At 33.2% G+C, this 58,858-nt stretch overlaps 2 protein-coding genes and 1 pseudogene across 2 annotated transcripts; 1 reads left to right on the plus strand and 2 right to left on the minus strand.

Annotated features, from left to right (window-relative positions):
- Nucleotides 1-26,799: 26,799 nt before the first annotated feature.
- LOC127791684 (homeobox-leucine zipper protein ROC2-like) lies at nt 26,800-30,218 on the minus strand. The gene is made up of 10 exons (XM_052321665.1): nt 30,166-30,218; nt 29,574-29,691; nt 29,196-29,363; nt 28,750-29,109; nt 28,559-28,660; nt 28,100-28,300; nt 27,834-28,014; nt 27,485-27,741; nt 27,274-27,369; nt 26,800-27,171 (listed from the first exon to the last, which is right to left on the minus strand). Exons 1-10 carry the CDS (start codon nt 30,216-30,218, stop codon nt 26,800-26,802), a joined length of 1,908 nt encoding a protein of 635 aa, XP_052177625.1.
- A 1,821-nt stretch (nt 30,219-32,039) lies between these two features.
- On the minus strand, nt 32,040-36,004 carry LOC127791685 (homeobox-leucine zipper protein HDG2-like; annotated as a pseudogene).
- Nucleotides 36,005-44,403: 8,399 nt separating this feature from the next.
- LOC127791460 (glucose-6-phosphate/phosphate translocator 2, chloroplastic-like) lies at nt 44,404-46,729 on the plus strand. Its single transcript, XM_052321354.1, has 5 exons — nt 44,404-45,119; nt 45,220-45,445; nt 45,599-45,821; nt 45,930-46,143; nt 46,454-46,729. The coding sequence occupies exons 1-5, from the start codon at nt 44,583-44,585 to the stop codon at nt 46,463-46,465; spliced, it is 1,212 nt and encodes a 403-aa protein (XP_052177314.1). The 5' UTR covers nt 44,404-44,582; the 3' UTR covers nt 46,466-46,729.
- The last annotated feature ends 12,129 nt before the right edge of the window (nt 46,730-58,858 follow it).

Here is a 58,858-nt window from a genome sequence, read left to right on the forward strand (position 1 = left end):
TATCCAATGTGTGTATATAGTTTCTGAAGACGTATAATTGTTATAGTACATTGATAGCTATATCTTTAATTATTAAGTTGTTAGGTGGTGGGAAAGGACCATGGTTGTAGACAATTTTGCCTCTTGCATGTCCTTTTGTGGAGAGATAAGAGGGGAAAGTGGGTATTTGTGGAAAGAAAATAGCCTTGCAAGTGGGAAAGCACCACTACCCACAACTAGAGATGGGAAATGGGCCGAGCTGCCCATGGGCTGGCCCGACCCATTACTGTAGCAAATGGGCTCGACTGGCATGCCTAGCAAAACGAGGGCCGTGCCAGGCCAGTAATATGTGGCTCTTGGCCCGGCTGGGCTCTGCCCACCAAAATGGCTCGTGGGCTAGCTCACCAATTGGGCCGCTGAAATGGCCTGACCCAGCCCACAAAAAAATAAAAAAATATTTAAAAAATTATGTTTCTTGTAAACATAATTTTATTGTAATGTTTGTAAACATAATTATGTTTATAAACATAATGTTTATTATGTTTGTAAACATAAATTTAGTGTAATTTTTGTAAGCATAATGTTTACTGTAAACATCATAATTTTACAAACATCAAAATTATAAGTAAATATTAATAAACATATTTTTAAAAATATTAGTTACATTTGGAAAAAATAAAAATATATATATTTAAAAAATTATATATAAAAAAATTAAAAATAAATGGCTCACGGGCTGGCCCGACCACTTTAGCCCATTTATTAAGGGTCACAAAGTCGTGTCGGGCCCAAGTTTCCATTTTTTTGTCCCAACCAGTCTCTCTCGTGGGCCAAATTCGACCCGGCCCACCAAATAGGTGGGCTAAGCGGGATGTGGGCCGGCCCGGCCCGCCCATTTCCCATCTCTACCCACAACCCACAATCCTTAGCTCACAATCCACCTTATGCACTTCAGTGAAAGCTTCATGCTCACTCCAACTTAGTGCTGACCCATATAATGATTTTAATGTTAATATAGTGACTTTGTTAATGGAAAACGTAAAATTAGTGATATTAGAAACATATATTTTTTACTCTTTTTTTTAACAAAAAAGAGATATTATATTTGTTAATAATATTAATACAAATATAATTAGTTTTGTTTTTAATTTAATACAAATGTATTATATTTGTTAATAATATTAATACAAACATCTAATATTTATTAATAATATTAATACAAATATATTTTACAGTTTGAAGTAGCTAAAACTATGCTCACAATTTACAATATATATTTTCATATTGTGTTTTAAAACATATGCTCATTTCTACAATTTGAACTATTTTAGTATTTTTAATATATAAATAGTAAATACCATCATTTTATGTAACATTATTTAATTGACATTTCTTAATTAAATTGAACTAATTGATTAGATCGAATTCATACATTAACGATCCTTTTTTTTTCTTAAAATTTTAAAATAAATTACATAAATATTAATGTATTTTGGTCTATTATTTTGCATTCCACAAATTGTAAATGTATTATATTTGTTAATAATATTAATACAAGGGATGTCACTTTTTTTTTAAAAAGAAAGCAGTAAAAAAACAATATGCTAATTTGAAAAACAAATTTTTGGACATGATTATCTAATTTTTATTTTTTGTAAATGAATTTTTCTTTTTATTTCTGAATTTTAATTTGAGTTGTGTGGATATAAAGAAATGATGATTTGAGGTGCTAAATTTTTTATATTTAATTTATAATTTTAATGTTAGATTTTGCTTTTCACATTTATTCCATGTAATATAGTTTTAGTTTTAATTAAGAATTTTTATATAAATTTATTTTAATAAAAAATTAAATTTACATACTGATGGTCTTAGAGAATATGCTTGTTATTTGAGTGTAAATTTAGTCTTTGAAAATTTTATATTGTGAAATTTAATTTTATATAATACTAGCGTATATTCGTGTCTAAAGGCACAACTACATAATACGTATAAATTATAACAGTATTTTATTCTTAATATTATTTACACCATGCCTTTAGGCTCGTATACGCTGGATTGTGTATTCTGTATATTTGTTTTGTATGTGTAGACTTAGTATATTAGATTAATTAAATTTTGTGTGTAAGTTCATAAACTATGGGGGAAATGATATTCAAATAGACTCAGTGTTTGAAGGGGAAAATTTTGTGTGTAATTTTACTGCACAATTTTTAATCAGAGTTAATATTTTACACAATATTAACCAAGCTTTGACTGCAAAGAGAATGAGACACTGCATCGGCATTAGTAAGATGCATTCTATGCTTGAGTTAATGAACTATGATTGAGTAGACGAATGATGCATTATTTAAATGGTGCATTTGGGAGGGAGAGAGATAGAATGAAAATAGATTGGAGAGTGTTTTTTTTTATAGGAAAAATAATGATATAATAAAATAAAATAAAATAAAAATTACATATATTTTTACTTCTAATCCCACTAAAGGTCGGGACCTACTTTAATTTTGAAAAAAATATAAAAAAATTTATCAAAAATTATTATCAAATAAAAATATGTACACAATCAAAAAAATACACAATTGTCAAACCATGAAGAAGTGTTTGAACAGGTTGTCAAACACTTGTTGAGTATAAGACAAAGTGAAGATGGGGGAATTGATAAGATCACCAGATGCTACACAATCTCCTCCATCTCATCTTCTGTTCAAAACAGAGTTAATATTTTACGGTGGTAATTTTTTTATATTTACTTTTAATATAAAAAAATATCTTTATTAATTTTTTAATAAAAAATAATTTTTATAGGATAGTGTGTTGAATTTCTTAAAAAATGCCTTTATTAATTTAAAAAAAAAATTACATGTTAATACTCTTAAAGGTAATATTAGATGGAATAAAGGTGAATCAAAAACCCACTTAACCCAACATCAATGGTGAATCAAATTGAAAAAATATTCAATCTAATGGTAATTTTACATTATCAAATTGGAAAAATTTAACCCAATTTTTGTAAAGTTTTAATCTACTCTTTTGGTGTATGACAATATAATATTTTTTTTATACAGTTATAATTTGATATTAGTAGCACTAACTGGTGTGCATTTTAATTTTAATTTCTTTTAAATTGCAGAGTAAGTGAGGTTTTGCGCATTATTTGATAACCATGTTCAGTGTTTGATTATTTAACGTTCAAATTTAATGTTTGATTTTTTTTAGTTGTACCGTACCTTCAGGCACAGGTTATCCCTAGTGTAGTTATATGGTATCGTGGAAATGACACTTATGCAAACTCCAATAGCTTGTGAAAATCGAGAATTCATTTGAACATTGTGGAACATTTTTCCTTTTCTAGTAGATTTCAAACGTTTCATGTATTGTAGTAATCATTTGCAGATAACCATTTGAAGTCGTGGATAACATTTATCTTGTATAGTAAGTATATTAGTTCACGTAGAAAAATATAATTTTCAATAGATACTAGAGTACTCATCTGATTAATTAGTTGAATAATCCACCTAGTGGAGCCTTGGTCAACTAGCTTTCAATCACCTAGCTTTAAGTGTCCACATTGCTAGTAATAATATCTCTCAAAGTATAATGGAAAGAATAACTTTTAATCAGAATTTTTCGTATCTTTAATAGTTTTTTCTAGGGTTTTCACACAAATTATAAAGCGAAAATACTGTGACTAATATGAAAATTTCTTTTTCAGTTTGAAAAAGTTGATATTTGAATGATTCTTTTTTTTTTTTTTTTGTAACAAATTGTAGCCTTCCGTGCTTCAAATATGTAAAATAAAATAAAGTCAAAAAAGAAAAAAATTAATGGAAAGAATAACTTTTAAGATGCTACAGATTGTGTCTAAATTGAAAAATTTGGAGCTCAGACAAAATTAAAAAAACATGAAACATCTGACAGAAAAATTTTCAATTCAAACTCAAAATTAAAAAAATATGAAACATCTGAATCATGTCTGATAAAATTATTTGATCAATTTAGAACTAACGATATGACAGCAACACAGGGATGAAAAAAACCTTGATAGATCACATTAGTAGCATATGTAAATTTACGTTTGCTTGACAATAAATATTAAATTTTTTATATGTTGTATTTTTTTTTTCTATTTTATTTTTTGGGTGGAAGGATCCATGCCACAATCAAACGATTATTGGTTCGATCTTTTAAGTTGTTGATCTGTAAAGTATACATTATGGAAAACTTTGTCGTTGGCTACAATAACATGAAATATAAAACAACCAATCATAAATACAAATTAAATTTTATGCCAAAACCATGTATTGTAGATGCAATTGACAGGCTTTCCCAATTGGGAATTTCAATTTTTTATCATTTTTTGATATTTTGACTGCACTAAATGTTGACAAAATTGAGTTGTTTTGTAAGTTAAATAAATATACTTGAATTATTTATATTAATTTTTGAACTTATGTAATATCTGCACTTCTATTACAAATATAATTGGGGAAGTTGTTGGCAAAGACAAAGCTAAAATCCTAAAATCTTGTGGGAGGTCAAGCAAGCTCAATGATATTGTGATTAAAGACTTGGGGTACGCATTTCTATAATTATTTTTTCCTTTAAAATTAGTAAAAAATTATAGTCACACCAATGCAATAATTTTGTATTTGTTTACTATAGAAAGAATAAGCTCCAGTGTACGTTGTGGAATGACTATGCAAAAGAATTGAATAATTATCTAGAGCATGAAAAACTAGAACTTGTTGTGATTATTCTACACACTACAAGAAATTCGGGATTTAGCGACAGAACAACCACGAAATTGTGATGGATTGCGGGGAAAATTTTTTATAAGGATTAGCGATGGAAAAAAATTTTGTAGCTAAAAAAATAAAAAAAAATTAATTTTTTAGCAACGGAAAAAATAATCTGCCGCTATCCTAGCGATAGAAAATTATTTCTGTAGCTAAATTTTAATGATAAAAAAATAAAAATTAAATTTTTATGTAGTGATGGAATTTATTTTTCGTTGATAATTTTAGCTACAGAAAATACATTCTGTAGCTAAAGTTAGCGACAGAAAATAAATTCCTTTGTAAAAATTAATTTTAGAGACGAATTTAATATTTTGTCACTAATTTTGGCGAAGAAAAATTATTTTCGTCACTAAAAAATAAAATTTAAATTTAAATTTTTTTATTATTAAAATTTAGTGAAGGAAATAACTTCCCGTCGCTAATTTTAGCGATGGATTATTATTTCCGTCACTAAATTTAAAAATAAAAAAAATTAAATTTAATATTAGTTTAAATAATAAAAAAATAAAAAATTAGTGTTAGCGACGGATTCTAAGTTAGCAACGAAATATTCAATCTGTCACTAATGTTAATTTTGCTTTTATCTTTTTATTGTTAGTCAATTAATTTATAAATATTTAAACTTGAGATGAATATTTAAATATATAAATATTTAAATTTTGTAAAAAATTAAATATATTAATATATATTTAAAAAATTAAATATACATTTAAACATGATATGAATATAAAAAAAATTAATTTATAAAATTTAAATAAATATATTAAGTTTAAAAACCATAATATTTTTAAATTCTAAATATATCAATTAATATATTTCATGTGTATAAAATAAAAAATATATTAAATGTATAATAATTAATTATTTGTAATATTTATTAAATGTGTTCAAAATGTAAACAAACACTACATTTGAAAAATAAATAAAATGTTTTAAAATTATAATATTATTAAAATTTTTATTATTTTAAATTTTAAAAATCATAAAAATGAAACAATATCAATTGATTACATTATATAGAAAAGAGTCTAGGAACAATCTTGTCAATCTCTTTCTCTCTATAAGTAAGAGAATTTTTCGGTATAAGCTAAAAAGTTTAAAACCATAATATATGAATGACATTGTGTCTTATACTTTATAACAATATCATATGTCACTATCTAATATATAGACATTGTAACATAATTAAATGTATAATTTAAAAGTAAAAAGTCGTTCATAATAAACAACTAGAGAAGTGACATGTGTTATTCTTGTTAAAAAATAAAAAATATATAAATAAATATTTATTTAGTACATTTAATAGTTATTATACTATAAAAAACCTATAAGGGGTTAACTTTTATTTTTGAAGTTTAAATGTTATGTATAAAACGCTAATGTTGACCAAGAAAAAAATAAATATATTTTCAAATAAATTTAAAAATTCTAATCAAATCTCTCTTTCTTTTTCGCCACTATTTGTTAGTCACTAACTATTATTTGTCACAACCAACTATCGATCACTTGTCGCCATTACCATCATTTCTTTCCTCGCACCATTAGTTGGTGGTGCAACAAATTATATCATGTTATTATCTCTTTATCATTCGTCCTCTCTGTTGGTCCCTTAGGGTATGATCACTCAAGATGGGGTGAATTGAGTGATTAAAATTTTTCTCAATTTTAATAAATATTATTGATTAAAGATTGTATTGGAAAATATATTTGATAAGTATAATAAATTATGTTTAAGATTAATAATGAATGTAAGCCACAAAATATAAGAAAAATAAATAATATGAAGCACAACAAAATTTATAGTGGTTCGGTGTTTCCACACACATATAATCTACTATCTCAAGGTCTAACCACTCTTGGGGTTCCACTAAATCAAGATCACCAAAGTTTCCACACTAACTCACATTGGAAACTAGATACACACATATATTACATATGGGTTCTAGGAAAACCACCAACACCAAGGTTTTTACCTTGGAAACTAGATTTACTTAGATTTTAACGGTTTTAGGAAACTTATACAATCCACAATAGTAATTTAAATGTTACAAATAATTTATCCACACTTGGACACAAATAAGCAATTGAGAACAAAGTATATAAGGTAATAATATTTAAATAAATAAATAAGCGGTGATCTCAGTTTGAATGGAGAAGATCGGATTCGGCTTTGTGATATCTTTTTCTCCTCTTGCCTTGTGGTTCTTTGGTAGATGAACAATGAATATTTGAGAACCTTGGAATGCTTGGAAATTAGTTTGAGAGGGTTTGAGAGTTTTGGATGTGCAATGGATACTCAAAAAATCAGTTTATAGGGTATTTATAAGTATTTTAACCACTAAAGAAATGGTTAATATGAAATTTGAAATTCAAAAAATGTTTAGCCTTTCTCAAACAATAAGAAAACTTGTCTCACATTTAATTCAAAATAAATTTACTTTTTGCATGATAAATCAAGATTTGAAAAATTCAAATATAAGTTTTTGATACATAAATTATTAAAATAAGAAAACATATCTAAAAATAATCTTCTTTAATTCAAAATAAATTTACTTTTTGCATGAGTAAGAGAAAACATGTTTAAAACCAATTCTCTTTAATTCAAAATAAATTTACTTTTTGTATGACAAAAAGAAAATATGTTTAAAAGTAATTCTTATTTAATTCAAAATAAATATACTTTTTACATAAGTAATAAAATAATTTATCAATAAATGAAAATTCAAATATAAACTTTTGAGACATAAATGATCAAAAAAAGAAAACATGTTTAAAGCCAATCCACCTTTAATTCAAAATAAATTTATTCTTTGTACCCACTTTTAATTCAAAATAAATTTATTTTTTATATGAGAAAGAAATATATTTATATCATAAAAATATTTTTGTTAATAATCAAAATTTAATTAATATGAGCAAGTTGGCAACACTCTCTTTTTTACTCTATGAGTTATAGATGAAATTCAGCGATTTGGAACCTACTGTGTTGATCAAATGGGTTCTGCTAATAATTATGATACTTTCTCAATCAACAATGAAATCCATTAGCATTGTTCTACCCTGCAATTGGGAATCCTAGGTGTGGTGGACGCTTTGGATTTTTATTTTTTAATTTTTGTTATGAAACTCGAGATTTACCATAATAATCTGTAGATGCTCTGTGGGTTTTGTTTAATATAATTTTTATTGATAGAAAAAAAATTATAGTAAAAAAATAATTATTTCAGATAACAAACTATTAATAAATAATTCAACATATCAAACTAATTTATTATAATTATTAGATTTATAATATAATTATACTTTTAAATAAATATTAATTTGAAATGAAATAATTTAAATTATTTTATTATTACATTTTAGATGATTACAATAAGATTTTACTGAAATTATGTAATAATGAATTTAAATTATATTTTCAATTATCATAATCTTAAATTATATTATTTTTATCAATTAAATAATTATTAATATTATTTTTATAAATTATATTATTTTTATTTAATTATTAAATATTAAAAAAAATTAAGTAAATTCAAGAGGCGGGAATCTCCCTGCCTCTTTCCTAGCCAAATCTCCCTCCCCCCCCAAAAAAAATCCCAAAATCCCCCCAAACTCCCAAAATCCCTAAGTCCCCAAACCTCTCTAGCTCTCCTCTCGCTCGCTCTTGCCTCGCCCTCGATCTCTCATTTTGCTCGTTGCCTCGCCTCTCGCTCGTTGCTCGCCCTCGCCTCTCACTTGCTCGCTCTCGTTTATATATGGCTTGCCCTCGCTCCTGCCTCTCACTTTCTTGGTTAAATTATTTTTGTCTTGTGTGTACTTTTGTTTTGTGGTATTTGAATGCTATTGAAACCTAACCATCCATTCAATGATGAGCAAGCCTACTTGACTAATGAACTGATCAACCAGTCTTTTTATTTTTTCGGTAGTTGTTTTACTTTTTATTTCTAAAGTCTGTTTCTTGAAGCTGCTCATATATGTTAAATTTAGTAAGTTTGTAGTGTCTTTAGTATTTTTTCCAAGTTCATTCCTTTCTTTTTAATTCTTTTTATGTTCCTTTCCTATATCCTGTTCTTTTTTGCGTTGTTTTGTTTGTTTTCCCTTTGCTACTGATATGCTTTGCTTGCAACCTCTTAGCCTTTCCAGTGATGTAAAGCTCATTATTACAATACATTATGTATAAATTGTTTGATAGGATTGTAATTTTTATTCGTTTTTTTTTTGTTATATTTAAAGTTTAAAAATTTAAGTATTAACTTTTAATATTAATTAGTTATCTTTTTTAATAATTTAATCGATTTTAACAGACTTTTTAAGTGGAGTTCTTTTTCTAGCGTAACAAAAATATTTTTTTTATTTTTAATTATTTTTTTAATTTATTACTTTTTTAAATATTTTTAATTTTTAATATGCTTTAGCGATGGAATATTTTTGTCTCTAAAATGATTTTTTAGTTTTTATTTTTTAATTTTTTTAATATATTTTAGTGATAGAGATTTTTATTAAAAAAGTAAAAAATAAAAACTATATTTTAGCGACAGAATATTTCCTTCGGTAAAATAAAGTCTTATTTTTTATAAAAACTAAAAAAAAAATTGTGACAAAATATTTCGTCGCTAAAATAAATTCTTATGTTTTTATAATTTTTTTTAAAAAATAGCCATGAAAATCTTCGTCGCTAAATTTAAAAAAAATTACATTTAGCGATGAAATATTTCTGTCGCTAAATTGATTTAGCAACGGATTTTTGGCTTTAGCGACGGAAATTTTTCGTCGTTAAAACCCGAAATTCTTGTAGTGACAAATGTGTCTAAGCGAAAAAATTCAAAGGTATTTATAGGGATAATTTTTAAATATACAGGCTACTAACTTCAAACCAATGTTTAATCATAGGTGAAATTGAGATTTGAAATACATATTATATTACTAAATTGCTGGTTGATGCTTCAATCAAGGAAGTTAGTGAATTTCGAAATAAGTATGCTACAATGTTCATTCTTAACATTCAACACTTTAATATTTTGTTCTTATTTGTACTGATTCTTTCCCTATAGTTCGAACTATTCAAAATCTTGAAAAGAATTGGGAACAAAGGAGATTGCAGTTCTCAAAGGATAAGTTAGATTTCGTCTTCGTCCATTTATTCTATCTCAAATGACCTAGCAAGTGGAGATAAAGTGAAAACAATTGAAGAACTGTTGGAATCTATTGAGGTAAACTATTTATATCTTATGTGAATTGATATTTAACATTAAAATGATTTTTTAAATATTTGATAATCTTTTTTTTTTTTTTATTTCTTTTCCTAGGTTGGCCGTTGTTGGGTTTTTGCTGCAATCATTGCTAGTGAGAGTGATTAAAATTGGTGGTATTTGTCATGTACAAAGTGTCCAAAGAAAGTCAGTCCTGTTGGCAAACGATTCTACTTTGAGAAATGCGACAAATTTGACATCACATGAGCTCCTAGGTAGAAAAAATATAACAATTTGCTAACTCATAATATTTGTTAATTAGTAACATTTTCTATTTGTTGTATTTGGTAATTGTTTGGTGGATTTACTAGGTTCAAGGTTCAAGTAAGAGTTATTGATGGGACCGGCACTGCATCATTTCTGCTGTGGGACCGTGAATGCTTGCAACTAATTGGCAAGAATGCGAAGGAATTGAGGGATAATTCGGTAAAAGTACATATCCTTAACACCGATTTATCTACATTTGAGTAACTTAATAAATAAGATTTCAAATATAACCTGGCAAATATTTTCAGAAGTCTGCTGATGGATGTTATCTGGTAGAAATTGACAATTTGGTGGAAAGAAAGATGTTATTCAAGGTTCAAATTAAAATTTTGAATATTAGCAAGTATTCTCATGTCTGCACAGTAATGTGGTTGATTGATAATAGTGATTTAATATCGCAACACGTGTCAAGTTGCTATATCGAAAGTCAGGTTAGTATAAACTACATTTGTTATTGTTTTTTTGATAATATTCGTTCAATGTTTAACATGTACTTTATGCTTCTATGGGGAAAAAAAAAAACATTTAGGACTTCGATGTGCTTTCACAACTTTAGTAGATTAGTGTTACTGATCTGAAAGTAGGTTTTCTTTTTTGAAAGTTAGACATAATTGTACAATCTACATAATACTAAATTCATAATCCTTTTTATATGGTATGTAGCACTCGGTGTCTAATAGTGATATCAATACCTTAAACAAAACACCAACCAAAAAAGGGATTATAAAAACATAAGAAGTTGTACCATCTACATAAGAAGTTATTATTTAATTATTTGAAGGTCATCTTGAAAGTGATTTCTTGTGCTTGTTGATTTTTGATAGTGGATTTTGGTTGAAGCTTGTCCATGGAGCTTTCCTTCACATTAAAAGGTTTTTTATAATGACCCATTAATAGGTTTAGGCGTTTATTAATATTTTATTTTTGGATATTGAAAATTTTGCCCCTATTAAATTAAATGTTAGGGAAATATTTTTATATGAATAAATTATAAATGTTATTATCATATTTGGTGAAAAAAGGTGAAATAAAGAAAATGAAGAAATGAAATGAAAATGGTTGAAAAGTCCAACTTAGTGGGCTAAAGTGGATTGGGCTACTAAAATTAGATTAAGCCAAAGTGAAAATTGTGTGGTATTTTATTTAAGTAAATGAAATGAGTTGGGACCAAGTTGAAAAGTTAGTCCATTGGGCTTAATAAATGTATTGGGCCATTGATTTGGGCTTCGGCTCATATGTATAAAGGATGGCATTATAATTAAATAAAAATGAGAAATGTGGCAAATGATCAATAAGGGTTTAATGCATATGTTGTGTTCAAAAAAATGTGAGGGCAAATGGGGAATTTCATAATTTGAGAGAATAAAGAAAAAAAGGAAAGAAACAGAAAATGATACAAAATGTCCAAAATGGGCATGAAGTATTATATGCATGTGTGTGCATAAAGTAGAGGCAAAAGGGTAAAAGCAAGGGGGGGTTGGCAGCCCACTTATTCCCCCTCACCTCTCCATGCCTTCTTGCTTCCTTCTTCATTCTCTCATTCCCAAGCTCTCTCTCTCTCGTTGCTCTCTCTTCTTCTTTTTTTCTTCTTCTTTGATCCTTCTTCATTTGCATATTTTTCTTCTTCCATTTTTCTTCTTGCTTGGAGCTTCAAGGAATGAGGATTTCAACTTCAACGAAAGGTTCTTCTTCTTCTTCTTTGATTTTCATCAACAAGGTAAGTTCCTCTTGCACTTTTTTTTTTTTTTTTTTTTCATATTGTGCAAGTTTCCCCTTTCTTTCAGTTGAAATGTCAAAGTAGGTATTTGTTCTTCATATCTTTGTTGTTAAAACTACTTTTGTATTGGTTGTGTGATTATCTTCATTTCCCTCTCAAATCTTGTGGCTCGTCTAAAGTTCTTATCGGGTTTTGTTGTTGGTCTCGATGGGGTTGCTCATCCCATATTTTCTTTAAGGAATGGCAACTTGGGGGTTAGAAAATCATTAATGGGGGGTTTTTGTGTGTTGTTGCTTGTACGTATTTCTCATTTCTGGGCTCTTCAAAGTCGACTCTGTAGGTTAAGCTCTCGCCTGGATCGACTAAGTTGATGTAGAAGTCAATTTTTCCTTCCAAAAGTCAACTTTCCAATTCCAAGAGTTGACTTTCCAATTTCAAAAGTCAACTTTCCATTTCAAACTGCGCATCTTGTACTCTTTAAACCATAACTTTTTGTCCTGATATCGGAATTAAGATTTAATTTTTTTTGTTGCGACCCTAACTCAATAAGCTTTGATTTAGTATAGGATTTGAGCCATTTGGTCATCTATTGAGCTGTGGGCATCTTTTGAAATATATGCTTGATTTGTAGCTTTTCTTTTTCCTTAAAATTCGTTCAATCTTAAATTTTGAAATCGAATACTATCACCTTGACCCGGTTATCATTATTATCAAATAATTGCACTTAATTGATGTGGCAGAACCTATTTAAAGGTTGAGTTGGGTGAAATAGCCAAGAACCTTTATGGGAAGAAATTAAGGATGTGCGAATGTTACTCGTTATAACTGTGCTTGTGGCTGCGTTGCATTGCATTGTATTTCTATATTGCTTTGCATTATGATGTTGGGTTATGGGTTGCATTCATTGGGGTGACATGCTTTGTATATGTTGGGGTGTAAGCATTGTCATGACACAGTTGGCTTGTGAGTGCTAACTTGTGTATGGTAGGCGAGCATATGCATTAGAGTATTTGTGTGTGTGAATTCCTACATGGTCGTAGCATGGCTTAATGCTTGGTTTATGAGGGCCTTGCCATCACGTTAATGCTGCAAGAGCAATTGCATTCCTTATATGTTGCATTGCATGGTGGTAAAAGTGGTGGAAGCTGGTTTGTGATTGTGATGCATAAGTCTGTGGGTGAAGGCCCACAACAGTTAGATCCTATGCTGGGTAAGACAGTGGGTGGAGGCCCACAACAGTTGGATCTTGTGATGTGTAAGTTTAGGGATTTGAGTCTTGCAACAACTTGTGCTCGTGATGAGTTTGTGAGTACTTTGGCACATGATGATGATAGTGACGAATGTGATATGAAAGACTTAGGCTCATGTTATTGTCTTGGTAGCCTATTCTTGGTTGCTGGCAAGTTTATATACTGGTTCTTGGGTGCTAGTGTTTGCATTTTATGTGAGCCCCAAGGACCCTATGTGTGCATCTATGCATTTATGTTATGGATAGGTATCGTGATATATAACCACATGGCATGGATTGTGTGTTGTTTATGCATATGAGACTGACGTGTGTTTCCATATACGTACGACATGATATGCATGATATTCAGAGAAAGTCCAATCGTATCCATTTTTAGCCGTTTCTAGACACTTGATGAGCCTTGTGACTTACCTTAAAAATGTGTTCTAATAAAATGTAAGAAATTATATTTTCTTTGAGAATGTTGTTGTCAAGTGTAGAAGGGTATGAACCCAATTGTTGTCTAGATGTTGGGAAGTGATTTTTCTTTGGCTTTGAGTTATTCATGCCTTCATATATCAATATATCAATACTTCCCTTTGCTATATATTTGCTGAGCCTTGTGGCACACCCTTGCTTCTTTTATCATTCCAGGAAAGGGGAAAATAGTTATTTGGGGGCGAGTCCTAATTAGATGTGTATAAAGATGTCCTAGTCTCAAGATCCATGGCTATAGTTTTGAGGGCATGAGTAGAGTGTTTCATTTTATATTTAATGTCTTAGTGTCCTTTTACATTGAAAATGTATGGGTGGTAAGCCCGAGATGATAATATAAATAATGTTGTAATATTTATTTTGGCTCCTATTAATAGTGAGCAAATATGGAATGAAAAGAAATTTTTGAAAATTTTGAGTGATTTTGTTATCTATATTCATTTTGAATGGATCTTTCTATGCTAACGGGTAAATCTGAGAGTAGTTCTTGACATTTTTCATGTTAAATCTTTGTGCTTTTATATGTGATTGTTTGGTTTCATTATGCTTTATTTGGCTATTGTCATTTTCTAGTGATTATATTGCCACTTAAAGAAGGTTTTATTTTTGGATTATTTAATAATCTAATTTTTCTCCCAAAAACTGATGTAAGAGCTTTGGTTCTTTTATTTAGTTGTAGTTAATTATGGAGGGCAATTTTAGATGAACTATTAGCTTGAATGAAAATAATTATCACTTATGGGAAGAAAATATGTTGGATTTATTTTTATCGAAATAAGGTTCAAAAACTTGTTTTTGGTGATAAAACAAATACAAACAAGCCAAAAGATATGTTTGATGCTAATTGAAAATAGTTGAATAGATAAGTAGTTGGATTTATTTGTCAATGGTTATATGACAATGTTTATTATCATGCTGAGAATGAAACTTTATCTTTTTCTCTGTGGAAGAAATTAAAAGAGTTGTATGGTAGAAAAATGACCAATAATAAATCTTCTTAGTGCATAAATTGATGAATTTGAAATATAAAGATGAAACTTCTATAATTGACCACTTGAATGAGATGTAGACGCCGACATGAAAGTATTGATGATGAGATGTAGGCTTTGTTACTTCAAAGTTCCCTTCCAGACAATTAGCAGACTTTGGTAGTTGTAGTTAGTAATTCAATAGTGAATGGTGTTGTTACCATGAGTTAAGATGAAAAGTACGTAGTGTATTAAATGTAGAAACAAGGAGAAAAGAAGTTGGTTCATCTCTCATTCAAAAGCCATAGTTATTGAAAATTAAGGGGATACCAAACAAGAAGTTAGAATTATAGAGGGAACTCTAGAAGAAAATCTAAGTCAAGAAAGAATGCTGAGTGCCAGTACTATTGGTGTCACAAAAAGGGTCATGTAAGAAAATGCTGCTACAAGTTAAAAAACTCTTAGAAAAAGAAAGATGACAAGAATGCAGAAAGTAGTGGCAAAGATACAATTGTATCTACTTTTGAAGAAATTATTATCAATGACAAGAACCTAGTAAGTTTATTAAGCCATCATTTAGATTGGATCATTGATAGTGGTGCATCCATCCATGCTATTCTGAGGATGAAATTCTTCTCATCTTACCGACAGGTGTTTTTGGTGTTGTAAAAAATGAGAAACAATGGTGTTTCTGAAATTGTGGGCATGGGAGATATTTTCTTAGAGACTAACACTAATTTTAGGTCAGTGGTTAAAGATGTCAAGCATGTATCATAAATTATGTTAAATTTAATTTTTGCGATGAAACTTGATGATCAAGCATATAGTAACATTTTTGGTGAAGGGAAGTTAATTTTTTTTTAGGATTCTCTTATTGTGTCTAGAGGTTAAAAACATAATTCACTCTATTTAATGCAAGCAAAATTATGTAGTGAAAAGGTGAATCTTTTAGATTTTGATCAAGTGACAGAATTATGTCACAAAGACTTGGACATATATATGAGTAAAAAAGGTTTGGACTTACTAGTTAAGGAACATCTATTGTTAGGTATGAAAGGTGTTGCATTGAAACACTATGAGCACTATTTGGTAATGCAGACTTAATTTTGAGAATTAATTTTCTTCAAAAAACTTACAAGCTTTGGATTTGGTATATTTTGATGTGTGTGGTTCCATGGTAACTAAGACGATTGGTGATGTATTGTACTTTGTCACATTTATCGATGATTTCTCTAAGGTTTGGGTATATACTTACTAAATTCTAAAGATCAAGTATGAGATGTGTTCAAGGAATTTTTGTCTAGTGTTTAAGGATAGACAAGTAAAAATTTGAAGTGCAAAAGTCAGGGTATAAAACATCTCGATGATTGCTCCAAAGACTAATATATCTTGAACTTTAGGTTAATTTTAAATTTTATCCAATTTTGACCTTTGCTCCAATTTGTTCATCAAACTTTTATTTTTGTTTCAATTTTATCCTCGATAGGTCAAGCGTGTGTCCTAGCTTACGTGGTGGCTGATGTGGCTTGCTGATGTGTCTAATAATGGACACAAAAGCAAAATGGTGTCGTTTTTTCATTTCAGAAGATTATCTTGCGTTAGCCATTCACTATCTTTTCAGCCATGGCTGTGGGTCTTCTTCTTTATTGTGGTTGTGTCGCTAGCACCCATGGGGTTTTAAAGTAGTGACTTTAACTGTAACGCCTCGCTTTGTTGAGCGTTAAATAATTTAGGAATTTTGGGAATATTTTTTTTTCAATATAAACCATTTCCCGAAAATCCCGTTTTACCTTCCCAGCATACTAAACAAGAATCAATAAGCTAAGACAGGTAATCATCATAAATATAGAAGCTTAAAATCGAAACCTGATATGGTACATAACTAAATTCACTTAATCATAACATAAGAATCTATACTATCATATTATCAAATACTTAAATACATAGAGACTTATCTGCATAATCTGATGATTCCTCAGAAATACATAATTATACATGATCTTCAATATAGTATAATCTTCTAACCATGGCTAAAGACATATCTTGAATCCTCACGAAGAAGCATATACCCGAACAATTCGCCGAACCCATCGGCCACCTTATCAATTATCCCTTTGCCATAGCTGCAAATCGTAACTAAAATATTTGAATGTTTTAGGGGCATAACCCAATTAGAAGATGAATCTTCTAATGAGGGTTTAGAAACATGCATGATACATGAATATATGATGTAATAACATAAACAATCATATGCCCAAGTGTAACTTCCTTGACCCACCAGCCTGGCACGAAACCCTAGGCATAATCCTGACCTACTTTCAGGATAATCCTAACGTTGTTCCATCATTTGCCCTTGGTGAATTACAGCTACACTATCAAGGCGACATCCCAATACCATGCACGAGTATCAATATGCCAATAATAACGTGCTATGCAAAAATCACAACTTTTCATGCAATATGACAAAATGATCATAACTTCAATAAATATCATGAATAATGAAGTAAACATGTCATATATACGATCTCGGGACAAAACCACTCAACTTAGCACGAAATTCAAAATACCTCAAAAAATATGCATCACCTCGATTTGCGTGCCAACCTAAAAAATAACGCAAATCATCAAGATCATTGGCCAAATCACTTCATGGACAATCATTTCCAAGGAAAAATCAATAATCTAATTTTTTTCACACTTTTTCTTATTTTTTTATCTATTTTTCATAGTCCTAACTTCTTTCAAAATTCAAAATAAATATCTAATCAAGTAATTTCTTGAATTTTTCTTCATTAAAATTCCTAAAATAACATTTCTAACCTCCATAAATTTTCTATAAACTTTTAGAAACCTCTTCCTATTTTTTTCTAATTAACTTTCCTTTCAAAAATTCAAAATAATTAATTTCTCATGCAATTTCCCAACTAAAAATTCATAAAGGAAAACTATTAATTTTTACTGTATTTATGGATATTTTTCAAGAATTTTATCCATCTTATTTCTATTTTTATTCTATTTTTCTTTATTTTTAGTATTTAAAAATAATAAAAATTACCTCCGATCATCTTCTCTGGCGCCGACACACCGTAAGATATCCCACCTTGAGTCGATCACCTTGACCAAATTTGAGCTTGAAATAACATCTTGAAGACCTCCCTCCAAGCAAAAATCAATTCGACTCCGGTGAGATTCGATTTTTCTGGCGAAACTCTGATCACCCTTCAAATGAACTCCAAAATTCCTCAAAATTTTCAGAAATGATCCTCATTTCATGGGAAACAAAAAGCATATGGTTTGGTGCCTCAATTTGTTCAAAAACGAGGTCGATTTGAAGCTCAAATCTTGCAAAACCCTCGGCCACTATATCCTCTATTTATAGCCAAATTTGAACCTCAAAATGACATATCTCGAGCAACCCAAGGCCTCTGATGTCTCCCCTTGCCATATATCTATTCAAAACCCACCGAAATAGCCCTCGAAAGCTTGATTAAGGTGGCTAATTTTTCGATCACTTTCGGCTGAAATTTGGCCATTTCGGTCAATGCCAAGGCTGATTGTCGGCCTAGTTGTTGCCCCAAGCCCACTCTCTCGAGTCTTCCACTACCGAATTTGGTGATGGGAAGCGTGGCAAGAAGCTTGGTCTGCCATGGCAGTTTCTAAGTTTTGGAAATTACACTTATGCCCCATTCATTTTTACTTCTTTACTTTTTGGTCTTTCCATGAAGTCTCTGAACTTTTTATAACTTCCATTGAGTCCCTCAAGCATTGAACTCTTCATTTCATCCTCTAAGATTCCGAAAAATGTCATTTCAACCTCCATTTGCTAATTTTAGAAAACTGCACTTAGGCTCAAATCTTCGTTTTGGCTGTAAACCCTTTCGTTTCTTCCGAAACCACTGAAGGGTTGTTCTACATACCGAATATGAGCCCCCTCAAGGTTGCGTTGACTTCTTGGAGGTCTCCTATCATAATTCGATTTTGTAGCCTAAATCGCAGCTGCATTTTAGTTGTATCAAAAATCGTTCCTGATTCGATTTCTTTCGATTCCATAAATCATACCTCGAAATACTCATTACTGTCATATAATTTTTCTTTAGCATCTTAGCTCCATGACACTCCCTGCAGTCGATTCGGTCAATTTTTTGGGTTATTTAAATACCAATCTTCCCTGAAATTTCATTTTTCTAATAAAAAGCTTATTTTCAAATAATCTTAATTTCTTGGGTATTACATTAATGGGTATAGAGGCATTGCCACATCGAATAATCAAAGAAAGAGTCATCGTCGGTGGCCACAGGTGTTGTGTCGTGGCTTGATAGTTTGGCCATGGTCGAGACCGGGTCACCGGTGGTTGGTGGGCTTTGTTGACTATCAATATTCAGCTCTTCTCGGTTACATCTTCTTTATTTGAGCATCCATTTGCTTTCAACGAAGATCGATCGTCATCACGTGTTCATCGATCGGTCAAAGGCCATTATTCCTTGTTCATAGTCATAATGGCTTGATGGTTTGGTCATGGCCGTGGCTATTCTCTTCACATCGAAGACCGGTCGAGGGTCCTCTCAAACACGATTTCTCCATTCAGGACTTTACTTTTCGATTGCCTTCCACTATCATGAGTCCTGGTTGTTAGTCGTCGTTGATTAACACGATTAATGTATGATGTTGCCAGTAGTGAAAGGCGATGAAGTCGCAGGTGAATTATGGAGAAGAAGAGGGTGGTTGGCAATGAAATGATTGAGGTAATGAGGAAGCTAAAAAAGGCGGCGGTGGAGACGATGCATAGAGAGGTTAAGACCCTAGCTAAATAATAAAGATAATGGATTTTAAGCAAACAGGTTAGGGCAAGTGTTTTACTAATGTGTCCATTATTAGACACATTAGCAAGCCACATCAGTTGCCAGGTAAGCTAGAACACACGCTTGGCAGATCGAGGATAAAATTAAAACAAAAGTGAAAATTCAATAACCAAATTGAAGTAAAGGTGGAAATTAAAAAAAATAAAAATTGACCCAAAGTTTAGGATATATTAGTCTTTTTGACCTTAATATATGAAGTTACCAAAGACTTTTTAAGGTGAGGAAATGAGGAGAATGGTGTATTTAATTAATTTCCCACCTTCAACTCCTTTAAATACTAATGTTCAAGAAAGAGCATGGTTAGGAAAGAAAGTTTTTCATGGTCACTTGAAGGTATTTGGTTGTCTTCCTTATGTGCACATTCTAAAGCATGAGAGATGGAAAATAGTGTTTTTTGGTTAGTTATGTTCATGATAATTTTGGCTATAAACTCTAGGATCAGTGCCGTACTTGAGATTTTGGGGCCCTGAGGCAAAATGTAAAAATGGGCCCCAAATCGCAGCAACTAACCGCTAAAATTTGAAGGCTTGAACTTGAAGGCTGAAACATATTTGAAACAGATTTGAAATTTGAAAGCTTGAAGCAGATGTAGATCTAGTCGGCGAGGGCGAGTGAAGGAGGGCGAGAAAGAGGCAGTGCGACGAAGCCACAGAGTGAGAGTGAGGCAGTGAGTAACGAAGAGCGAGCCACCACCATCGACCATGAGGGTAATGTAAGCTGGCGAGGGCAACCGAGCGACCAAGCAGCAAGAAGCGAGAGAGCGAAGGGCAACCGGCGACGAAGCAGCGAGAGGAGAGAGAGGCAGCGAGCGACGATCCGACGAAGCAGTGAAAGGTGAGAGCAAGGGCAAGCCTCCAAAGGCAAGGGCGAGGGCAAACGCGAAGCCAGGAGTGACAGACGGAGCAAGAGAGGCAGCGAAAGCGAGAAAGGGAGAAGGGCAGGGTGAAGCTTTGCAAATGAGGAATGTAACGCCCCACTTTTCCCAAGCGTGCGTTAGCTTGAGATTTCAGGAAATTTTTTTTTTTTTTCAAAATCAAACACACAACACAAGTCTCTTGATATACATGCCCTCATCATATACGTTTCCCGACAATCCCAACTATACCTTCTCAGCATTTAAAAATAATAGACTAAGACAGGCATTATCAATCACATCAGCGGAAGCAAGATCGAAACCTCAATGATATATAACCGACAATTCCTTTACAATAACCAAATCGATGTTTCACTTGAAAATATCAAAATATTACATAACCTCGGAACATCGTAATCATATACAAAACCTATGAAAACTAAACATAGTAGCTACATCTCGATGACATTCTTTCCCTTGGCGCCACTGCTTTCACCTGGAACGTTTGAATATTCCAGGGACATAGTCCAAATTAGATGCTGAATCATCTAAGTGAGAGTTCAAAAATATTTTCATGCAGATATGCAAAATCATATATAAAACTGATAAATCCCGACATGCCCCAGCCTAAGAGAATCCCACATAGCACTTAGCCCTAACCGGGGAAAATGCAATCTCTCTAAAGGCGACACGACCACACCGACCCATTGGCAAACCAATCCTGCTTAAGAGGGACAATCTCGACATATGAACCCAGGAATCACCCCATTGTCATTGTTAGGCTTTACGCTCCTACACAAAAGCATTCCAAAACCAAACACAACTTAAGCCCCCAAGAGTGTCACATTAGCACTATCTCCGAAATCCACGACACCTCGGCCTTAATGTTATTGCTCGAAGGAACCTGGGGTGGTGTCCACTCTCAGCCCCACCACTTGAGCCAACAATCGGGATGGTGTCCACTCTCAGCCCCGCCACTTGAGTACCGTAGGGTGAAATCCGTCTCAACCCCGTCCCAAGTGGGTCACATAGCATTAACCCTTGGCACGTATTCCGAGTGCTAACACTCGAGAGCTACATCACAGGTTAACAACCCACATCCCACATGGACAACACAAGCAAGCTAATGTCGAAAATCATAACATGCATAACTTAAAATCAACATTTCGATGTATGCAATTTATTGTACGAAACTTAATGCACGTGTAAATAATTGTTAAAACATCACAATAAACCAAGCCATAGGGATGAACAGTCACAATAAACCATTCACATGTTACTTGAAATCTTTTCGGGTAGAACCACTCACCTTGCAACTCAACTTTTCTCAAAGAGCGCGAGACGCCTTGATTTGCGTGCCCGACCTTGATTCTCGTGCCCGACGCTCTTATAATTCAACCTCGAGCTTCAACGATACCCTAGACATCACGTTTGTTCAACATCATATCAATATCTATTTTTTCCAATTTGTTTCATAATTTTCTTCCTATTTCCTCTATATTTTTTCTCAAAAATTCTAATAAATGCCTACTCAAGATTTTTCCTCGATTTTTCTTCACAACTATTCATAAATAAATATTTCCTAACTCCTAGAATTTTCTGAAAATTTTTCAATACCTCATCCTATTTTTCATAAGCCTTATTTACCTTGAAAATTACAAAATGACCATTTTCCCCAACATTTTTCAAAATTTTCTTCCACCATAATTCCTTATTTATTTTTCTTAAAATAATAAAAAAAATTCCAGAATTACCCGAGCCTTCACGCGCTGGCGAGTGGCTGGTTGGTTTGGGTTGGCGCGTGGCAGTCACGCGCCACTGTCTTCAACCTTGAGCCGGCCGCCGGCGGTTGCTCCGATCACCATGAAACGAGTACCTCCTGAAAGCCCATGAAGAGTCGATCCTATTAGCACAGGTTTCAGGTCAAAAGGCCACCGAAAAGTGCCTTAAAAATCAAGTTGCAGGTCGCGGTGGCGGTCCGCCTAGGGCTTTTCCGGCTACCCTCGAAACGCCCTCAAAACGCCTCGAAAACTCACCAAATTCTCCAGAAATGCTCCTCTTGCCTCAAGGATCAAAAACCCCTTATTGGTTTCCCTCGATTCGCTCTCAAACTTGAGCGATTTGATGATTCAAATTCGACCGAAACCTTTGGCTATTTATGGCCAAAATTCGACCCCTACGTGGCTGATTTCCGGCCAAAGCTTCTTCTCCACGCCTCCTAGACTACCCTAGGCCATGCCCTGATGAACCTAGGCTGCCAAATCGCCGGATTTCCCAGCCAAATCTACGGCCAAATCGGCTATGCATGTGTAACTTTTTGAAAATTGCATTTTAGCCCCTTAAAATTTATCTTTTGCATTTTGGCCCTTATCCTCAAGCCCCTGATCTTTCTAGCACCATCACTAAGACCCTCAAGATTAGAACTTCTCATTTCTCCCTTGAAATTTTTGAAAATTTACCATTTTGACCTCCCTCGGGCATTTTAGAAAAATTACACTTAGGCCCGATTGATTGATTTGACCTCAAATCCATTCGATTCCACCTGAAAGCACTTAAGGGTTGTTCTATACATCAAATACTAGTCCTTGACACTCTCTGTTGACTTTTTGGACATCGTTTATAACAATTCGGTAATACGACCTAACTGGCAGCTGTATTTTTGCTGTACCGAAAATTGTTCTCGATCTCATTTCTTTTATCACTAAAAATCATAATTTAAATCACTCATCGATACTATACAATTTTTCTTGGCTATCTAGGGTCCGGGGTACTCCCTCTGACTGATTCGGTCGTCCAAAGCTGTGTTAGTGTACCCTATAGTCTTATTTTTTTCGAAATTCCATTTATGCCCTTTATCAAATATCGTTTTTTGTCCTCAAATTATTCCCGGGTATTACAAGGAAGGGGTGGGCAGTCGTTGGGCCTGGGCAGTGGGCCCTTACAAGAGGGAAGTTTGGGCCCCTAAATAGTTAATTTTTCGTGGGACCTGAGGCAACCGCCTCATGGGCCTCATGGAAGGTCCGGCCCAGTCTAGGGTCCAATTGTTAAGAAATTTGTTGTTTTGCTATTTGATTTTGTTTTGATGATGAAAAACTTCATTTGATTAATCAAATATTATGCATCCATCTTTTATAGAATGATTTTTCATAGGTGCAACTAAATTATTTTATCCATTATAATTAAGCACCATACTAAAAATTATCTAATGCTAAAATAAATTTTCAATATTTTTGATAACATTTAGAAAACCAAGTTTTTGTTATTAAAATAAATTTTTTTATATTTGATCTATCAAAATTGGCTATATAGCATTTGAACATCAAATCCATGTTTTTAAATTTCAAAGCCAAACTATCAATCGTTTTACTCAAACTGGTCAACCATTTTCCCTTGAGGTGTTGATCGGCTTTCAAGGCCTATTAACCGATTTTATACAAGCTCTTAACTAGCCTCAATTGATAGTTACTGCATAAAAATTGGTCAATTGTTTTTTTCCATTACTTAAGTTTTACATTAAATGATCGACTGTTTTTATGAGCTTGTTAATCGTTTTCATCGTAGATTTCTTTGATGGCTATTTTTTGTAAGCTTTAAATGCTCCCACTGGCTACCATAATGATTCATTAAATTCAAACTCTAAAGAAAAAAATAAATAAAGCCCAAGGAAGCTCTGGAAGGGGTTAACGAAATAGTTCAAGTGCTCAAATTGATCTCTCATCTTTTTACTTAAAAGAAAAAATTAGAAAGTAATTTCTAATAAATAATATAAAAAAATTAGAGTTGCCAATAGATCAGTTGACCTAATGATCCAACCCAAACTCGACACGAAATTAGTGGGTTTGGTCGACTGTTAACAAGTTTTGGTCATTATTAGGTCGACCCGATAAGAGCTTATAGAATTGGGTTGATAATAGGTCAACTCAAAAAAATTTGGAATCAACTTGATAACAAGACATGTTTAAATGGGTCGACACAAAACCCAAAATCAAAATTGATCCGTGATGATCCCACTACAAAAAAATCAAATTTTAGCGGCGATTTTAATTGCCGCAAAGTGATTTTACTGTGGTTTTCAGCAACACTGGAGTAACCACCGCAAAGTTATATTTTTTGCAGCGGTTTAAGAACCATCGCAAAATAATAGATTCTGCAGCGGTTGGTAACATTTAGCAGAGGTTTCAGAACCGTCACTAAAAAATGCTAAAATCATTGAACTTTAGCGACGATTCTGAAATTGTCGTTTCTGGCGCACGCGCATGGCTTGCGGTTGTGTCTTGTCACACGCTTGCGCGGGTAACCGTTCGTCTCGCCGCCCTATGCACCATGTGACTGCATGTCCGCTGACCACATGGCAATGCTGGAATTTTATTCCAGCTTTTCCCTAGTTTCAATCCCAACTAGACCTCTCATACGCGCGCGCACGGGAAGCTAACTGATCTACACAGCTTCCTTATTATATACTCACGCATATTAATTATATACTAATTCAACCACTATTTTTCATAATTATATTTTATATTTTTTAATATAAATTAAAAATAAATTTAAAAAATTGATTAATTGATCAAATTTAAAATAAATAAATTGAATTAAATTAAATAAATTATTTGATTAAAAATAAAAAAAAGAGTTTAATATATTTTTTAAAATTTATTTTTATAAATTATCAAAATTTTATATATTTTTAATATGAATATTAATTTATTTTCTAAAATTTTGTGACGGTTCTCCAAAATCGCCACAAATGTTAATTTTATTTTATTTTTTAATTATTAAATTATTTTTAGATTCAAAATTTAATTTTTTAATAAATTTTTCGACAGTTCTTCAAAACCTTCTCAAATGTTAATTTAATTTAATTTTTTAATTATTAATTTTTTTTCTAAATTTTGTGACAATTTTAAAAAATTGCTGTAAAATTTAATTTTTATTTTTTAACTATTAAATTATTTTTAAAATTTTATGATAATATTTCAAAAATTGCTGTAAAATTTAAATTTTAATAAATTTTGCAGCCATTTTTCAAAATCGCCACAAATGTTGATTTAATTTAATTTTTAATTATTAAATTATTTTTAAAATTTAAAGGCAATTTTTTGAAAATTATCGCAATATTTAATTTTAAAATTTTGCAACAATTTTTTAAAACAACTACAAAATGTTAAAGAAACCGTCGCAAAATATCATGTTTTGCGTCGGTTTTTAAAATTGTAGTAAAATATCAATTTTTTTGTAGTGTCCTTTAATTAAAATATCTATTAATTTTCAAAATACCCATCAATAACTTTTTCAATTTCCATTCTTTCACTTTCTACTTATATTCATATGTTTTTGTTATTAGTATTTTGATTATCTTCTAAGTTATATCATAAATGATGGATGTACTATTTTTAGTTCATGTTTATATTATTTTGAATTATTCAGAAGAATGGAACGAATCTAATCATTTAATTTGTAATTTGTGTGTTATTTTATTTAATTTATTTTTAGCTTTAATATTTTGATTAGTATTTAAATTTAAATAGGAACTTAAACAAGTTAATGGGTTAATCTGATGTGTATATGTTAACCTTAACATATATTTAATAGATTAACTTGTTTATCTATATAGTTAATATGTCCAAATTTTGCTAGATAATTCTTGACCTAATAACCTAACTGATCATTATATTCGGCTTAAGTCTTAACATATCATGACCCATTAGTGACTCGATTCGAACTTGACTTGTTTAATTACTTGTTTTGACACCCTACAAAAAATAAAATTCCATAACTATATTTACGTTATTCCAAAAATAAAACTTAACTTGGGAAGCAATTTTAGATAAAAAAAAAAATGTAATTCCAGGAAAAGATATCATACTTATATTTATCTTTATTCAAAAAATAAAACTTAACTTGGAAAGGTTTTTCTAATATAAAATATAAAATATAAACCATAAAATTTCAAGATAAGAAATGACATCATATCTGTATTTAGCTTTTTCAAAAAATAAAACTCAACTTAGAAAGGAATTTCTATAAAAAATAAAATTTAATTAAATGATTTCATAACTATATTTATGTTTATTTCAAAAAAAAAAAAAAACTTAACTAAGGAAGCAATTTCAGATAAAAAATATAATTCCAGGAAAAGATACCACATTTATATTTATCTTCATTCAAAAAATAAAACTAAACTTATAAAGGGTTGAGCTAACTTATCTTGATTAATATATATGTCAACAAATAAACACACCAAAGCAGTGATATGTTCATGATTATATATGTAAAATGTAAAGTTGCAGAAATTAAAATACATATATCTGTTCTATAAAGTCCCAAAAAGAAACATATATATGTAAATAAACTGACAAATATAAGATAAAATATCCACTTATTATATATTCCAAGCAGCTGCTGCACTTGACGAGCCTCCCATTGCATCCTTGATCTTATTCACAGTGGCGGTGACAAAGGTGTTGATAGTAGTAACTGAGTCAAGATAGAGTCTCGTAGTTGGAGAAGTATCAACTAAGATCTGAAATTGTGCTGTCACGACAGATCCACAACCAAGTTGACCACTTTCAATATTTCCATCCGGAACTATGGCAAATCCAGACGGAAGAATTTCCACAAGGGTCGAGTCTACACCACTTAGAACCTTGTTTATCGTAACGACATCCAGTCGTGCATAAACAACAAAGCAACCTGTAGGACCAATAATACTCTCTTGAAGTATGAACATGTTCTTAGTGGTATCACCAACAGTCTAACGCAATTTTCAAAAAAAGAAAAAAAAGAAAAGAGATTAGTTTAATGTCCAATGCTTGAAAACTAAATGGAATTGACATAATCGAATTGAAGAACTTACAATTACGCGAAACAAGGACACTTGATTACCAGTGTCACCGCCATTAGCAACGTATGCCAGTTCTTGAAGCTCTCCGCCATGAGAGAGGACATCCCACTGCATTTTTTCTCATAAGCAAAGTTTTTATAAACCAATAAGGAGAAGATGACCTATTAACTAGAAGGAATTAAGGAAGAAAATGGTTAGGCACTTTATAGTTCCTAGTACTTACTTGAGTTCGAGTGTCCTTACTACGAAGGAAATCAAACACTATATTGGGATGAACAGGAAGCTTGAATGAAATTGCAGCATTAAGCACAACACCTAAAGGGCTGCCTGAATGAGCTTCAGTATTTCTGATCATAATCCTAACATCATCATCTCCCTTTCCAAATAATGTTGTCCAAGTGTGACCCCTGGAGGCATTCATGCTGCCGCAAAAGCTTGTCACTATCCTCTCAGCTAAGTTTAACATGCTTTTTCTTCCTTCTGTGTGCAAGAAGTCATTGGGATTTTGAGTTTTTGGTTAATTTAAAGAATTCTTATTATGAGCCTAAAATAGGGAGATAATTTTGAATTACCAATGGTTTCAGAACTAGTAGTAGGAAAAGGCGGTGCCATGACACTTGCCAGACGCTCACATTGCCTATCCAAAATGGAAATCCAACTTTTCGCCCCAAATGCGAGGCCGGAGTTGACAAATGCCCTGTACATGTTGTGAACACCTCTATCATCTGCATCAACATGCTCCACCCAAGTAACCTGCAACATTTGAATTATTAGTTGACCAGTTATCTATTATTTGTGGATTTATTTTCATAATTGTTTACTCAAATTCTAGTTACACCTTTGAATATCCATTAGGCATCTCGTGAATCAAGCATCCAGAAGGCCGTCTTCTAGAACTCACTAGTGGGAGAGGGCACAAAGAATCCAAGGAAACATCCACAACTGCCCAGCCCCCATCTTCAAGCTGCTTACAATACCTAGCGAAGTAGGCCTCCCGACTCGGACTAAGGGGTGAGGGCACTTGGAATTCAGCAGTTAACTATAAAATCAATGTTAGTTAACATTCACATTAAAAGAAAACCAAACACAAATAATACTTCTTTTTTTTGTTGCCAGAATGAACATCATGGCTGAAGGCAATAAAAGAGGATATGAAAGCAAATATAAAACAATCATTGGATGTAAAGCACTGCATAAAGAGCTTTGTAGGATCAAATCGATAAAACTAGGAACGACAAAAAAAACCCTAACAACCAAAGCTAAACACAAGATCAAATATATATAATATGCACATTACCACTTGTAAGGATCCGTTATAGCTTCCTGCAACTCGAGGTGCAACAACGTCATGGGTAATAGCTCTTGCCACTATTGCAGCAAAAACTGTAGCCCATTGGAACTACCATAGAGGAAGATTAAAGTTAGGTCAACTATCTATTTATAGAGATTATTTAGTTATAAAATTATGTAAATAAATAAGAATCATACCACATCCATGAGAATTTCAACAAGTTTAAGAGGGTTAATCATAATAAGAGCAGTTTCGCGAGAGGATTCACATTTGAATCCAGTAGGCATTGTCCTATTTGCTTGCGGAAACATCATGTGGTACTCCTCTTCATTTAAGAAACAGGCATTGCTACTAGTGCTAGTGGTCCATAGCGGTGTGCCAATATAAGCCATTTTGATTAGCTCTTCCATTGCTGAAACTGCAATCCCAAGTATTAATTGCTTTTTTACTTGTTCAGGAAGCCCGATACATGGCATGATTATTGGTTGTGCTTCACTTTGTTGCATTATGAATCTTTCAGGGTCAATTGAAGTATTCCCTAATGATAAACCACGTGCCTAAACACAAAATAAAATTACAATATTTTTCGTTAGCAACGAAAAAAAGAAAGAAAAAGGTCAATCAAGTCATAGTCAATGTGTACCTCTTCTCTCATTCTAGCACTATCATCTAACATTTCTGCTAAACCTGTTGGCCTTCCACAGCTGCTACAATATGAATTCTTGATCATGTCCTTTAACCTCCTGATTTCAAAAGCTAACTCCTCAGATTGAAAATGGAACTGGTCATTCTCAGTCTTCGCTTTTTGGATCTATGAGAGATTACAAGGGTGCCAAAAAAAATGAAAATAGTAAGATAACTATTACAAGTAGATTTTGACTAAGAATGATTTCTAAGATAAATTTTAGATTTGACAAGGTAAGACAAAATATGTTCATTGTTGTATTTTGAAAATGAAAGGATGTATATATACATAGTTTGAAGAAAAGATGCACAAAAATAATAAAGAAAAATGTTTCACCTTCATGTGGCTTCGTTTGTTTTGAAACCAAAACTTAATCTGCATAGGGGTTAACCCCAATCTGCTACCCAGTTCACGCCTCTTCTTGTAATCGAGGCGTGGATTGTTCTTGAAGAAACTACAACCCAGAAACAAAAACAAAGTTTAGCCCAAAAGACAATCTTCATATAAATCCTAGCAAGTTTCAGTACTTGGAATTTCAACTAAAAAGAAAGAAAATGAAACTAACGCCTCCAGTTCTTGAATCTGATGTTGGCTGTGGCGGTAGTAGCGGCTTTTCTTAGGTTGTCTTTCGTCATCATTGGAGGTATTGCTTTGGCTGACGGCTAGGGTTAAATTCTCTGAGTTTCGTTGTTGGCCGCTCGACATACCAGACTGTAACACCTCCACATTTTTATATACTTTTAGTATAAATAAATAGTACCAGAGAAGAGATGGTTTAGATAAAGTACATTAACAATTGACCAATTAAAATAGTACCAGAAAAGGAAAGGAAAAGAGATTTAACAATTGATACAATGTATAAGCAATTGGCCAATTAAAACTGGAAAAGCAAGGAACGGATATTTAAAAATAATGTTTCAAAGCAAACCTGGCCAATGATGATCCCAGGAGTGGGTCTCGATCCGGATGTGGCTTCACCATTTCCGCTCTTGATGGTCGGCTGCTGGGTTGACGGAATCTCTGCAGGTGTGGAAGCCATTCCTCACGACTTGATGCCTAAAAGAGAAAATAAATGTAACTTTATCTATGAACATATAAATATTTTCTTTAGAATAAGAAGAAACAGTTGAACTAGAAACACGATATAGCCATACTTGTATTCCACAGAGAAGCTCTTGAAAAAAGATCAGGGAAGTTGCTGAAATTGACTCTTGCACGAGATGGTGGGAGTTGACTTTGTGTGTGTGGTTGGGGGACAGGAAGTGGGAGAGCGAGGGGGGGAGCAATTAAATATTATCTCGGATCGGGGGAGGAGGGGAGCAATTAAATATTATCTCGGATCGATAAGAAACGGACAATGAGGGTAGATGAGAAGTGAAACATGTAAAGAAAATGACAAAATAGAAAGCTGGAATAAATAAGATGGGTATAAACTTCCCAAAAAAAAAAAAAGAGAGAGAAAAAAAAACTATGTGGGTAGAGATGAGTAGATAATCGTAGAAAGTAAATAAGTTTTTGACTGATAAAATTTGAAAATAAAAAATTGCATGAAGTGACCTTTTTTTTTTTTGAAGAGTTTCGAGCATTTAGTATAATGGATATATAGAATCTTAATTCCTGCTCGATCAAAAGGAGCAATTAGGCTAATGACACAAACAAAGGTGGCAAAAACAACCTTATCAACATAATTTTATATTTTATTATATTTGAAAAGCTTGTAAATGTCATATCTTGAATATATTTATTGATTTTCTCATTTTTGGCCATGGTCAAATTCAGCTTTAACATGACAAGGAGGGGAGGATACCATGTTTGTAGCATTAACGAAATGTAAACAATAAAAAATTAACCACATTTACATTACTGAAAATTTTCATATTTCACTTGCATAAGAATGTATAGGTGATGACACTAGCAATAAACTCAGTTGGACCTAGACAATGTTCCAAAAGGTTAAAGATTAGCGACTTCTCAGTCATTGACCCTAAGAATTGTCGGATGAGTGTCTTAGAAATGCTCTTTAATGCTAAGTTAAAGAAGAAATATTTTCAAAATAATAGCGTATAAGGGAAAGGATGAAGTCTTTTCATACCTTTTGGTTATAGCCTTTAAATCTATAGCCTTTATATATATGTACATATATAATTTACAAAGCCTCTGAATTCATTTTAACCCTACAAATTATAATATTCAAGAAATATTAAAAGATATGGGGACAGTTAATAATTTTTCAAAACCTATCTCATTATTTAAATGACTTTATTCACAAACTTATTAACTAATTATATTTGAACTTTTTATATGAACACACTAACGAATAAAGTGAAATTTTTTTCACAAGATTGTAAAAACGTTTATAATCTTTGAAAATTAATTGTTAATTTTGTAAAAGAATGTTACTAATTTCAATATGCAATAGAATATAAGAATTTTGTGTTCAAATAGCATTTCCACTTAACAAAAGACCTTAGAAGCCTACAAAGAGGAGCTATATATAGCTTCCATGTAAAAAGTCAAAAGGATGAAGCATGGTATCTCTCTTGGTTCATTTACTATATGTAGTGCTATTAGCACTGACTGTATATATTTGTTGCCTGGACACATATATGAGGTGAAGATAACTAATATATACGTCTCTAACAAATAAACATATGAGAGCAAAGACATGTCCAAGATTATTATATATGTAAAACTATAAGGTCACAGAAAGAAGCATACATATATTTGTTTTATAAAGTCCGAAAAAGAAACATGCATATATGCTAATAATAATTGATAAATATAGGATAAAATATCCACTTATTATATATTCCATGCACCTCTTTCCCTTGATGAGCCTCCCATTATTGCATCCTTGATCTTATTCACAGTGTCAATGACTTGGGTGTTGAGGGCAGTAACTTTGCCAAGATGAAGTCTTGTAGTTGGAGAAGTATCCACTAAGATCTGAAATTGTGCTGTCACCAGAGATCCACAATGAAACTGACCGCATTCAGTATTCCCATCTGGAACTATAGCAAATCCAGATGGAAGAATTTTCACAAGGGTTGAGTCTACACCACTTAGCACCTTGTTTATTGTAACAATGTCCACTGGTGCATAAACAACAAAGCAACCCGTAGGACCAATAATACTCTCTTGAAGTATGAACTTGCTCTTAGTGGTATGACCAGTAGTAGTCTAACATAATTTGAAACAAAAAAAGATATCAGTTTAATGTCTAACATTTGAAAATTAAATGGAATTTAAAAAACTAGAAGAACTTACAATTACTCGAAATAAGGACACTTGATTCCCAGTTTCACCACCATTAGCAACATATGCCAATTCTTGAATCTTGCTGCCATAAGAGAGCGTATCCCACTGCATTTTTTTTCATAGGCAAAGTTTTTATAAACCAATAAGGAAAAATGAACCCATCACTGAAAAACTATTAGGAAATAAGGAAGAAAATGGCTACGCACTTTACGGTTTCAAGTACTACCTGAGTCCGAGTGTCTGGGCTACGAAGGAAATCAAACACTATACTGGGACGAATCGGGAGCTTGAATGAAATTGCAGCATTAAGTACAATGCCCAAAGGGCTGCCTAAATGAGCTTCCATACTTCTTATCATAATCCTAACATCATGATCTCCCTTTCCAAATAATGTTGTCCAAGTGTGACCCTTGGAGGCACTCATGCCACCACAAAAGGCTATCACTATCCTCTCAGCTAAGTTCAACATGCTCTTTCTTCCCTCTATGTGCAAGAAGTCATCAAGCTGTCAGTTGTTAGTTAATTTAAAGAATTCTTATTATGAACTTAAAATAGGGAGAGAATTTTCAATTACCAATGGTTTCAGAACTAGTAGTAGGAAAAGGTGGTGCCATGACACTTGCCATGCGCTCGGATTGCCTATTTAGAATGGAAACCCAAGTTTTCGCACCAAATGCGAGGCCAGAATTGATAAATGCCCTATACATGTTGTGAATGCCTCTATAATCTGCATCAACATGCTCCACCCAAGTAACCTGGAATAACATTTGAATTTGTAGTTAATTAGTGAAATATATTGTTTGTGGACTTACTTTGATGATCATTTACTCAATTCTAGTTAATTGAACCTTTGAATATCCATTAGGCATCTCGTAAATCAAGCATCCGGAAGGCCGCCTTCTGCAGCTCACTAGTGGGGGAGGGCAAAAATAATCCAAGGAAACATCCACAATTGCCCAACTCCCATCTTCAAGGTGCCTACAATACCTAGCAAAGTAGGCCTCCCGATTGGGAACAAGGGGTGAGGGCACTTGGAATTCAGCAGTCAACTGTAAAATCAATGTTGGTGAGCATTCACATAAAAAAATCAAACACAAACAAAACTTTTATTTTTTGGTGCCAGAATGAACATCAAGGCCGAAGCTAACAAAAGAGGATACAAAAGCAAATATAAAATAATCAGCACTAAATAAGGAGCTTGGCAGGATTCAACAAAAAACAAATAAAACCTAACTGTTAATTATCCAAAAATAAATAAATATAATCATTGGAGGTTGTCGCTGTTAATAAAACCAGGAAACGACAAAAAAACCCGAAAACTAGGAAACGACAAAAAAACCCTACTTGTCGATTCGATCAAAACGATGTCTTGTTTGTTTTGACTAAAGATTTATGAATGTCTTGATAAGTTTAATTGAAATCAACTAATCCGATCTATTTTTCACAGTCATGGTAGTGCGTCACAAGGACTTGTAATGTCTTTCTATGGGATTGTGGATCTCTTTATAATTAGCACCTATTTGTGGTGCAAAATTTTGTGGAATGTAGGGAGTGGTTATGATCAATTCAATAGAAAAGATTGAATACTATATATCTTTCGTCGAGGATTTCTTAGAAAAAATCGTCGTATCTTTTCTCAATTTCTTATAAAAGATATTCAATCTATCAAAATTGAAGTTAAAGAGGGTATTTATGCTCATTGTGTTCTTTATATGGAAATACGAGGCCAAGAGGTTCAATGACCAAAACCAAACACAACATCAAATGTATATAATATGCACATTAATTACCACTTGTAAGGATCCATCATAGCTCCCTGTTACTTGTGATGATAGGATATCATGGGTGATAGCTCTTGCCACAACTCCAGCAAAGATTGTAGCCCATTTGAACTACCATAGAGGAAAATTAGAGTTAGGCGATCTAGCTATGTATAGAGGCTATATAGTTACAAACTTATGTAAATAAAGAAGAACAATACCGGGCTCATGAGTATTTCAACAAGTTTAAGAGAGTTGATCATAATAATAGCAGTTTCACGAGAGGATTCACATTTGAATCCCATAGGCATTAGCCTAGTTGCTTGCGGAAACATTACATGGTACTCCTCTTCATTTAAGACATGGGTGTTGTTCCCAGTGCTAGTGGTCCATAGCGGTGTGCCAATATAAGCTATTTTTGTTAGCTCTTCCATTGCTGAAACTGCAATCCCAAGTATCAATTCCCTTTTTGTCTCTTCAGGAAGTCTGATACATAACCTAGCTGGATGTGTTGCACTTTGTGTTATGAGTCTACTTAGGTCAATTGAAGCATTACTTGAGGCCAAACCACGAGCCTGAATAAACATTTCACAATATTTGTTAGCAGTGGGAAAAAAAAATCAAGCATGTTATAAATTATAGTCAATATATACCTCTTCTCTCATTATAGCACTTGCATCTAACTTTTCTGCTAAACCTGATGGCCCTCCACAACTGTGACAACATGAATTCCTTATAATGTCCTTTAACCTCTTGATTTCGGAAGTCAACTCCTTTGTTCGAGAATGGAATTGATGGTTCTCTATCTTTGTTTGATGAATCTAAAAAAGATTACAAGGGCACCAAAAATGGAGATAGTAAGGGAATTATTATAAGTAGATTTTGATCAAGGAAAGGTTATTTTTTTAGTCAAGGTTTGGACTTAACAAGGCAGAACATTTTATGCTCATTGTTGTATTTAGGAAAGAAAATGATATATATATATATATATAGTTTGAAAAAAGAAGCACAAAAATAATAAAGAAAAATGTTTCACCTTTGTTTGGCTTCGTTTGTTTTGATACCAAAACTTAATCTGCCTAGGGGATAACCCCAATCTTCTCCCCAGTTCACTCCTCTGGTTGTAATCTAGGTGTGGATGGTTCTTGAAGAAACTACAACCCAGAACACAAAAACAAGTCTTAGCCCAAAGCACAGTCTTTATATGAACCCTAGCAAGTTTTACTTGAAATTTCAGCCAAAAAGAAGAAAGGAAACCCACTCCTCCAGTTTTTGAATCTGATCTTGACTGTGGCGGTACTGGCGACTTTTCTTGGGTTCACTTTCATCGTCACTGGAGGTATCGCCTTGGCCAGCGGCTTGGGCTAAATTCTCTAAGTTCTGCTGCTGGCTGCTCGACATGTCAGGCTGCAACACCTCCTCATTTTTATATATTTCATGTATAAAATAACCAGTTTCAAGAAGAGAGAATTTAGATAAAATTATAGACAATCGGCAATAAAAATAGTGGTAGAAAAGGAAGGAAAAGATAGAATCTAGATCCAATGTATAAGCAATTTCACCAATTAAAACAGTATTATTGGAAAAGGAATGAAAAAGAGAGAATTCATTATTAGAAATTTAAAATGTTTCAGAGCAAACCTGGCCAATGATAATACCAGGAGTGGGTCTAGATCCAGACGCAATTCCACCATTTCCGCTCCCGATGGTCGGCTGCGGGGTTGACTGGATCTCTGATTCGGAAGCCATTTCTCACGACCTAATGGCTAAAAGAGGAAATATAAATATCTTCAGAAGAAGAAGATGTAGACCAGGAAGAAGCAGTTGAACTAGAAACATGATATAAGCATACTCGTACCTTTTTTTTGGATAAAGGTGAAGATCATATCATATTATAAAAGACAACATTCAAAGAAAACTAAACAAAAATAGCCCAAAAATATAGCCATACCTTTACTCCACAGTGAAGCTCCTGAAGAAGATTGGGAAAATTGTTTTGATCGACCCTTGCACGGGACGGTAGGGTTTGACTATGCAGGTCGGGATGGTGGGGGGGGAGACTTCAGATAGTAATATATGATCGATAAGAAACAAATTAATGAGGAGCCTGGGTAAAAATTGAAACGTTTGAAAGAAAACGACAAAATAGAAAGCAGAAATAAAAAACAATGGGTAGAAACCTGTCTAAAGAGACGAGTAGAGATGAGTAGATAAGGGAAGAAAGTAAATAAGAGGCTTGGTCTAAAAAAAATGAGAGAAAAAAAACACCTGGTATGAAGCAATTTTTATTTTTCTTTTTAAGTTTAGAGTTTAAAGCAAAACAACTTTGACTACCATTTAATATGATGGAGAGAGAATCTTAATTAGTTTTTGATAGGAAGGATCGAGTAAGAATATAGATCATAAAAGTAATCTTTTGTCAATATAATTTTGTATTTATTTATATTTGAAAAAATTATTAATACCATATATCACAAATATTTAGTGAGCTTTTTAACTTTTCACAAATTATCAAGTTTAGTGTTATGTCAATAATAGAAAGCAATTTCAGCATTTAAATATATATTGAAACATAAATAGTAGCTATATTCATACCATGAAGAAGTCGTGGGTATGATTAATTATCATAACCCAATTTGTTAAACACAACTTTTTAAAAATTGTTTGGAATTAAAATTTCCGACTATCAAAACCACAATTGACCATTATAATCACATTTGCATTACTAAAATTTGTCATATTTCCCTTGTTTGGAATAGATAGATGATGATGCATAAAAATTACCAGTAATAAAATAAGCCTAACATAGGTATTTGATGAGGTTGAAGATTATCGACTATTTGCTTATTGACCTAAGAATTGCTCAATAAATGCCTCAAAAACGCTCTCTAATATTTAAGTTAAAAAAATAATTTCAAAATAATAGTTTGTAAGAGAAAGAACTAGGCTCAAAGAGTCTATTAATTTATATATTCACAGTGCTTTGATGTTCATAGAATTTAGAGGGCAAGATATTAGGGTTGAAATATATTCACAGTGCTCTCTAAAGTTATTATCATGATCTCAAGATTCTTAGAGTTTTAATTATTCTTGTATAAGTTAGGCACTTGTTTGTTGACTAATTTTGTTTTTACTATTATGATTAGAGAAGTCAAACAAGTGAGTCAGAGCCAAGCTAAATCCAAAAGGCAAGGTGCCGATATGAGCCTAGTTTTTTTAATAATATTAAGTTTTAAAGTAAATACAACATATTGTAAAATTTGAACAAATATTATATCAAACATATTTATATGTAAAAATTTTTAAATATTATGCAACCATCTTGAAGGTTACCATAAAAAGAATTATTTTAAAAGTTGATCTTAAAGGTTTGAATTTTAAATTGTAAATCTCATAAATCTTTTTAAGATGTCATGTCTTTAATTTTAAACTCTTAAATTTCAAATTGTCATAATTGGGGTGAAATTCCAAATTTTAAATTTCAGTACACATTTTAAAACTTCAAACGGGATATATACCTGCACTTCACTCATTTGCTTTTGATACTTGCAAAATGATTACTTAAATAAATTAAAATAATGTAAATACAAGGGAATAACAATAATAATAATATGAAAATTTGGGGAACAGTAAAACTCACAATTTAATATTTTATTTTAAAATTAAAACTAAAACAAAACATTTTATTTAAAAAATAAAACTTAGATTTTATTTTAAAATAAATTAATATCTTATTTTAATAGTACACCAAATAAAATAATATTTTAAAAATATAACTAAAACATAAATTTTAAACATAATATTAATTTAAAACTTTAGAAAATTAGAATTATAATAATTATTGTAAATAGTTACATTTTATTGTCATATTTTTTAATATATTTCTAATTTTTAAGAATATTTAATTCTAACTCAGAATTTCTAAGAAAAACATATAAATAAAGTAATTGTGTATTGGATTTATTATTTTTTTTTTCAAATTTTTCAAATTTAAACTGGCCTAGTATGCCACAAGGGCATGCAAATGAGTAACAAGCTCAATGTGTCTACTATAAGGGTATTCAAAAAAATTGTCAAATGGTATAAATCAATTACATCGCGTCGCATCACGTGACTTTTTTAGGGAAATAATTTGACACAGTTTGAGAAAACCTCAAACCACGCAATTTGTGGTTTGAGCAAATTCAGTTCGTTAAAAATTGAACTGCTCGATTAGTACAATAATAAAAAATTTAAAAAAATAAATTATAAAATATAAAATATTAAAACCCTAACCAGCTAACCTAATCTTCTATTATTCCTTTCTCGACTGACGACATCCATTCCTCCCCTTGGCCTTCTTTCAGTCCCTACCTCGTCGACCGTCGCACTCTTGAGAACGATGACATCCTTCTCTTTCTTGTTATAGAACTTGAGGTTGAGGTGCTCTTAGGAATCAAGTCTCACAAGGAGATTGCCAAGCAGTAAACAACATCATCTTGGAGTTGAAAGCGTCCAAGCGTTGTCGGAGAAGATCCCCTTTTGGCCTTCCTCATTTTCCTTCGCCTCCAAGCTATGTCTCTTGTCGACGCCTCCAACAAGATACTGTAAGAATTTGAAAACTCTGATTTTATGCATTGCATTTATTGTTTTACTATGATAGTTAATAATTGATTGATGTTTGGATAGTTAATATCATTGATTTTTTGTGTTGATTTCTTCTTGCTCATAATTGGTTTGTGCTAATTGTGTTACTGAATTAGAGCAAAGGTATTGACATCTTAGGTATTGCATGTTTTGGACAAATTATGGAAACAACACCAAACTGTGCAGTTTGGAGTAACAAAAAAATGCATTTGATTTGGCATATTAAAAATGTCTTAAACCACTCAAACTGCACCTTTAACACCCTTAGTCTACTAAGGACAAGGAGCAAGTTGAGAGACTCAGGCTACAAAGTTGGGTTGATGACCACTTACCTTAGGCCTGACATGACCCTAACAAATTGGGTTGGGTGACTAACTAGCATGATACAGTATTGATCAAGCCAACCCAAGCTTCAACACGGGTGGAGCAACCTAACCAATTTGGCAACTCTAATTAAGATCAAGCTTCAAGCTTGTCATAAGTGGGATTTAGGTTTTAGGTGTAAGAGAGGTCTTTCATGTAAGAATCACTACAATATTGAGGTGCCTTTGTTCTTGTGTTTGCACATTCATGGAAACCCCCATTTCCTCGATATAGTTGCAGGTTGTATGTAAACATCAAAATCCTCACATAGGGGTGTTCATTTGGTCTACACAAGAATCAAACCAATATTTTGAAATTTTTTAAATAAGGCTAGATTGAAGTAGGGAAGAATTAGAGTGGACCAGATTAATTCCGTCTAATTTAGTCTTGTATTACATAGGCATGTTTTTTTATAAGCAAAACTTGAAACAAATCTATAAAACTCAAATTAAGACCATTGGCTAGGCTAGCACCAAATCATTCAGCCTTCCTTAAAAAGCAGTTTAGTTTAGAAGTTAATCTACTCCAATAATGTTTGAAGCATATCAAAAATGGTATTTGGTTGCCAATCTTGAAGTCAATTTCATTTAGAACTTTTAGAAAAAAATGTGATAATACACTATGAGATGGAAGACTTTTAGTGGCGGTTGCGACCCCCACTAAAGGTGGTAAACACTCCAACTAATTGTTTTAGTAAGAGTCAATTAACTTGTGCTAAACGAAATATCATAAATTCAATTAGTGGCAACCAGTGTTGTCCTTGTCACTAAAGAGATAATATCAGTGGAGATCATATGTGACCTCTACTAAAACTCATATTTGTGAGAACTCTAAATAGTCTCCACTAAAAATAATACCAACGGACCCTATTTAAAACTTCCACTAAAACTTACATTAGTGGAGTGCAACCCTAACCTTTAATAAAAATAATATTAGTAAAGACCAGTTATGATCTCCACTAAAATTTATGTTAGTATAGGTCAACTTTGATCTTTAGTAAAAATGATATTAGTGGAGACAATTGGCATCCTCTACTAAAACGTTTAATCTCTCTCTCCCTCTCTATCTCTTTGCAAATAGGGTTTAGGGATTTGGAGTTTTTGAGAAGAAAGTGTTTGCTGAGAGTTGGGAGTGAAGACAGACATCCTTTGCCTATTAATTTGTTTATTTTATTTTTTATGTTTTTCGTAAAATATTTAGTTATTAAATATTAATAATATTTTTTGGTTAAATAAAAAATAAACAAGCTATTAATATATTTCTGATGAATGTAATTAATTAAAATTTGATTTAATAAAAAAAATTTATGGAATTTTTTAATCATTTTTTAAAAAGTTATACATATAATATTTTTGTAAAAAAATTATTATTTATAGTCTCAAAATGTTTTTTATGATGTTTGGAGTCAAAATGTTGACTAATAGAAATTATAAAAAGAAAATTAATTTATTAAAATTATAACTTTATTCAATAATGATAGAAAAGTAATATATTAATGATGATTTTTTAATCTGTCATTAAAAATAAAATTATTAAGAGAGGAATTACATTACATCGTAAATAATATTGTCTTAACCAAAAATGTTAGTAAAGGCCTAATGTTAGTCGCCACTTTTAGTTTCAATGGTCTTTGTGTGAGTTTCAATGGTCTTTCTAATTTGTATCTTTTTGCTTGTTCTCAACATGATGGATTTCTTCTTCTTCCTTCCATCTCTCTATCTCTCTCTCTGATCAAGATAGGTAGGTGTTGAAGATGACAGGAAATGCAGAACTGACGCAAGATCAACTTCTGGATCCATCCTTGGGCAGGTTTTAATGCTTTTACCTAGGCAAAAAGAAGGCTAAAAATGTCTCCTTTTACTATTGTGAAGCCTCTGATTGCTTGATTTATCTATTTTGTTTCTGATTTCCCGTGATTTTCATCTTTTTTATTAATATTTTATTTAGATTGTAATAGAAAAAATTTAATAAGGTGGGAATAAGTTGGACTTATGAAATTAAGAGAGAGAGAGAGAGAGAGAGAGAGAGCAAAACTCATTTGGTTAACTGGTTCCTTCCTTATTTGTCATCATCTGCTTTGGTTATATTGGAGAAACATTAACATAAATACAGCTTTTGATGCTGTTGGTTTTGATGGTTTTATAAATGCAATTGGATTTATAGGATTTACTCTACTGTTTCCTTTCATTTCAGTCCAAGCTTCCCTTGTATGGCCACTCATACATGTACAACTGCAGGCGGTTGATAATTCCATATGTTTGATATATACACACTTACATTCTAATCGGTGGTTTTTTCAGCCACGGAAGGTGTCTCTGCTGGTGACCAAAATCGAAATCAACTTAAGAGAAGAAACAAAAAACGCCACACAAGCCCAAATTCAAGAACTCAAAGCTTGTAGTTTTTTACTTCTTATAATTAGTTTCTTCCTTTTTTGTGAAATTTAAATATTTGTTTAATATACCTCCTTTTTATTCATTTCTTTGTTGGGTCAGTTTCTTCACGGTTTGTTCACACCTAATTAATGAGAGGAAAAGAATCCAACTAGGCTGCAACTTGGGGATAGAGCCTGATCAACGTATCAAGTTTTGGTTTCAGAATGAGCAATCCAAGTGAAGGTGAAGGTGAACCCATTTATTCATCAATATTGTCCATACTTTCTTTACCTTAAACCATGACTTCCTTTCCTTAGTTAATACAATAATGAATACAATATCCATTAATTCCTTGCAAAATTTGTATCTTATCTCTAGGAAAATGACCATTAAATTGTTATTCAACACAATGAAAAGCACCATACAATTCATAAAAATCTACCTCATATTTCCCTTGTTATTTCTATAATTAATTATTGTTTGAGCAATCTTTTAATCTTGTATAGAGGCAACAAGAACATCTTGAAATCATACAGCTTCGAAGCAAGCTTGATGAGGTTCTTTCTCAGAACGAGATTCTAAAACAAGGGATCAGAACTCTATGTTGTCGCAGCTGGGGTGGGCCAACTAGTCTTACCAGAAATTCTATTGGGCATGACAATTCTCCAGTTATAAGAGAGCAAGTATACCAGAAATGGAAAATTATTTTTCTTAAAAGGAAGCAAGGGGTAGACTGGGTATTTCACTTGGTTAGCTCACAGCGAACCCATTGGAGACTGTATCAGGGGAAATTTTATTGGCAGCCAGATAAATTACTCTTCAGAGCCTACTCCATACAAAATTATATATTAATTTTCAAATTTTCATTTTAACCCCAACCCATTACACCGTCTCAACTCTCTCTTGTTCTCCCACACCATATATTCATATACACACACAAACACATACACCATATATATATATATATATATATGTATCCATACACACACATATATATATATATATACACACACGATTTTATAGCCGTGGCCATGGCGCCCGCAGCCATGGAAGCCAACCCACCTTGTGGAGAGAGAGAGAGTAGGTCGGCCATGACTGACCCACACACACATTCATATATATATATATGCACACAGTGGGCTGACCCATACACACACATTTATATATATATATATACACACACATAGTGGGCCGACCCACTCTCTCTCTACGAGGTGGGTCGGCTTCCATGGCCGCAGCCATGAAATCGTGTGTATATATATATATATATATGGTGTATGTATATGTATTTGTGTGTGTATGCACACAGTGGGCCGACCCATACACACATTTATATATATATATATACACACACATAGTGGGCCGACCCACTCTCTCTATACGAGGTGGGTCGGCTTCCATGGCCGCAGCCATGAAATCGTGTGTGTATATATATATATATATATATATGGTGTATGTGTATGTATTTGTGTGTGTATATGTATATATGGTGCGAAAGAAAAAGAGAGAGGTGAGGCGGTGGTTGGGGTGGTAGAAGGAGGTAGTGGGCTGGGGTTAAAATGGAAATTTAAAAATTAATGCATAGGAATTTAAAAATTAATGCATAATTTTGCATGAAATAGACTATGAAGAGTAATTTGTCGGGCTACCAATAGAATTTCCCCTGTATCAGCTGTGGGAAAAAATTCTACCCTTCTTATTTTTTCCTTTTCTGATAAGCAATGTATTTTCAAATTAACCAAGTTGCAGGTTCAACAACAAGGCACTTAAAACAATTTTAGAGTGATCTAATAAAAATTTCTTTCACGAAAATAAAAAGCTCCAACTTAAACAATTTTAGTACAACTTAAATGTTGTCCAACCGAAATAAAATATTTATTAGATTTTTATTACTTTGGGATATTCGTTCATCCTTTTATTTAATTATTTAAATGTCTTTAAATAATATTTTACCTAATAAAGCTTTTTAAATTTATTTAAACACTTTAAATCATTTTCAATAACAAAAACGAAAAGAAATCGAAGAACACTTATTTCACTGTAATTTAATTAATAATGTAAATAAATTTAATACAATTTTTATGTAATTTCATGTAATATAGATGCACATTACAAATTCTTTTAAATTTATTTAAGCCCTACAGATTCATTTACGAAATGATAGTGAAAAAAAAAAGAATATATACTTATTTAGATTATAATTTAATAATGTAAATAATTTTATTGTAATTTCATATGATCTAATTTTGATTAATTTAATGAAAAAATAAAAAAACACTTATATAGATAACTTAATTTATTATTTTTAATAATGTAGATAAATTTAATGGTCATTTCTTGTGCAGTGAGATAAAATTTTTACTTGTAATTTATCTTATTTGTCAAAATAGAGAACACGAGTGGTGGGAAATCGCGCAAAACGATAATCCCAATATGGCCAATGCAAATCGGGCAAAATTTAAGGATGGCATGTGAAAATTTTCTTATATAATATATATTAGTGATATTTTTATATTTATTAAAAGAAGAAAAAAAAAAGAAAAACAGGATACGAACGGTGTAGAATTCTTCAATTATATCTAAAAATATCAAAATATTCAATGAATAAGTCCAAGTGATCCAAACCCAAAAGGCAGACGAAAATCAATCAAATAATATAAAAACACACACACACGGCAAATATCAGAACAACTTGAACTGGAACTCGACTGGCGGGCGACACTTGGCTTACCCTTTGCGGTCCATTTCCAGGCAGCTGGAAAATACCTCTGAACCTTCCCATTCTTGACAGGCCATTCGGCCATTCCTCTTTGCCCAGCCCACTCTCAAATTCTCTCTATATATATGAGAAATGTCAATCATTCTCTCGCAAGATTTAGCTTTAGATTTCTTGTATTTCTCTATAGCTTTAGTGTAATTAGATTCAACATTGTTTTCTTGGCATTAACTTCACATTCAGTAGCATGGCTTGCTCTTCAAAGCAATTCTGTTCAATTTCCACGCTTTCTGACCATTTCCAGCCCCATTTCTTGGCTTCCAAACATCAACTGATCCAGCCATTCCCTTCGAATTTTGCTAAAAGGTGCAGCAAGCTTGGTGGTTCAGCTCAAAGGCCTCTATACATATCATCATCATCTTCTCTCCAGGGTTTTGGGTACTTTGATGAGCCAAGAGATGTGAAGCCAAGAGAAGCCTTAGGCCCCTGCAAGGCCTATGAAGCCCAGAGAGTGCAGCCGATTCAGATCAACATCGAGTTCGATGACGAAACCCGGGAACTTGCAGCTCAGAAGCTCAAGATTGGCGTCTATTTTGCCATGTGGTGGGCTTTGAATGTGGTCTTCAACATTTATAACAAGAAGGTCCTCAATGCCTTTCCATTCCCATGGCTCACTTCAACTCTTTCCCTGGCGGCTGGATCCCTGATGATGCTGGTTTCTTGGGCCACCAGGATCGCCGAAGCACCAAAGACTGATCTCAACTTCTGGAAAGCTCTTCTTCCAGTAAGCCAATTATGGATTTTCAGCATTTACTTGGGTATTGTTCTGTGTTTCCTTCAATTTCTCAGCTCCGAATGCTTAGCAGTGTCGCTTTGGTTTGTAGGTAGCTGTGGCACACACAATTGGGCATGTGGCTGCAACAGTTAGCATGTCAAAAGTTGCAGTCTCCTTCACTCACATTATCAAGAGTGGTGAGCCTGCTTTCAGTGTTCTGGTCTCCAGATTTCTTCTGGGCGAGACTTTCCCCTTGCCGGTCTACCTCTCACTGCTGCCGATCATCGGAGGGTGTGCACTTGCCGCGGTCACTGAGCTCAACTTCAACCTAACCGGTGAGCAACAAAACTCAAACTAGCTCACCCCAAGGGTTAGCCTGCTGGTAAGAGGCTATAGTAGCCTCCTCCGCGACCAAGGTTCAAACTTCCATGAAGGCGAGCCCATAAACAGATTTCATTGTCCTTATTTGGAATTGTTTTCAACTGCAGGATTCATGGGGGCTATGATATCAAACTTGGCTTTCGTGTTTCGGAACATATTCTCAAAGAGAGGGATGAAGGGGAAATCTGTGGGAGGGATGAACTACTATGCATGCCTCTCAATGATGTCTCTTTTGATCCTCACCCCATTTGCAATTGCTGTGGAAGGTCCGCAGCTCTGGGCAGCAGGCTGGGACAAAGCAGTAGCTCAAATTGGACCCAATTTCATATGGTAATGAACAGCTTAATATAAATACACTCATCTCCCTTGATCTCTGCTCTCAAAAATCTTTAACTTGGGCATTTTCTCAAACATTCGGTGCTCAAATCTCAACCGCAGGTGGGTGGCGGCTCAGAGTGTTTTCTATCACCTGTACAACCAAGTCTCATACATGTCTCTGAACGAGATCTCACCATTAACATTCAGCATTGGCAACACCATGAAGAGGATTTCCGTAATAGTAGCCTCCATCATCATCTTCCAAACGCCTATTCAACCCGTGAATGCTCTTGGAGCTGCCATTGCAATCTTCGGAACCTTTCTCTATTCACAGGTAATTTTTACTCTAAATCCCTTTACAAGAGCCTTACTATCAACACTAAGATTACCTATTTGTGACTAAAAAGTTACTAAATTCAAGTTCCAAAAAAAAAAAACTTCTAAGTTTTGATAATTTAATTCTTGATTTTTTTTTTTTTTTTTACTCAAGTTCGCTCGTAGTATTTTATTAACAAAATAAACTATTTCAAAAAGTTTAGAAGTAATTGAGTAAAAAAAGAGAGGGGGGGGGGGGGGGGGGGTGTTAAAGGAGCCCCCATTAAGATTTCTGAATATTTATGCAATTTGCTACTGTGGTTATGCAGGCAAAGAATTGAGAAAGTTGGAGGCAATGAATGGGCGAATGTGGTGCAAGTTTGGAGATGGGGAGGCAGAGATCAACAACAGAGCAGCAGGCATGTTGTTTGAGAGTAGTGGCAGTGAGTGAGAGGAATGTTTGTTCAGGGGAAGAGAGCAACTAATTAATGTGAATAGGGCAGCGGAATGTTGTTGTTTACTTAACCTTGTCTTTTGTTTTTTGTGATCCTAATTGCTGTACTGTTTTTGAAAGATCAATGGAAGGATATAATTAGTTCTTTTAATTAGTGTTTGTGCTCTTTTAAAATTAGGTGAAAGTATAAATGCACCTCTGTATTTTAACAAAATGTTATGTAATATTTCAAATTTTTAAAACACACCTCTACTTCAAAGAAGTGAAACTATTAAATTAGAAAAATTCCAAATCTTGTGATTATAGATTTAACCATAATAAGAGATGGTTTGCATTCATATGAAAGCAACACTGGTATTTTTAATATGAATTATTTTTATTTCTTACTATATAATTAGTTAATTACAATTTAATTTATATTTATATTTATATAAATTGTTTTCCCCTTTACAAGAGCCTCTTCAAAATTCATGTTTCTCACTGGATTTCTCATTTTGATAACCATAGTTGAAAGAAATAAGATTGTAAAATGACATTGGAAATCCAAAATCAATGATAAAGAATGCCTAGACATTTCCTTATTCACTAAGGTATAAGATGAGTATTTATTGTACATTAATATAAAAATTTAGTGAAGCATTCTCAAGAAAAAAAAAAAAAAATGGCTCTCATATCATTGAGAGCACAGCTTCAATTTCGTGAACTAGCAGCCATTACCATAATGCTGTTACATCACACATCAAACTTCAGATATTTCAGTCTCCAAATTTGGCCCTGGCTGGATCTTGGGTGAGAAGATCACCCTTTATTACAACTTAGACAATCATCTTATTGTATCTAATCTCTCTTGAAATTTAAAGGAAATTTTCAAATTTTCTATGTGGTCTTACATCCAGCAGATCCAAATATGATTTTATTATAATTGTGATATGAAATTCAAATTTGTTTGTGATTGAGATTTTTAATTTGTTCGTGATTAGTATTTTGAATTTGTTATCAAATTCAATTGTGATTGAGATTTATTTAATTTAGAGAAATATCCTCTTATCTCATTTTGTGATAAGATATAATTTTTTGTATACATTTACAGATAATTTTATATCTATAAATATGTGATCAATACTTAGAATTATTATAACTATATCACTATTATTGTGCCAATATCTAATTAGTGATATTTTATTCTTTCTGCCCATGATTTTTCACAATTTGAGTTTTTTACGTTAAATTCTGTGTTTATTTGTGTGGTTGATGGTTTGATTGTGGTTTTTTTTTTTTTTTTTTTTATCTAAAATCATAACAAATTGAAATTAAAATTGTTAAATCAAACCATCAGCTATTGACAAATCTTAATCGTTGGATCTGCAACTTCTTCATCATCTTCCACAACTAGAGTTTTGTCGCATAAATGTCGTCTCTACCACTATCGACCATTGACGCCTATGTCATCGCTGGGCATTTCTTGCCTTGCCACCGTTGACCTTATTTTCTATCATCGCCAATCTCCATCTTGTTAACGTCATTCTCATTTTTTAGCAACCATCGTCAACTGTCTCTCTACCTTTTGTTGTTGTCGATGATGACTCTAGCATCCTCTATCGTTGTTGTCGTTGGTTGCCAAGCCACCACCATCGATCGCTGCCACCACGGTTGGGCTTCAGGATGCCATTGCCATCGGCCCTCAAGCTTTCTCCATTAACACAAGGTTTAAGCTTCAAGCTTTTCCTAGATTGCCTTTGTCTAGATCCAGTTAGATTGGATCCACTAAATTTGTTCAACCCATATTTGTTTAGATTTGTTGCCCAGATCTACTATTCTAGTCTATTTTCTAATGGGTTTTTATTTATCGATCGTTTGATATTATTTGAATTTTTTTAATCTTCGTAATGGTTATCTTGAAATATGATATTTCATTGTTGGATCGGAATATTAGATTATCACTATAATAGAGTAAGATGGTTGCAATTTTGGCACATATAGATTTAGATGAAGGTGGAGTTATCAATGTGGATTTATATTAGTGTATGTAGTCATTAAGGTCAGTAAAAGTATGTCGAGATTGATATTGTTGCCAATACTTTGAGTGTGGTTGAAGATATTCACTATAGTAAGTGTTATGTGGATTTGGTTAATATTTATCAAGGAGATTAATTTTTCATAATTTTGCTAGAAGAAAGAATTATGAATAATAATATATTTGAATTTCATGTTAAGGTAGAATTTGTTATAATTATGAGTTAGAATTCAAATTTGTCTGTGATTGAAATTTGACTGTGATTAAAATGTGAAATTTGATTATGATTGGAATTTATTTCATCTGAAGAAATATCCTCTTGACTTATCTTTTTATTAGAATATAATTTTTTATGTATATTTATAAATAATTTTGGATCTATAAATAGGTACCTAATACCTTAGAATTATTGTAGTTATGTCACTATCATTATACCAATATTAGTGATATTTTCTTCTTTTTGTCAGTAATTTTTTTCAATTTAGATTTTTTATATTAAATTTTGTGTTTACTTATGTGATTGATAGTTTGATTATGATTTATTTTCGATCCAAAATCATAATAGGTTTTAAAGACCGCGACAACATTAATGGGTCAGAAAAACATGGATACTTGTTAGGTCCCTTTGGGGAGGGATTTTTGGACTTTCTGGGGTGCCAAACAAGTCCACAAACTTGCCATATTTGAACGGTCAGCGATCAAATTGATGCGTGTTTTGATTGAAAAATCTACGGATGTGTACAATACAAGCGAGTTTGAATATGAACCGCGAGAATTATAGTCCTAAATATGTCTCAATCATTGATCACTGGAAGGAACTGGCCTTGCCAGTAGATACAAGTTGGCCAGGAGCCATTGAAGATTTTGAGCCGTTCTCATGAACTAGCCAGCTACCACATCATGATTTTGTCCAGTTTGCCTAACAACTGAGCTCTAATAACGTTTGCCATCATTATCAAAGTAATTTTTGAGTGCGTGGCTTTAATTTCTAAGAGAGACATCTAAGCGTGTAAATCGCCTTTCATGTCTCCAGATGGCCATTCTTGAGTATCCGAGGTCCTATTATTTTTATACACTGTTTCATAAAGATTGATTTAAGCATCAAAGAGCTCGAGGAGGAGAGTCTTCTGCCCCCGATAGTTTTCTCTTTTACAAGTCGTCCAAAAATTAAGAGTTCAAACAAATGCTCTTTTACCGTTAGGAATTTATTATTGCATCTTGGCAATAATAATACAAAATTAATTAATAGATTAATATGGGTCAAGATCTACCATATTGTAGATGACCGATACCTACAATTTCGTATGAAAATTCTATTTGTACCATATTGGACTGATGATTTAAGTTCCTCCATTCAGAGCAGAGGCAAATTGTAGTTTCTCTTTAGAAATTATTGAATGAGGGTGTCTCCTCTTCTTGTCTCTTCTGGGTGACAAAATTGGACATGTGTATAATGTGGTCCGCTCAAATATGAGAGGCCAACTGGTTACTTTGTCTCTTTCCTTTGAAGAGCACGTATTGCTTTACTCAAGTATTTGGTCTCATCTGCGAGCTTAAGCTTCTGCGTGTTGATTCATAGTTGTTAATTTGATATTAAGAACTCCGACAATATTTTAATAATCTTTTGGATAATTATTGTGGATTGATTATTATTAAAAAAATTTGAAAGACAATAATCTTATGCTTCTATAATATCATTTTATATGGAAAAGTATTAATTAACTCCACACATTATTTTTAATGTATATTATTGATATATTTATAGGGATTTATCTGAAGCAACACCTAGCTAGCACTGTCAAATTTCAGTTGATGCTGTACAAATGACGAATCTAATACCTTATTTACAGCTTCTTTCGACCCACAAGGGTACTGTACTTAAAAGGTAGTTTTATTAGCTTGTTTTAATCCAAGCCAAAAGGGGAAGAGTTATGCTAGTTGTACATTATTTATGTATATTTTAGGCTACATAATACACATAAATGACATAAATACTCATCGTCTCATGGCACCTCACTATGCCTCAGCGTCTTGGATAAGGGCATTTTAAACATTAAAATACTATTATATAGTTCAAGATATATACCAAGATATACCAATAATATTTTTTAAACAAAAAAATCCTTTTGATAAATGGTCAAAGGCCATGAAGTAGATTAACAAATGACATGAAGACGACGGGTTGGTTGGTGAGAGGCGCCGTAGGAGGAGCACGGACACGGCGCTGGCCATGTGCCAAATTAATAAAAAAAAATTAAAAAATATATAATTAAATAGAATACGCATGTCTAACACCCCAGATAGCCGTGCCGGATACGCGCGTCACATGTACATACCGAACCAACCAAAATATTAAAATTGAATAAACGGAAATTTTGAAAAAAATCATACTAAATCAACCGAACAAATCAAAAAAATCAAATGAACTAAAACTCAAAATAATCAAAAAAAAAAAAAATTACCCCTACCGAAATAACCGAAAAATACAAAAAAAATGATAAAAACCAAACAAATCAAAATAATTTTTGACTTATTGTTGTCATTGGCCACCGAGTTGGCCCCTGATTCCAATGATCAAAACCAGTTATCAGATTCTCCAATCATGGTGGTTCATATATCCAAAAATGACTTTGATTGAATGATTGATTTTTTGTAAATCTAAAATTAATTTTATTGTCAAAACTTGCATTTCTAGAAAAACATCACCAACTGATGTGGTATTATCTAAAATTACCAGAATACCCCTACGTGCTAATAGTCTTGCTCGCCACGTGGATTACCCGAGAGGCTGACACGTGGTAAGTCAACAATCTTGTACGGAGTCCAAAAGATCCGAGCCGGTCCTCATCAGGTATAAAAAGCTCTACAGCTCTCACAGTTATTACTACTTGCATTTATTCTACCGATTTGAGAGTCGAAGTCCACCCCGGGGGACCCTAGCCCCTCCACTTCGTTGTCTTGCAGGTCCTATCACCGGGGTCCGACATCGCCAAGTCTGAGGTCCGATTCCCGATTCCCGATATCCATTCGCAGAGGTGGCACATGGTGGTCGGTCCCAAAAACCATCATCATTTGGCTCCCACCATGGGGTCGACGTCCAGATTCGCCAGCTTCTTCTTTCCCTATCTCATGCTTCGGACTTCCACTCCTCACCTCGGATCTCAGTCTTTCCACAAGTGTCAAACGACTTTCGCTCCTCGCCATAACTACCTACATGGCTCCCCAAAGAGACGTGACTCCTAGCCAAGCTAGTGTCAATTTAGAGGCCCCGCCACAGATAAAGAATCCACCACCTCCGACCAATCCAATGCCAGAGGACCGACTCACCAGGCTGGAAAATCAGGTCCAACAGTTAACTAGGTTGTTGGCTGGTTATCTACATCGGAATGAACAACATCATCCACATATGCCCTCTCAGCTGGAGGAGCACCAGTCACCTCCTCCTACTCAGAAGCCTCGTCAATCCCACCAGTTGGGCCAAGAAATCCATCCCTCTGAGGCGACAGGATTTACTTCTTACCCCTCACGAGAAGGAGGGACTTCGTAGGAGAGGCAATTGCATTTCCTGGAGAGGTAAGTCTAGGAACTCAAGAGGGGAAAGGAAGAACTGCCTTATCTCGGCTCTAACCAACCCCTGAGCAAGCGCTAAGGTGCAACTTGGATTTGATGGATGAGCTCCGAGACCTAGTGCGAATTCAACAAGCCGCGTGTAATCAACACATTGCTAGATACTACAATCAACAAGTCCACGCTAGGAGTTTCATGCCAGGAGATCTTGTACTGCAACAGTTCTACGTGAGTCATCCTCGAGACGCGAATAAACTAACTCCAAATTGGGAAGGACCGTACCAGGTGGTGGAATCCTTAAGTCCGGGGGCATATCGACTAGAAGACATGAAAGGCAAGCCCTTGAAGCATACCTGGAATGTGCAAAACATAAAAAAGTTTTATCAATGAGCAAGGGAAGTCCCCGAACCTCTTTGTACTTTTTTTACGGCTAATGGCAAGACTTCGGGTTCTCTCCATCTAATAGTAATCTCACAAGGGCCAACACTTCGCCAAAGAAAAATCCAAGGGTCACGAGCCCTAGGACGTCCCCAAAGGTGGACTAATAGCCACGAAAAAATTCATCCAAGGGTCACGTGCCCTAGGCCATCCACAATTCGAAGATGGAAGGCCGGAAGAAAGTCAACACCATTTTTTAAGTGGGAGGGGCAACAATCCAAGGGTCAAGTGCCCTAGGTCGTCCACAAGCCGAATGTGGACTAATGGCCAGAAGAAACTCAACACCTTCCGTCGCATAGGAATGACAACAATCCAAGGGTTAAGTGCCCTAGGTCGTCCCCAAATGTGGACTAATGGCCAAGGAAAAACTCCAGCCCAACACCCTCCTCTGTGAGGAAGTGGCTAAAATCCAAAGGTCACGAGCTCTAGACCGTCCACAAGCCGAAGATGGACTAATGGTCAAGGAAAAATTCTAGCCCAACACCCTCCTCCGTGAGGCAGTGGCTAAAATCCGAGGGCACAAGCCCTAGGCCGTCCACAAGCCGAAGATGGACTAATGGCCAAGGAAAAACTCTAGCCCAACACCCTCCTCTGTGAGGGAGTGGCTAAAATCCAAGGGTCACGAGCCCTAGGCCGTCCACAAGAAGAAGATGGACTAATGGCCTAGGAAAAATTCTAGCCTAACACCCTCCTCCGTGAGGGAGTGGCTAAAATTCGAGGGTCATAAGCCCTAGGCAGTCCACAAGCCGAAGATGGACTAATGGCCGAGGAAAAACTCTAGCCCAACACCCTCCTCTGTGAAGGAGTGGCTAAAATCCAAGGGTCACGAGCCCTAGGCCGTCCACAAGCTGAAGATGGACTAATGGCTAAGGAAAAATTCTATCCCAACACCCTCCTCCGTGAGGAAGTGGCTAAAATCCAAGGGTCACAAGCCCTAGACCGTCCACAAGCCGAAGATGGACTAATGACCAAGGAAAAACTCTAACCCAACACCCTCCTCTACGAGGGAATGGCTAAAATCCAAGGGTCATGAGCCTTAGGCCGTCCACAAGCCGAAGATGGACTAATGGCCAAAGAAAAATTCTAGCCCAACACCCTGCTCCGCGAGAGAGTGGCTAAAATCTAAGGGTTATGAACCCTAGGCCGTCCCCAAAGGTGGACTAATTGCCGGAAGAAACTCAATGCCCTCCTTGGCGAGAGAGTGGCGAAAATCCAAGGGTCAAGTGCCCTAGGCCGTCCACAAACCAAAGATGGACTAATGGCTGGAAGAAACTCAACACCCTTCTTCGCGTGGGAATTGCGACAATCCAAGGGTCAAGAGCCCTAAGCCGTCCCTAAGACGAAGGTGGACTAATGGCTAGAAAGAAATCAACACCCTCGTGGAAGTAACTAAAGTCCAAGGGTCAAGAGCCCTAGACCGTTCTCGAATTAAAGAAATGTAGAAGGTCAGGGAAGGAAAACCACAGCTGGGCACAAGCCAAATGGAGCTCAATAGGCACGACCTACCTTGGGAAATCTCAAGCCACGCTTATGGTAAAAAAATCCAAAAGAAACAGGTTAGTTTAAGGCTTATCTTGTTGTCATTTACAAAATATATATATATATATTAAAAAAAAAAACAAGCAGCAAATAAAAAGTAAGGAAGGGGGGAAAGAGCCCCAAGGGTCCGCCATGGCCGACCCAATATATCTATATATATATTTATATATTAAAAAAATAGAAGAGGGAGAAAGGGGGTGACTGCACTCTCACCCTGCAATTAAAACACAAAACAAAACACAATAAAAATTTTATATTTTTTTCTTTATTTAGGCGAGAGGTTTATACTCATCAGTGTACAAGTGCAATTGTAGTTCAAATTTAAATTTATACTTTCTGGATGAGTCCAGGTCGTCCACTGAGAGATTTATTTATGGCAAAAGAAAAAGAATGTCACACACACGCACACGCATTTAGATGGATTGATAACATGATTTTTTATGATTTTTTAGATAACAAATACTAGAAAATAAAGCAAGACAGAAGTTGAAATAAATACTGAACGTGAGAATATGAAATTGGATAGTACTTGAGTTAAGACGATTTCAGTGCCAACCCGTTGATTCCCAAATTTTAGCATAAAAGATTAGCAACATTAATTTAATTTCAAATATGAGGGTTTGTTATTAAATGCAATTAGAGATTATGATAGTTCTAGTTTAAGCAATCCCCATACATGATATGCGGGATTCTAATTTAAGCAACTACCATAAATCCAATTACAATTAATATACAAAACAACTAAATTAATCATCCGGGTTTGGGTATGATAGCGTTTCCAGTTCTAGTAACTCTCATACATAGCATGAAAGCTCTAAGTTAGGCTTACGCTCCAATCCAAATCTAGTGATTTCTCAATAATTAAGACACACTCATACTGAAATTTAAATTGATGTTACTCATTTAAAGCGCAGTTTTCTTTGGGAATCATTGGCGTTGGATACTGTCCTTGCCTTAACCCAAGATTAAATTTAGCTACTCATCTCCATTTAAAAATTAATTAACAAGAATTTAAATGACATAATTTAAATAACAAAATTTAAATGACAAGAATTAAAATAGTAGAAACTAACCGGCCATTTAGGCGGTGAACAATTAAATGATAAGAATTAAAATTACAGAAATTTAAACACATCAACTAACCGGCCATTTAGGCGGTGGATAATTAAAAGACAATAATTAAAATTACATAAATTTAAAGGCATAAATTAACCGACCATTTAGGCGGTGAATAATAAAGTAACAATAAATGATATAAGAATTTAAAAGAAGAAAGAATGGAAGTAAGATCACAAGAGAAAATACTAAAGAAAATGAGAGAGAACAAAAGCAATTCTCAAAGAGAGAATTATAAGGAAACAACTAAATTTTGATTCAAGAATAATAATCACACTTACAAATGCAATCAAGTGAGCTATTTATAGACCACAAGATGCAATACAAACCACACAATTTCAATTATTCAACTAGATATAATTATATCTAATGGGCACTCACACACTTAAAGTTAAATGGATTTTAGCTATAATACACACTTAATATTAAATGGATTTTAGCTAAAATACATACCTAATAAAGCACTCATAAAATTAAATGGATTTTAGTTATAATACACACCTAATAGTTAAATGGATTTTAGCTAAAAAACACACCTAATAAAGCACTCACATAAAAAATAAAAATTGATTTCTATAAATTGATTTTTAATCTTCATTAGGATTAAAAATAATTCTTGCGTCTTCTCCAAATAATATCTTCCATGGGTTGCTCAAATTGGGCCTTAATTCTTCATGGGCTTGAATTCTTCATGGACTTTAATTCTTCATGGGCTTGAATTCTTTATGGGCTTGAATTCTTCATGGGTTTGAATTCTTTATGCCTACAAAAAAAAATAATTTAATGTTATTAATAAATTATATATTATATATATGTATATTACATGGCACATATATATATTAGATTATATTATATATATATATATGTATACTACATGCACACATATAATGATGTATTATATATATTTATATATTATTATTATTATTATTTTTTTTTTTTTTAAATTTTACTTTAGAATTTCATTTAATTCATTTTTCCATTTAAACTTACATATAACCATAAAATATATATTAATATCTAATTTAAGTCATTTTTAAGATCAAAAGAAAGGTGTAATTATAACATAATTTTTACAAAATTAACCACTAATCAGGGGGCAAGAGCCCCAAGGGGAGTCGGCCGTGGCCGACCTCGGCCGTGGCCGAGCTTGGCCAAGAGCCTCGGCCGACCTCGGTCGTGGCCGAGATCGCCTCGGCCATGTCCGAGGAGCTCGGCCTCGCCCAGATCTAGCTCGGCCTCGCTCGGCCTTGGCCAAGATCTGGCCAGGCCGAACCTCAGCCAAGTAGAGGTATGCCTGACCAAGGAAAAAGATGCATTAATTTAAAAAAAAAAAAAGACAAAAAAACAAGCAACAAATAAGGAGCAAAATAATATAAATAAAAAAAAAAAGCAAAGAAAGAGAAAAAAAAAAGAAATAAAAAAAGGGAAGAGAGGAAAAAACTAACCTCAAGAGTTTGGGGCTTAGTTGTCTCAAACTTAAAAATACTCCTGCACATCTTGAGAAAAATTTACAGTTAAATAGCCTCAGAAATTAAGTTACTCCTCGACCCAGCGTGATTCTCAGCTCAGCTCAAGGAATGGGGGGCAAGTGATGTGGCATTACCTAAAATTACCAGAATATCCCTACGCGCTAATAGTCTTGCTCACCACGTGGATTACCCGAAAGGCTGACACGTGGCAAGTCAACAATCTTGTGCGGAGTCCGAAAGATCTGAGCCAGTCCTCATCAGGTATAAAAAGCTCTACAACTCTCACAGTTATTACTACTTGCATTTATTCTACTAATCATTTGAGCATCGGAGTCCACCCCGCCACTCCGTTGTCTTACATGTCCTATCACTAAGATCCGACATTGCCAAGTCCGAGATCCAATTCCCAAGGTCCATTCGCAGAGGTGGCACATGGTGGTCGGTCCCAAAAACCATCATCACCAACCACCATCCACGATGGATTCCAATAATCAAAACTAACTATCAAATTAATGTTGGCTCAGCTATTCACATAACCAAAAATCAAAAGGATCTAACGTCAAATTTAAGTAGATCTAGGTCTTAATGTGTAGAATACCCGCCCTCGTTCGTGTGTGTGTATACCAAAAAAATGAGAAGGTCGCCAAAAACCTTATCGAAGGGGTCAAAGCCTAGAAGTTACAAATTGTTGAAGGAAATAGAGGCGGCACTTGAGGTGATAGTGGTTGCCAAAGTGGCGTTGATGGTCGAGCACAATTGTGCGATGGAGCCAATGGCTTGTAGTGGGAGGCAACAATCGAAAGGAGAGAGAGATGCTGCTAGCGATGGGAACAAGGTTGGTCGCCTTTGATGTCAGAGGTAGAGAGAAATGGTAGGTGTTCGGGAACTCAATACAAAAAAATTGATTTTTAGCGGTGATTTTTTTGCGGCAGTTTTAAAAACCGCCGCAAAAAATGAAATTTTGCAGCGGTTTTTAAAAACTGTCGCAAAATTCATTAAAACATTCAATTTTGCGGTGATTTTCTAAAAATCGTCACTAATTTTAGAAAATAATTAAAAAATTAAAAAATAAAATTGAATTTAGCAGTAGTTTTTGAGAAACCGCAGCTAAATTAAAAAATAATTAAATAAATCAAAATTAAAATTAAAATACATTTGTGACGGTTTTGAAAAACCGCCGCAAAAATCATGAAAAATTTAATTTAGCGGCGGTTTTCAAAAACCGCCGCTAAATTAAAAAATAATTAAATAATTTATAATTAAAAATAAATTAACATTTGTGGCGGTTTCTAAAAACCGCCGCAAAATTCATTAAAAAATTTAATTTAGCGGCGGTTTTGAAAAACCGCAGCTAAATTAAAAAAATTAAATAATTTATAATTAAAATTAAATTAACATTTGCGGCAATTTTTAGAAACCGCTGCAAAATTCATTAAAAATTTTAATTTAGCAGCGGTTTTTAACCGCTGCTAAATTTAAAAATAATTAAATAATTCAAAATTAAATTAATAAAAAGAAATATAAAATCTTAAAAAGAAATTGAAAATTTAATTTAAATTAATTGCAAAATCTTTATATATATAAAAGTAGGATAGTCTTGAAAAAAGACATTTCCTCTCAAAACTTGCATTAATTAATGATTTGCAATTAACACTTATTGTATTAATAATTTACCTTTTGTAATTAGCATTAATAATTTAAAATTTTCAATTGCTTTGAAATAATAAGTAGTAATAAAATTTTCCCCCAAAACTTGCATTAAAGATTTGTATTTAGTACTTATTGCATTAATAATTTACGTTTTGTAATTTGTATATTTATATATATAAAAGTAGGATAGTCTTGAAAAAAGAAATTTCCTCCCAAAACTTGCATTAATTAATTATTTGCAATTGACACTTATTGTATTAATAATTTACATTTTGTAATTTGCATTAATAATTTAAAATTTTCAATTGCTTTGAAATAATAAGTAATAATAAAATTTTCCCCCAAAACTTGCATTAATGATTTGCATTTAGTAATTATTGCATTAATAATTTACAATTTGTAATTTGCATCTTTATATATATAAAAGTAGGATAGTCTTGAAAAAAGAAATTTTCCTCCAAAACTTGCATTAATGATTTACAATTAA

Source organism: Diospyros lotus, chromosome 15 (assembly GCF_014633365.1).
Source record: "Diospyros lotus cultivar Yz01 chromosome 15, ASM1463336v1, whole genome shotgun sequence".
In the NCBI taxonomy this organism is placed as follows: domain Eukaryota; kingdom Viridiplantae; phylum Streptophyta; class Magnoliopsida; order Ericales; family Ebenaceae; genus Diospyros; species Diospyros lotus.

What these genes read in the sequence shown, in the direction of transcription:
- LOC127791684 (XM_052321665.1), bottom strand. Translation starts at nt 30,218, where the DNA reads ATGGTGAAGCCACATCCGGATCGAGACCCACTCCTGGGATCATCATTG. An exon ending in CTGGGATCATCATTGGCCAG is followed by an intron (nt 29,692 to 30,165) that starts GTTTGCTTTGAA and finishes TCTGGGTTGTAG; the next exon opens with TTTCTTCAAGAACAATCCAC. An exon ending in TGTCCTTGTTTCGCGTAATT is followed by an intron (nt 27,172 to 27,273) that starts GTAAGTTCTTCA and finishes AAATTGCGTTAG; the next exon opens with ACTGTTGGTGATACCACTAA.
- LOC127791460 (XM_052321354.1), top strand. Translation starts at nt 44,583, where the DNA reads ATGGCTTGCTCTTCAAAGCAATTCTGTTCAATTTCCACGCTTTCTGAC. An exon ending in GCTCAACTTCAACCTAACCG is followed by an intron (nt 45,446 to 45,598) that starts GTGAGCAACAAA and finishes TTTCAACTGCAG; the next exon opens with GATTCATGGGGGCTATGATA. An exon ending in ATTGGACCCAATTTCATATG is followed by an intron (nt 45,822 to 45,929) that starts GTAATGAACAGC and finishes TCTCAACCGCAG; the next exon opens with GTGGGTGGCGGCTCAGAGTG.